The sequence below is a fragment of the Amia ocellicauda genome, chromosome 17, assembly GCF_036373705.1.
Source record: "Amia ocellicauda isolate fAmiCal2 chromosome 17, fAmiCal2.hap1, whole genome shotgun sequence".
NCBI lineage: Eukaryota > Metazoa > Chordata > Actinopteri > Amiiformes > Amiidae > Amia > Amia ocellicauda.
In genome coordinates, this window is record NC_089866.1 from 18851810 (window position 1) to 18916068 (window position 64259).

Below are 64259 nucleotides of genomic sequence, written 5' to 3' on the forward strand. Positions count from 1 at the left end.
CTATTCTTTTCAGATTAAATCATCATTAATTCACAGTTTTATGTTTAAGAAAGTCAGCAGTTTAAATTGAGCATTCATTAGCCTAACTGTCATACTATATTAAAAAGCCAAATTGAAAGACTTAACTGGAGACTTGACCTTAGCAGAAACAAATACCTAACCCAAATAGACGACTGTACACTAGGAAATGTAAGCCTATATAAAACCACAAGGCTGCCTTCAATTAATGCACAGAACATACACTCACCTAAAGGATTATTAGGAACACCTGTTCAATTTCTCATTAATGCAATTATCTAACCAACCAATCACATGGCAGTTGCTTCAATGCATTTAGGGGTGTGGTCCTGGTCAAGACAATCTCCTGAACTCCAAACTGAATGTCTGAATGGGAAAGAAAGGTGATTTAAGCAATTTTGAGCGTGGCATGGTTGTTGGTACCAGACAGGCCGGTCTGAGTATTCGACAATCTGCTCGGTTACTGGGATTTTCACGCACAACCATTTCTAGGGTTTACAAAGAATGGTGTGAAAAGGGAAAAACATCCAGTATGCGGCAGTCCTGTGGGCGAAAATGCCTTGTTGATGCTAGAGGTCAGAGGAGAATGGGCCGACTGATTCAAGCTGATAGAAGAGCAACTTTGACTGAAATAACCACTCGTTACAACCGAGGTATGCAGCAAAGCATTTGTGAAGCCACAACACGTACAACCTTGAGGCGGATGGGCTACAACAGCAGAAGACCCCACCGGGTACCACTCATCTCCACTACAAATAGGAAAAAGAGGCTACAATTTGCACAAGCTCACCAAAATTGGACAGTTGAAGACTGGAAAAATGTTGCCTGGTCTGATGAGTCTCGATTTCTGTTGAGACATTCAGATGGTAGAGTCAGAATTTGGCGTAAACAGAATGAGAACATGGATCCATCATGCCTTGTTACCACTGTGCAGGCTGGTGGTGGTGGTGTAATGGTGTGGGGGATGTTTTCTTGGCACACTGTAGGCCCCTTAGTGCCAATTGGGCATCGTTTAAATGCCATGGCCTACCTGAGCATTGTTTCTGACCATGTCCATCCCTTTATGACCACCATGTACCCATCCTCTGATGGCTACTTCCAGCAGGATAATGCACCATGTCACAAAGGTCGAATCATTTCAAATTGGTTTCTTGAACATGACAATCAGTTCACTGTACTAAACTGGCCCCCACAGTCACCAGATCTCAACCCAATAGAGCATCTTTGGGATGTGGTGGAACGGGAGCTTCGTGCCCTGGATGTGCATTCCACAAATCTCCAACAACTGCAAGATGCTATCCTATCAATATGGGCCAACATTTCTAAAGAATGCTTTCAGCACCTTGTTGAATCAATGCCACGTAGAATTAAGGCAGTTCTGAAGGCGAAAGGGGGTCAAACACAGTATTAGTATGGTGTTCCTAATAATCCTTTAGGTGAGTGTATATGCCCCACTGGTGCTGAAAGAAAACGGAAAAAGAAAAAAAGAAAGAAAAATCTGTCTTCATAGATGGATAGAAGACTGAACTTCTTGACACGACAACAAGAGACCCTTAGATCAGAAAGCAGACCCATCAGACTGTAAAGATCATCTCTGGAAATTGAGGAATATATCCAGTCTGCACATGAAAAGGGGGAAGGGATAACATTATATATAATAAAACAAGGCTATTGAAAGGGTTTATATTTCTGGGGGAGTTTAAAATTGCACTAGAACTCCTCTGAGATGCGGAAAGCTAATTCAGTTTGCAGGAGAACTAATGACTGCACTGCCAAAGTAATTCACCGCCACCCCCTCCCTCACGCACCCTGCTCAGAGCACAGGCAGACGCTGGTTTAGGACTGTCTGTCTAGATCGGGAGAGTGTTTTACTTATTCTTTCTTCCCTCTCTCAACTATGCATTACACAGTACAGACTTCAGGAATTTTAGGATTTTAATATGGTCCCTCCCTGCCCAGCCCCAAAAGCACAACACAAAACATGTATCTCTGCTGTTGGGGAAGGACTTGAATAGATGACAAAGTCTCTCTCCCTACAACCAACCAGAAGACTTTACAATCCAAAGCTGGAGACAAGATGGAAATTCAACCTTCTCACCAGCCAGGAAGTCAACCCAAGTTACTGCAAAAACTCCTTCTAAAACAGGATGCACAAACTTCACTGCAGTCCCCTCTCCCTTCCTATAGACCAACTGTCCTGCTCAGTGTCTGTAAGGTTGCCCTGAAAGACAATCAAATTTAGTATCCATTATGGAGTGCCCCTTTCCTCCTGCAGGCCCTTTGGTTTAACCAGCTGGCCACAACAGTGCTTCCCGACTGTGGATTTTCCGGTCACTGCGACTGTTTCTCTTTAATAATTTTTTTCTGGGTTTCGAATGAATAATTTACCTACACCAAGGCATTAAAAGGTGGACAAGAAATGCATGCCAGGAATTTATTTACATTGTTCACATATGTATCTTTAATTCCACATTATGTAGCCTATGTCATTTGTTTCTAATTGTATAGATTTTGTGGGTCCTTTAAGAAGCCATAAGGAAAGGTGTCTGCAAAGAAAATAAGCTAATTTAAAAATGATAGTGTTAGTCATTTAAGGGATGGCTATAAACTATAATAGTGCATTTATTAACTTGTGGGTTAATAAATATCCATTTTGCTTTTCAGTTGAATTCTTATCACTGTGCATTCATAAGCTCACAGTCTGGGAGTGTGTGTGAACGTTTAAAAAGGTGATCCGTGCCGAGCACCGGTCAGGCTGCAGCCTCGCAGTCCTACATTGTAGTCTGCCTGTAAATCCCAGCATAGCCTGACATTAAGTACACAGTCCTGAAATTAAATATTATACCAACAAAATTAATAGTTATCCTATTAAAACAATATTTTTTCCTAGGCTTAGATGTATTCCTTCCTCTCGGGGCCCTCGCCTCAACAATCTTATAAAAGTTAAAACTACACAACAGAAATTACCCGCTCACACTGCTTCTCCCATGTATAAGCTTGCAGTTGTAAACATCTGCTTGCTACCTAGCCAAGCAGCCTTAATAAATGACACCATAACTGACACACACATAGATGTACTCACCTTAAGACCAGACAACACTATTCCATCATTATGACCAAATTTAGCGATCTTCTATCTAACTTAGCCATACACCATGATAAACTCATTATTTTGGGGGACTTTAACATACATATTGACATTAAAGACGACCCCCTCACTGTTAGTTTCGTCTCCCTGTTGGAGTCTGTAGGCTTCACTCGGCAGGTGTCAGGACCCACACAATCACACACTAGATCTAGTTTATACCCGTGGGGTTCAGATTCACAACCTAATAATATCACCCCAAAACCAGACCATTTCTGACCACTGCCTTATTACATTTGAGCTGCCTGGAGTAGAATCAGACACACAGGAGAGGAGCATAGAATCTTGTTGCCTAAATCCTACTGCTATTAGTAAATGTATTACTCTGTTGCCTAATGATAGCTTTATCAAAACAGGATCTGTAGATGAATTATTAAATAATTTAAACAATACACTAAGCACAGCTTTAGATACAGTAGCTCAAGGACAAGACTAATTAAACCAACGAAACACTCACCATGGTTTAACGAGTCACTTGCTCACTGCCGTAGATATGAATGAAAATGGAGAGCATCAAAACCTTCCACATGGCATGGAGCGACAGTATAATAAGATACAAGCAGCCCTGTCCTCTGCTAGGTCTACTACTCTAATATAATAGAGACGCATAAGAATAACCTGCATTTAACACAATAGCGATACTTAATAATCAACAGGTAAAGCCTTCAGAGGTTAACCCCCCATATCACCTGCAATGACTTTATGGATCATTTCAATAGCAAAGTTTACGGCATTAGAAAACAGATAGAACTGGAAACACAAATACTATACCGATGCATGCAGTCCTCACAGCCCCTGCCTACCTTGGACTCATTTAACACAGTAAATCACCAGGAATTAGTCTCCTTAATTAATAAAATGAAAACAACAACCTGTGCACTAGACCCTATACCCACTAAACTACAAAAACAATCTCTGCCATTAACTATTCAAATATGACACAATATTATTAATGCCTCTTTATGCCTCTTGTAACCAATTGCAAGCTTTTTTAACTGATAATCATCTTTATGAAAAATTTCAATCAGGCTTCCGCTGCGGCCACAGTACAGAAATGGCCCTGTTAAGAGTATTGAATGACGTGTTTCAGTCTTCCGACTTAGGGTGTGACACTGTTATTATTTTACTAGACTTAAGTGCAGCTTTTGACACAATTGACTGCCAAATCTTGATACACCAGTTAGAAAACCCTGTTTGGGCCTGTCTCACAATCAAACAGACTCCAATATGTACAGATTAATGAAAAACACTCAAATGTAACTGAGGTTACGTTCGGAGTCCCACAGGCCTCTATCCTGGGACCTGTACTTTTTTCACTGTACATGCTCCCTTTAGGTGATATAATTCGACAACATAATATTAACTTTCACAGTTACTCAGACAACACACAATTATATCTGTCAGCAAATCCTAACAAAATACCATAGATGTAGAAACTCTAATCTGCTGTATCCGAGATTAAAACATGGATGACAAGTAATTTTCTTATGTTAATTCTGATAAAAAGGAAGTCCTAATTTTAGAGGACAAAAATCGAACTGTTCATCATACACTGACGAAACTGAGTAATGACAACTTTAATTTCTCCCCTAAGGATATGGCACCAAACCTGGGTGTCTTCTGTGATCTTAATCTATCCTTTGAATCACATATTCAGAATGTGTCGAGATCTTCCTTCCTCCAGCTTAGAAACATTGCTAGACTAAGACAATTCCTCTCATTACAGGACACTGAGAAATTGATACACGCATTTGTTACATCTAGATTGGATTACTGTAATGCCATTCTGTCAGGCAGCACAAACAGAGCTATTTCTGCACTTCAGTTAGTCCAAAATGCTGCTGCAAGAATTCTAACAAAAAAAAACATGAACACATCACTCCAGTATTGGCTTCTCTTCACTGGCTGCCCGTGCGCTACAGGATAGATTTCAAAGTTTTCTTACTAGCATTTAAAGCAGTAAAGGGACTGGCACCTCCCTACTTAAAAGATCTCCTTATCGAATACACTCCAGGTCACCCATTGAGATCCCAGGAAGCTGGTTAATTAGTGCTCGCTAAAATACACAAGAAAACCGCGGGTGGTTGAGCATTTAGTTATCAGGCCCCAAAACTGTGAAACGATCTTCCAGCCAATGTAAGAGATGCCCCCTCTGTCTTAGCCTTTAAATCATGGCTGAAGACTCATCTGTTTAGTCTCTGTTTTTCTAGCCCATAGTGCCGCCAGTGTGCCATGGACATGCAATGCACAACTGTTTTTGAAGATGTCCTGCATTGCATGACCAATATCTGAGCACAATTATCTTCCAGCAACAGTCCCCTCTGAGGGTCCAATGAGGCACCCCGTCCCCCACCGTGGAAGCCCGGCGAGGCACAACCCACCCCAGAGGCACCCCACTATGGAGGGCTAAAGAGGCACCCACACCCCAAGGTCTGACGAGCCATCGCCACGGAACCCGCTGTCCAGATGGTTGTCCATCCCCCCCACCCCTGAGGGCTGGCAAGAGGCCCTGACCAGAGGGAAGAGCACAGCCAGCAGCACCGATTAAGAACTTTCTGATCTCCTTGCTGCTGTAACAACTATACTGCCTGGATGGGAGGCAACCATTAGGCCTAGACCCTAATCCATGGACCCCAAGAGATTCATTTTCTCCTACATGCCATCCATAGGAGTTTTTTGTTTTTCTCTCCTCCGTGCCTAAATGGTTTATTTATTTAAATGTTCACTTTATTTTAGATCATGTAAACTGTTTACAGGTCTATATTTACTTATTTTACTTTATTGTATTTATGTATTTTGCTGTACTTTGTTGTATGTTTTCCAGTCTGTAAAACGCTCTGTAGCTACCTGCGAAGGGCACTATACAAATAAAAATTGATTGATTGATTGATTGATATATACAGGAGGCATTGGAACTGGGGATCATTCAGCCATCTTCGTCAACTGCCGCTGCCAGTTTCGTCTTTCCATTTTTGTTTTTCTCTCCTCTGTGCCAAATAGTTTATTTAAATTTTCATTTACATTATTTTAGATCACTTATACCAGTGGTTTTCAAACCGGTCCTGGAGTACCCCCTGCCCTGCTGTTTTTTGTTCCAATTAATTGTTTAATTGAATCCTTAATCTTTAATCAAGCAATATACAGTTAAATTAAGTAATTAAGACCTCAGTTGGAACAAAAACCAGCAGGGCAGGGGGTACACCAGGACCGGTTTAAAAATCACCGACTTAAACTGCTAATGGTCTATTTTTAATTTTACTTATTTGCTTAACTTATTCTATTATTTATGCATTTTACTTTGCTGTACGTTTGTTGTATGTTTACCAGTCTGTTAAGCGCTCTGTGGCGTTATACAAATAAAAATTGATTGATTGATTGATCCATTGGTTTAATCAAAGATACGATCAGGAGGGAAATCACAGAAATGTTTTAACTTCAAAGATATTGCATCCATGCCTTTACAGGGGGACACGCAAGATCAAAACACTCGCAGGAGAAGAAAGCTATGACTGAGTACTTTATTATTAATTCAACACAGTTAAAGAAATGTACAACTTATATACAGCGACATGTATTGAAACTTTAATACAGATCATTCATCTGATCCCCATCTCCAGCTATGCATTTACACTTTTGACAGAGCTTTGTGATTCTGTGCACCCAGAACCAATCAGATCATGTGGACAAAATATATAATCTAAGAAACTATTTTATTTCAAAAATGTCTTCAGTGTTCAGAGCACTGAAAGTTTGAACCAAAATGTCATACTTAATGAAGTACAATCTGTACTGCAAAATTGTATGAAGTTATTTTCATAAATATACAAGTAATAAGTTTCATAAGTATAGTATTCAAACATATTATAAACATGATTTTCTACTAGTGAAAACTCACATGCTAGGTTCAGAAACTATCATTTATATACATATAAAATATTTTTAGTACTAAGGTACTGATGAGAAATGTCCAGCTCTTTCATAAAAAGCTCAAGCAGGCAGTTTAAACATCAGAAAAAACACATTCTTTACATATATACGTAACATGTAAATATCAGAAACAGCTGAAAATGTGCTCCATGAAATTGTTTAAAATGTGAAAAAAATTAAATAAAGCAATTATTTTGGGCATTACAAAGCAAATGTACTCAGTCCTGAAACGGTGAGTTCTTGCTATACTGGAGCGGCCATTAGTTACTGAGACAGACGCACTGAAAGACAACAGGCAGTGCAGAGCCAGTGGGCATTTCTAAAGCAGTCGATGGACCATTACAGAGTTACAGCCTGATCACAACCTCCAGAGCTGAAAAATCCAGTTCCAGTTCCTACAGCAGCACGAGTCCATCTCCCCCAGCAGGCCGAGGGAGAGAGTGCAGGTTGACCTGGCTGCTTAAGCTGCTCTGCCCAGCTGGGGGCTCATGTGCAGCATCCAGTCAATCGTCTCCTGCAGGAAGGTCATGCCGTAGTGAGCGGCGATGTTCCGGAACACGCTGATCTGCTCTGAGAAACTCTGCGGAGAGACAAGAGGCAGCATCAACAACTGTACACTTACAGCCGGCGATGATCGTTCCTACTTATTTTATTTTATTCACCCAGATTTGCGATTGCCAATAGCCATCCAACTCAACTCACACACTAACACACCAGCAGAGGTTTCCCAGGGCTCCTCCACTCCCCATGCAAAGCCCCGCTAATTGTGCGTTGTCACAGGAGAGCCCAACCACAGGCAGGATGTGGCGCAGCCTGCAATCAGATTGGCTCTCCAGGACATTTCAGTCACTCCAGGAGGATTTTAAGCAGTTAGGAGCTCCTGGTTGTTCATTTTATAAATGCTGCTGCAGCCACAAACTGTGATTTAGCATTAAAAAAAATCCATAAATGAGTCTTTTTAAAGTTGCTGTGGATAAAAGCATTGGCCAGATGAATCAATAATAATGAAAGTCACAATAAGCTGATACTGAACATGACGTTGGAATTAATGGATAGTGAACTGCAGAGTAAATGACCACATGCCATTACAGGGGAAGCTTTTATTTGAAGTGTAATATGTAAGATGCTTTGGCCAGGGCACCGTTACAACCACCAGAGGCTGCCCTTGCTACCACTCACCTTAGTGGACAGGGTGAGGGTGAAGTCACCAGCACAGCTGCAGTAGATCGGCATATTGGCTTCCTTCACCCCTTTACACTTTGAACAGACCTAAAGGGAAAATTGTATATATTAGAACACTTCTCATACGGGACAGTTTTCTGACCTCATTAAAGACGGCCTCTTGTTTTGTTTTCTGTTTATATCTAACCACAACTTGTTTGATGATGAATCCATTGGGATTGAAGCCACCACAACCTCAGAATCGAAGGGCTAAAACTCTAATGAAGCCAAAATGGACTTATTACTTAAAGGCGGGACTGCCAAAAAGGTTAGAGGGAGGGAGGCTAGAAGTGTGGGCTGACCAGGTCCTGTAGGGTGTAGGTCATCAGCTTCTTCTGCAGGGCCTCCACCAGAGCCATCTCAATCCCCTCCATCTCGTACTGAGCCTGGCAGTTGGAGCAGAACCACTGAGGAAGCACGGCGCCGTCCTGGGGAGAGGCAACGTGAGGGTTCAGAACAGAGACCGCAACAGAGAGAGAGAGAGAGAGAGAGAGAGAGAGAGAGAGAAGGAAAAAAAAAGAGGGAAGTTGAAGGAGTGACAGTACATGTTCATATGTGCCAAAGAGTGAATGAGTGAGTGAGTGAACAAACACAGGATATTCGTGTGTGTCAACAAAAGCTCAACCCAGTGCCGGACCCTGGTCTTCCTGTATTGGTCACTTCAAGGTCTAACCTGTGCTACAGCAGGATCCTTGCAGAGGTCCAGGTCTCGGCAGAAGTTACAGTGTCGGCAGATGACTTCAGGCAGGATGTAAGACTGGCAGGGGTCCTTGAACTGGGACTCCGCTGAAAACTCTCCCACGTCCACCAGGCGCAGCAGGTCCCTCTTCAGCTTGTTCACTTGGTTGGTGATGTTGCTGTCCAGAGAGAGCACCTAGGAGAGAGAGGGCATCTGACTGAGAAATGCTAAGACTGTTGGCTTTATTTAGGCATTTAAGCACATTGACCCCGTTCCACAACATGCTATTACTATAAGAGAAGAGAAGAGAAAGTTACACAACAATATCGTTGATCTATGACACGCAACCACACTATGATAAGACTCAGAAACAATCGATTTGTTTCCACCTCCTGCCAGCTGTGCAGAGCAGGGCTGTTACCTGGCAGACATATTTGATGAACTCCAGCGCTGGGTTGTTGAGGGGCAGGTGGGAGCCGGGCAGTACGGGGAACATCTCGGAAGGCTGGGTGACGTTCCTGGTGCCCGTCACTTTCTTCTGGATCTTCTGCGTTATGGTGAAGAAGTTCTGTGTGAGCTCACTGGAGACATACTCCTGAGAGAAGGTGATCATTCCTGTCAGGGAGAGCGGGAGAGACATTCATTCAACTGCTCGATGGATGGCCTTCTGCCATTCCATCAGGTTGTGCCCCGGTAGAGAGGAGATGCTGACCGTGTCAAAGCTTATCAAGTGGACTTACCAGGCAAGGCGTTAGCATCTCCCGTGGCCTCCTGGGAAACCTGACTGCCACCCCGTCTTTTGATAGGCGTGGCCCCGGGGGCATTGCGACGAAGCTCTTCCCTCATGCTGTGGTAGACGGCTGCAATGTAGGCTGAGGGGCGGGAAAAACGGAAGTCAATTCAGGAATTCAGCTGTCAGTATCAAGACTATAATGAAGATATCTGAGCAGGCCTACCAGAGACAATCATCAAGAAATACTTCTGGCAGGAGGCCGTCTGTGGGAGGTACTGCATGATGTTCCAATTGCTCTCAATCAGCTCCTCCACCTCATCCGGGTCCCCGTCCTCATCCTGGTCTTCAGGAGGCACTGTCTCCTCTTCCTCCTCATCCTCACTGCCCCCCTCGGCTTCCCCTTCCTTGCGTGCCGAACTTGCAGCCCCCTCCTGGGAAACAGCAAAGATCTCACAGCTCAGCCTTGCAGTTAACAAAAGCAAATTGGATAAGCTTTTTGGACCATTGGGAGTTTGGTTTTCCCGTTTTAAGAAAGGGATGGAAAACCGATCAAGGGGTATGACACTGTGTCACTATTTTTTAGAGCTTCTTGACCTGTTCAGTTTAGTAACTGCCTTCTCACCTCGCCATAGAGAACACTGCTCGGTAGCTTTCCCTTCACACCCCCGTAGTTGGCCAAGTCCATCCATAGCAAGAACTCCCAGCAGCGAGAGAAGGACATGGACAAAGAGTGGAAAATCTCCCGGGAATGAATGCTGTGTGCCACCGAAAACAAGAAGGAACAAGCAGTTACTATTTGGGATTCCTTCTCTACTGCTCACTCTGCTCAACAAAGCTTTGGTACTACGAGGGTTTGGAAAGCACAGGTGTTTGCAGTACCTGTTGGTGATGTACTCCACATACGCAATGGCGTCGTCAATCCTGCGCTTCTTGGTGCACAAGATGATGCGGTTGAAGTTCCCGTAAACGACAGACGATCCTAAGCGCTTAAATTCAGCAACAAGCCTGAGAGGAAGAAGGAGAGAGAGGTTTGGTAACAGCCCATCATTAAATCAGGTGGGAAAGAGATCCTCTTTAGATCGGCTTTCACATATTGATAAGTTCCTTGGCAGTATCTCAACGAGGAAGAGAAACAGGCAGGCCACAGACAAACCTTTGATTCAATTACCCACCCAGCATCTTCTGTAACACTCTGGGGCACAACTTTAGGTGCAATCATTACTTATTGAGTTTGATCATCAACACACAGTGGGAAGATGGACCTCGCTTTTTGCATGCGTGTAAAAACTGAACCCAAGAGCCTCGAAGCTGGACTCACTGCAGGAAGACCTTCTTCATCATGTTGTGTAGGGTGCGGTGCAGCGCCGGGTCGTACAGCAGGGAGCTGGGGGAGCGCAGCCAGCGATAGAAGTGCATCACCTGGTTGTCAGCATACACGTTGTGGTACTGTGTGATCTCCTTCACCCAGCCCACCACCATGCTCTTCAGGATCCTGCCAACAACAGAAGAGTGCCCAGTCAGCTTAATTGATCTATAAGGAGCACCGCAGCTCTATAAACTTTAGGTGTGAATAAAACTATGCAAATTAGACTTTATTGGTCACCAACAATTGAGGTTTTTCTTCTCTACATCACTCTTTGCGGAACCGGATATGGGATTAAAACTTGTAAGCGTTTCAACTCTCTCTTAATGGACAGTGATGAATCCTTGCCACCTCTTGTGGTCTAGCTGTGTGTGAAAAAGAGAAGATTTGTTTCAATGATGAGTTACCTGAACGTGCTGGAGCAGAGGGCTGTCTCGTCATAGCTGGCGTGCGCGCTGGCACCCTGGTTCCCGGACATCATATCCTCCAGGGAGGCCTGCTGGATGACGTCGAAGCTGACCCCCAGGCTGGCGCCGCCCTCCATGTCGTTGACGTGCTGGGACTGCAGGATGGTGTTGACCGCTAGGCTCTGCAGGTCCAGCTCCACACACACTGGACACAAGACAGCAGGGTTACTACAGCCTCTCCTCACACACTATCCACAGGGCAGATATTTTGATAGAAGGACAGATTTCTTATCTCGGTCTCTCTCTGACCTGTCGAGTAGCAGCCTTGTGCATTTATCTCCACCGAGCTCCTCTCCTCGCTCTCCATCACCAGCCTGCTGTCATCCGCCTCCTTGCCCCCCAGGTCGGGCCGTGCGGTGGGGGACAGCCAAAGCAGGTGATTGTGGCGGCGGAGGTGTCTGGCCAGGAACAGGTCTGAGCCGAAAATGGACACGTCTTCCGGCAGGTTTCCCACAGGCAGGTTAAAATACCTGACAAAGAGATTAACGGACATACAGATTGGTGTCACTTCCACACAATCTAGCAAAAATCCTTGCAAAATAGTCTTCAAGCTACATATGTATTGTCCCTCTGCTTTACATCCCACAGAGGGTTCAAGACTAGCTCTAGCTCGGGTACCTGGCCATATCGAAGGCCTGGGAGAGGCAGCTGTCCAAGTTGAGGTAGTGCCGGATCATCCTGCGCGCCCCGTGACGCTGCCAGTCCAGCACATTGTAGCTGATGTCATCGACCACGTGGACGGGCACCACCGGGAACTCCTCTAGGACGGGCATCCCGGCCGCCAGCCGCCGCAGGTCCCAGTTAGACTGCACTGCAATCAGGGTGGGCCCCCGCCGCTCCTCCTGAACACAGAGGAAGAGACATCAGACAGGCACAGCGAAGAGGAGGGTCTTATACAGTGAGGGAAAAAAGTATTTGATCCCCTACTGATTTTGTACGTTTGCCCACTGACAAAGAAATGATCAGTCTATAATTTTAATGGTAGGTGTATTTTAACAGTGAGAGACAGAATAACAACAACAAAAATCCAGAAAAACACATTTCAAAAAAGTTATACATTGATTTGCATGTTAATGAGAGAAATAAGTATTTGATCCCCTATCAATCAGCAAGATTTCTGGCTCCCAGGTGTCTTTTATACAGGTAATGAGCTGAGATTCGGAGCACTCTCTTAAAGGGAGTGCTCCTAATCTCAGCTCGTTACCTGTATAAAAGACACCTGTCCACAGAAGCAATCAATCAGATTCCAAACTCTCCACCATGGCCAAGACCAAAGAGCTGTCCAAGGATGTCAGGGACAAGATTGTAGACCTACACAAAGCTGGAATGGGCTACAAGACCATCGCCAAGCAGCTTGGTGAGAAGGTGACAACAGTTGGTGCAATTATTCGCAAATGGAAGAAACACAAAATAACTGTCAGTCTCCCTCGGTCTGGGGCTCCATGCAAGATCTCACCTCATGGAGTTTCAATGATCATGAGAACGGTGAGGAATCAGCCCAGAACTACACGGGAGGATCTTGTTAATGATCTCAAGGCAGCTGGGACCATAGTCACCAAGAAAACAATTGGTAACACATTACGCCATGAAGGACTGAAATCCTGCAGCGCCCACAAGGCCCCCCTGCTCAAGAAAGCACATGTACAGGCCCGTCTGAAGTTTGCCAATGAACATCTGATGATTCAGAGGAGAACTGGGTGAAAGTGTTGTGGTCAGATGAGACCAAAATCGAGCTCTTTGGCATCAACTCAACTCGCCGTGTTTGGAGGAGGAGGAATGACCCCAAGAACACCATCCCCACCGTCAAACATGCAGGTGGAAACATTATGCTTTGGGGGTGTTTTTCTGCTAAGGGGACAGGACAACTGCACCGCATCAAAGGGACGATGGACGGGACCATGTACCGTCAAATCTTGGGTGAGAACCTCCATCCCTCAGCCAGGGCATTGAAAACGGGTCGTGGATGGGTATTCCAGCATGACAATGACCCAAAACACACAGCCAAGGCAACAAAGGAGTGGCTCAAGAAGAAGCACATTAAGGTCCTGGAGTGGCCTAGCCAGTCTCCAGACCTTAATCCCATAGAAAATCTGTGGAGGGAGCTGAAGGTTCGAGTTGCCAAACGTCAGCCTCGAAACCTTAATGACTTGGAGAGGATCTGCAAAGAGGAGTGGGACAAAATCCCTCCTGAGATGTGTGCAAACCTGGTGGCCAACTACAAGAAACAAGGGTTTTGCCACCAAGTACTAAGTCGAAGGGGTCAAATACTTATTTCCCTCATTAACATGCAAATCAATTTATAGCTTTTTTGAAATGCGTTTTTCTGGATTTTTTTGTTATTCTGTCTCTCACTGTTAAAATACACCTACCATTAAAATTATAGACTGATCATTTCTTTGTCAGTGGGCAAACGTACAAAATCAGCAGGGGATCAAATACTTTTTTCCCCTCACTGTAAATATGAAGGACTGACAGTTGTAAGACTGACCTTGTAATTTAGCAGAGCCCTCTGCAGGGCGCGGTGGATGGTCTTGGCGTCCTTCTCGGCTCGCACCTCAAAGGCGTGTTTCTCGGGCGGCAGGAGCTCCTCGCCCGTCTTTTCCAGCAGGGCCGTGCGCTCAGCAGTGTACAGGGCAGTGAGGGAGGGCATCTGGTTACTGCGCACCTGTAGGGTGGGATAGGAGCAGTAATTAAAGGGCATGCGTTTCTGAAAGGGACTCTCAAAAAATGCAAATATAAAAAAAGCAATGGGTGTGACACAGTGGATGTGAAATTAAAAGTGGAGTCCGTATGCAAAATGTAGGTAAAGCGCAATGTATTTGTACACTTCGAAATCTAGCCTTGACTGCTCAGCTGGCCGGTTGCCACACTCACCGTGTCCAGGATGAAGACACTGGCCTTGCGCTGAGAGGGGATGAACAGGCCGAACAGAGCCTTGTGGCCCTGGCTGTGATGGTACAGGTAGATGTGACGCACACTGCCTGAGAGAAATCAGGACCAATAACTTCAGTGTGACTCACAATCTAAGCTTCATGTAGTTTTATTTCACCTTACACTGGATTAAAAAAAAACTTAATAAATTAATAAATCTATATGCAAATACATTTAAAACGCGTGAATCTCCTCTTCATTAGGAAAGTGCCCTCTGAAGAATCCTGTCTGTGCAGACTTACCAGGTTCCAGGTAGCTGAACTGGGCCAGGGACCTCATCTCCAGGTGATCCAGCTCAAAACTGTCTGCCTCTCGGCCAGCTAGGTCTCGGGCCAGCTGCTTATTGACCATACACACACAGCCTATCTGGACCAAGGCCCGGAACAGCAAAGGAACCTGTGGTACAGCACACAATGAGCTCACACACCTCCAACCTACCTATATTACATATTACTGGGCTCTCTCTGCCTTCCCTGTTTGGGCCCGAGACACCCCCATCCCCACACCCCAGCCTCCAAAACATACCTGCCTTTTGCTGGAAGTCCCATTTGTATATCTTGACTTTTATGACCAGTTCATGCAAGCAAGCATCAACCAGCGTGCCATTATAACATTAAACCCATTGCTGTGGCACCATGGGCTCACCTGAGTCTCGTAGACGCCCTCGATGTCAGGGGCAGACAGGTCGGCGTTGATCTCGTTGATGTGCTCCTGGTACATGTCCTCAGGCACGGAGTACTGGTACAGATGGTAGACGATGTTGGAGCGCGGCAGCATGCGGTTCACCTGCAGGAGAACAGGCAAGGGTGGCTGAAACTTGTACATATTTCATCAATCCCTCTCTCTCAGCTCCGCCACCACCTGCTTAGCCAGCATGAGCCCATTTGCCCAACCCAGAGGTTGGGTGGACATAAATGAAGACTGAAGGATAGAGCTCACCTTCTTGCACAGGGTCCCCTCATCTGTCTTGGGCACTCTCTGATTGACGTAAAAGACTCGAGGGATGCTGAGCTTCATGCAGTGCAGGTCGCTGCCGATCACTGCCCACAGTTTAAACAGCCCAGGGTGACTGGTCTCTGCAATCTGAAGAAAGCGAACCAATCAATGTAATGAGATGTTGGGAAGTAAGTAAGGCACAGCAGCCTTCTTCAAGATCCTACGGTGTGCCCCACGAGGTTACGTGGTGGCACGTGTCCAGGCTTGCCCACCTGCACAATCTGCCAGGGCATGTCCAGGATGCTGCGCGCCGTCCTACGGAGGAAGCTGCCCAGGCCGGTGGTGGGACCACCCCGGATCACTCCACCCCCCGCCGGCTGCGCCTCCCCGTCCCCCAGCCGCCGCTTCTTGCTGCGCTCCTTTCTCTGGCGCGCCTGCAGCTCCCACTTCTTCTTGTGATAGCGCAGCCAGAACAGCCTCTCCTCCTGCACACGCAGAGACACAACCACACTGTCAGCATACACACTGCCCTGATCCTAGACCCCACCGCACAGCCCACCTTCATGATCGCTAGGAGAAGTACCCGTGTGTTTCCCATGGGAGGCGGCGGCCCCAGAATCTCCCTCCAGGACTGTGTGAGCTCCAGCTCCTGAGACTCAGCCTGGCTGTCCTCCCCCAGAGACACCCGCTTGCGCTTGGTGCTGATGGGGATGGCGGGCTGCAGGGGCCTGGGATTCATCCCGAAATCCTCCAGATCCGCCACCTGCCCACCCTCCGAGAATTGGCTACTTCCAGCTGCCGGCTGGTGTGATGCCACCTGAGATGAACAAGAACAGTGATGAGATCAAATACGGATAACATAAGACAGCTGCTCCGTTATAAGACTTGGCATTCGTAGACAAAGGCATTTTAACCGAGGTGTACCTGTCTCTTGCCCTCGCTGGTGAAGAGCTCACTAATTTTCTTCTGTTTAAAGATGTCGTTCTTCTCCAGCAGCTTCTTGTGCAGCCAGTCGGGGTGCCGCACCCTGGGGACAGGGTTCTTCACCTGGGGTTCAACAGCGAGAGGTCATGGTCTCAAACACGAAGTAAGCATTACAGATGTGACCACCAAAACATTAGGAGGGAGACAGAGCATCAAGTAAAAGCATTGCTCAAGTTCAACCAGGGGAAAACAAAATATAGATCCACTCTGCTGGCTGGTACCTGCTGAAGGGCCGCTGGGATGGTGATGATTTTCTGGATGGCGCTGCCGAGTCTCTCAATGTAATAGTTCCAGTCAAGGATCTGAAAGGAAGCCCCAGAGTTAACTCTTTGTGTACCAGTCACTGAAATAGGGAGGATAAGAGCATTCAATTAACATCAACAGGGAAGCCAAGGCAGTGGAAATATGTGGGAGTGCCCGATTATTTGTAAATATAACCTTTGCTTGACTGCAGATTCTATTCCAAATGAACCATCTACTCCACTCACTACACGGATGTCCAGGTCCTGCAGTGCTGGGGTCTTCAGCCACTTGCGCAGGAAGTGCTTCTTCACACTCGACTCGGCTTGGAAAATGGCCAAGGGGATAGCCCTGTCAGAGAGACAAACACGGCCTCATTACCAGAGTGCCACGGAGTTCAGTCGCTGCAGGAGACCCTAGCCACAATCCTGCATCATGCCAGGGAGGCTACCAAGGTCACACGGAGGCGAGGTCAGATTGCGCCGTACCTCTCTGTGACGGGGGAGCCCTCGGGTTTGCGCGAGATGACGTATCGGCAGCTCAGCCCGGCGTCCTTCACCATCTGGTCTCCCAGGAACTCGGCCAGGCGCTTGGCTGTGCTGATGGAGGTGGACTTCTGCTCGCCATAGTCCTCCAGCTTGCGGGACATGGAGCGATTCTCTGAGATCAGCTCGAACAGCTCAGCGTCCGGCATGTTGGCTGCCTGCGCACGGAAAACACGTGTGCACTGTGAGCACCCACACATCCCAGAAGAGCTCTCTGACTGAGCCAATGGTTAAAATACACAGCCTTTGTTATATTACCTTGCTGTAGAGCACGTCCAGCCAGTAGTCAGCCACCTTGGCCACCGAGGCGTAGACCTCTTCCAGCGTGGTGCCCTTGAGGAAGGCCTCGAACACAGAGGACTGGAAGATCTTGATGAGCTGCAGCTCCCCTCGGCGTTTCACCTCAAAGCCCTTCAGCTCCGCCAGGGAACCGTCCTCATTGAACACGGCGTACCTGGAGGAGAAACACACACCGAAAATATTATTGGGAAATGTTTTTGTGTCGCACAGAAATCGCCATGCTTCCTGTCCAACCCCTACCCTCTCTCCAGAGCCCTCCATGTCTCCCTACCTCTTCTTCAGTTTCTTGCCTTCCTCTTTGGAGGCGGGCAGGATCATGGCCAGGTAAGGCCCATCCACCTCAAAGAAGATGCTGTTCTCAGCTCGGGTCTCATAGGTCAGGGTGGCCGGATCCACCAGCTCTTGGTACTGGTGGTTGGTGAAGCCCTCCTGAGGGCCAAACAGACAGAGTTGAGTGAGAAATCTAACACTGTGGGAAACTAAATGACCCCATGCCATGTGGCTATTCTTCAGTGTGAGAAAGTAAAGACATTTTTAAACGCAATCTCAACATGCGTTTGTTGAATTCCCTCCATAGCAGAACTGGCTCACCTTCACCATGATGTTGAGCATGGCTCCAGGGTAAGAGATGGTCACCTTGGGCTTCTTCTCATTGGTGGATTTGAGGACAAAATTCTCTGGGAAGGTGTTGGGGAGGACACACCAGATCCCGTCTGTGTCCAGCTCCAGAGGCCTCCTATCTCACAGACACACAAGGCAGTTAAAGGGACAGACAGCCACACCAAAAGAAATAATATAAATAACACTCAAAAGGACTCATCTTGCTTGCCTTTCAGTAAAGTCTGTATATAGTCAGGGCACATCTTGTAATTTTCACCCTCTATTCTGTCTAACCTGTTACACTATCACACTGGTTTAATTCCTGTAGGCCTGTAGTTTGTTTTTCTGCTTCCCTAATTCCCATTTAAGCCACTTGAACAGACTCTACTAAGACATTCGTTTCGCCCCTGGCTCTCACAGTGAGAGCCCCACCCCCGCAACTCACCCAATCTGCTCGATCAGCTCCCGGGCCTGTGTGATGATATTGGCCCCCGTGTAGCACACAATCCCAGCCATCTCCATGGAGTACCAGCGCGCCCTAGAGGTCAAACACAGCAGCAGCACAATTTTAACAGAGTTGACAGTGTGGTCTCTCTTCGCGAACACAAGGCACACAGTTAAACTCGCCATACCCTTTGCGCATGACGTAACCGTAGAAGGAGTTGAGGATGCACTTGTGCGCCAGCTGCAGCGACTCATACAGGATCTCCATGTTCTTGCAGCGCTTCACCTCAGGGGCGTCACCGCTGTCCTGTGCCGCCGACAGCTTCTTCTTCCACACCTAAGACAGGCAGACACACACGTAATATAAATTGAGAAATTAACATCATATTTATAGTACATAACAGATTCATCCTCAGAGCGAAGGCCAGGAAACAGTGTTAGAGATAGATTGGATTTCTTTACCTTGTGCAGACCTTTGAACTCGTAGCGTCGGTCTCGGAAGGCACGCACCGTGTCCACATAGAAGGAGTTCTCCCGCTGGCAGATCGTGGTGACCCGCTCCTCCAATCTCGTCAGGTGGACCTTCTTGTAGGCCTTGCGGCAATAATCTAGAGACGGGATGAAGTTTAAGGTTCAGCATGAGACAGAAATAGGCTTCTTGCTGGGACAAAGAACCAGAAAACACGGTTAAGAAACCAGAATTCTGGTTCTCTGGGGCGACGTGTCTCACCAGCCAGGCGCTTCTTCTCGTGGCGCGCCTGCTCCTCACGGTTCAGCTCATGGAAGGCCTGCGGACGTCCGTTGGGGAAGACCGGGGGGAACTTCTCCGACTCGAGCTGCTGTTGAATGCGGTGGAACTCGCTGCGACTGGCCGGCACTATAAACACAGGAGCCCAACATGGTCAAACATCTCATGGAGCAAAAGCAGGTGGATGTTTTAAAGTCCACACATTAGGGCTAAAGATGACAGAGACGGACAGACTCACTGATCTCCCCTCTCCACTGCCAGGCCATCTTCCTCTGACAGTTGGCTCCTGGTTTGTTGAAGTCGCAGGCAGCACAGGTGGCCTCGTCGACCATGGCAGAGGGCTAGGAAAACACAGCACAGGGTTACAAAAACAGCCTGTGCCAAATATCCTCTATTCTCATGAAGAGTGACAGATCAGTCTAAAGTAAATATGTTGGACTTGAATAAAAATGCCTTTCAATTACAGCCTTTTCAATGTCAACTCGTGAGAGAAGAGGAATTTTATTTTTAGGTTTTTACGTTTATAGTCTGGATTTGATATCCAAAGTAAATTAATAGATCTGCACATTGATACCCCTATGGGTTCCCCTTAGCGTTGCTTACCTGTAGCCGGTTCGTGAGGATGATGTTGGGGTACATGGCTCCAACATCCAGATGGTAAATGAGAGGGCATTCAATCCGATTGGGCACCTCCTTCAAAGAGATCAGCTTCTTTTTGATCTCCTCACACACCTGAAACAGAGGGCATTGCATCCTGTCTTTAGCAACACCTCAGACTGCACCACACATTTCATTTATTGACACTGGTGAAAATACTCTACACACCCAATGGGACTGAGGTTGCTGGGCACCGATTGGGCAGTGTGATACAACAGGGAAGAATCTGACAGCCAAAGCCTGACAATCTGAATACATATATTTTGAAGACATCCGAGGAAAGGACATCACACAAGGAATGGCATTCACGTTCGAGCCCAGTGTGGGCTGTTTCCGAAGCGTACAGGGATCTGGGGGTACAGAGGGCAACACTGACCTCGTTGAAGTTGAGGACCTGCTCCATGGGAATGTTCTCCTCCTCCACGATGGCGTGCCGCAGTGTGCGCTCCACCCGCTGCAGCAGGAAGTCAAAGGCCGCCGGGTTCTGAAGAAACAAACAGCTGAACAGTGCTCCAATATACACACTCGGACATGCGGGTAGTCTGCGCGTTGCAAAATACAATCAAGCCACATGATTTCATGGTGAAAGCGTACCATTTTGAAGCGGCAGGGGATGTCACTGCGGAACACCCCCGACTCCAGGGCCTCCACGTGACCCCCCACATAGGTCTCGGAGTCCAACACGTGGCCGTCGTCCGTCAACTTGTTGAAGATCTGCTCCTGCTTGTTGGGGAAGACGATGTTGGCGTGGAAAGCCTGCACCATCAGCAGCGCTTCGCACAGAGTGCCGGAGCCCTTCCGCAGCACCTGACACAGACCAGGGGAAACCACAATTCAGTACCACAGGACTAGAAAGTCTTATAAAATTGGAAATTAAGCAAGAGGAATAAATGACAAACAACAGATGGCGGGACATACCTCGTCTGGCTCCATGGGAATGATGGTGCACAGTGCGAAGATGAAGGGGTGGACATACTTCATGTAGAGGTAGTAGGTGGCAACAGCGTCCGACACAGAGTAGGTGGCCAGTGTCTGGGGGCGGTGGAGAAGGAATAGGGGTGGTTAATGCCACACCGGCAACATTTGACCACAAGCTTATGAGCGGATCAGTACTCCAAACTTACTCCAAAACAAAGTGCAAAACCTGTCTATTGACAATTCTGCATTGCTGAAGAAGACCAGAGGGACACCGTTAAATGGTGAACACCCTACCTGCGGCTCCTCGGTGGCCATGCGGCACATCTCCTCGGGGTCCAGCTCCACGGGGTCGTAGCTCAGCTTGGCCTTGGCTGCGGCCTTCAGGTTGTGGCTCCCCACAGGCAGGTAACTGTCGCGCTTCACCCACCTGAGAGACAGCACCAGGGGCAGGGGGTTTTACAGGGTTAGGAACAGTCAGGTCAGTTTAAAGCATTATATCATAAGCCTTCTTTTCCCATGTGTGTGAAACACTCTACCTGCCACTTATCTCTGTTTTACTTTATACATTACTTGCCAAAATGAAAAAGGGCCACCCAGTTTACACTTCTACATTGATTTCTGCTGTTCCTACTTTCCTTAAAGCAATGGTTGCAATTTCTCACTAGCACAGCACCTACCTGAGGCAGTCCATGTGGATGGCCTGGCTGGCCTTGTACTCTCCCTGGCTGTCCTTCTGAAAGCCGATCTCCCGGTACATGTTTAACCCATGCTGGGCAGCCCGAGTCTCCACAAAGGGCCTGGGAGGAGGGTGGAGAGAGGTATTGATAGGGAAAGACAGAAAACAAGTCAGGGGGACATTCCAGGACCACACAGTTTAAAGCCATCAATTCCCAGGATTCCCAGCACAAACTGACCAGTCAAAGAAGTCTCCATTGTAGGTGACGAAGATGTTGGGTTTGGTTTCGTGGACGTGCTCAAACCATCTCTGGATCAAACCAGCCTGAAATACGAAGAGCACAGAACAAAATAATATATTGACTCCTGAACCACCTTTGAATTCCATCTAGCCGTGTCTCACAGCTCAAGGCTCTTCCCCTCACCTCATCAGGTTCGTTAAACACAGTAAAGGGCCCTTCATACTCCGGCTTAGGGGTGAACTCAAAGTCTTCGATATCCTCCGAGACAATCTCCCTATTGGTGATCAGGAAGCCCTGCCACACAAACGAGGCAACATGTCAATCACACAGCACTTGAGTAGGATGGGTTGGGTTTTATGGAAACATTGTTAAGATAAGATGCAACCTAGGGGGGAAGGACCTCAAATATACCTGTCCATCAATCATGTAAGAGATCATCATGATCTGGTCACTCTCAGCATCTGGGAATTTCAGTGGCAGCTTGGTGGTCTCAATGTCAAAAGCCAGGACCACCGGATCCTGCAAAGGGGGACAATACAGCCACCAGCAGTAGGTTAGTATATTAGTCATGCCCTGAAGCTTTCAGAGATGAATAAAAAAAATACAAAAATTAATTATTTACAAAATTCTCAACCAGGAAAATATAAACCAGCCTGTGTTGATTCCCTCTCCACTCACCGGCCGCTCAACCAGGTCATCTCTGCGTGCGATTTCAGGAGGGTAGGCACTGCCACGGTAACGCACATTGTACCAGTGAGCCTGGCGTAAACACAAACAAACACACAAATATTACGTTTATCAATCTTTAGTCTTGAAAAGGTATAGACTTACGCATCTTTGGAGAGAGGTGCTTACCACATGAATCTTGAGGTCAATGGACAGACGGACATGGTAGGGCACATCATACTCCCGCATGTCCACAATATTGTCCAGCTGGTCTGTGATCTTCTTAGAAGTGCCATCGTCGTCTGGTGCCACCACACTGCCCCCTGCCAGAGCACTGAAACACACGACACAGGGAACCAGCTGAGTAACGCTGACTGGCCACAAAACACGACTGGAGAACAAGAGTTTTCGGTCGACCATTATACATCATATTAATCTGCATTTGAACTCTACAGTCATGTTAGTTTTGCACGGCCTGATGGCAGTACCTGGACAGCATGGCGGTGTAGGCGTCATTGGACTTCTCGCGCTCCCGATTTTTACGCACAGCAGGCGAGATCTCACGTTTCACTTTGATGAGGTCATCAACAGTGTTGAAAGAGAGCTTGATGTAGTTCCTCTTCAGACCCACAAGATGATTGCGCTGTGGGACAGAGGAACACATCAAACAAAGACTACTAACCTGCATTCACAGCCCTGAGTTAGACCTCAAGAAAACAACAGCAGTTAGCAGACTGATTCTACTACACCCACCATAGAGCTCTGGAAACTGGAATACAAACAGTTCAAATAAAAATGAATTCATTCAAACTTGGGAGGCTTTAATAATCTCCTGAAATGTAATCACTTCTTAAAAAGGCAAACCCTTTTCTTCACCAATATTTAGCTTATTAAAAAGTTAGATTAAAATACTGTATATAAATTAAGCTTTAAGAAATTTTGCACCAACATGTGTATATATTTGTAGTTTTAAAGTCGTATGGAATGTATTAATGACAGCGGCCTCTCACCAGATCCAAGTCCTCTTTGGGGACAATCTCCAGCTTAGCAATCTTCCCCTGGAACTTCTTGGATAGGAAGGAGATCACCTCTCTCTCACAGTTCTGCTCCAGCAGACAGACAGAGAAAACAAACCGTCATGCCCACTTAAAGGGCACCTATAGCAGTATGAACTACAATTATAGCATTGTTCATAACCTGGAGCATGTTTCTGGAATTTAATTTAAATTGATACTGGAAATAATTTTCCAAAGCTGACCGCCTATGTTGACCACATCTTTGTACTTCAGAGCCATGACAACATCTCAGCTAGCAGGAACAGGAAGTGACCACCAGAATGAAAGAACAGCTCAGACATACACTCACCCTTTTAGTCGCTATGTAGAAATAGGGTTTAAATGGGAGCGCCACCTGGAATGAAGCATACTTGTTATACACAATTCCCAAAACAGTAAAGTAAAACAAATAAACATTCATTTCTCTCTCCTCCATGCCAAATGGTTTGTGTGTTATTGTACTTATTTGTCTATTTGTTTATTTCTAATCTGTTAAGCGTTCTGAGGCTACGTGGTAAAGGGCACTATACTAAATAATAACTGATTGATTGATTGAATGCCCCACACTCTACACACACAGACTGCAATCACCTTGAACCTGCTGCCATCTTCCTGGATGAAGTAGTAGTCCACAGCACTGATCATCCGCTTGTCATCATCCAGGATCTCGGTCTGAAAAGACAAACACTGTCCTCACTCCTGAAAGCACAGATAGTCAAAAGTCCTCACCTGACTGTCAGTACAGATCAAATTAAAATTACTTCCTGTCAGGTGAACACTCCTCTCCTGGACCAACGTAAGAGTATGGAGAAAAGCATCTAAGAGTCTCACTTGGCTTTCTCTCTCAGTGCCTCAATGGGGAGAGAATTATCATTTAACTTCTACATGTCAGACTTCTGGAAGCCTCACAGTAGACAAGAAAATAAAAAGCCACAGTGCTGTACCGGGTGCATGTTGATGAGCCAGCCTGTCTTCTCGCCGGGGTCCTTCATCCTCTCGAAGCCGAAGCGGGCGTCCATCTCGTCGGTGAACTGGCTCCGCTCCAGCCGCTTGAGAGCCGACAAAGAGGAGGCATCGTCCCTGAAAAGCGTCCAAATATGACATTACAGCGCCGCTAGACCCCAGCTGATCGGGAGACAACGGACACGGATATTAAAGACTGTATAGCTGGAAAACGACAGGACAAGCATGCACATCTTGTAATCTGTAAGATTTGTTTTAGATAACACCTTGATGTGCACCAATGTCAAACTGATTAAATACAGAACACATCATTAGAATACATACATATACATAAATACATACAATTAGAAGGTCTTGATGCTGACAATGCACCATAGAGAGAATGGTGTAAACAAACTCTAGGTAGACTGGCTCCTAAAATGAATAGCTATGAACAACATACGCTGCTTTTATTAAGCAGCTTTCAATTAAAATAAAGGGTTTAAAATTCACTTACTGTTGATTTTCCTGGTCTGTTGACTTTCCTGGCTGCCATCGAGAAGACTTGAACCTCCCGCTGTTTTGCAAAACCATCTCTGAAGCTCAGGCAGCCGCGCCGGTGAAGTACGGAGCTCCGCTGGGAAGGACCGCTCGCAGGCGTGCGCTGCCGTTATTAAAGTGACCGTTTATTCTGCCTGTGCTGCTTTAATTTAATTCAGCTGTTTTCCGACATGAAAGCATGGCCAGCTTCTTCCAAAACAGAACTTGGCGCGCTGGCTGACACGTCTCGCGAGAACTGAGGGGTAGCTGAACGCGGGAGTTTACTAGAAGCCCCGCCCATGCACACGACAGACCACACCCTGTGTATGGGCGGGGCTATAGTATCAGCCTATAGGCGCCTGGCAGACCGTTCCCTCCCTCGCGTCATGCCACATATGACACGCCTCCATTGCGTGCCCATTTTAAAGGGAAACCATCTATCGTTGGCCAGTGAAAGGTGGATAGTTGCTCATTCACAGTGCAGTGCAGTACTCGGGTACTGTAACATGTATTAATCCTTGCTTTGATTAGTACACTAATACTGTGCTGGCAAGGGATTGAGCTCTGATCACGCGTGGTCCGGCTCCTCCAGTGAATACGGCAGCGGGGGCGTGCTCTGCAGCGCTAGGCTCTGCTGTGTGGGTCGCACTTATTGTGTGTGTTGTGTCCTGAGGTGCCCAGGGTAGACGATGCCTGTGCAGTCTGTACCCATCCGGGACCTGGCCTTTTACCAGCGATGGCTGCAACAGTACTTGTATTTATTAAAACACTACCCGATTCTCACCAAATCCGTGACGAGGTGAGTGGGCATGGAGTCATCCAGTCGGAGGGGATATGTTTTATATTTGATTTATTGGCATCACGATTGTAAAGACTGTACAGTACGTTACCATGCGATGTTTTTGAATGCATTTGCATCGCGAGAAGGCCGTTATTGTGATGTAATTTGATGCCAACTGCACGTTTAGTGTGGTGGGCCATTCAGCAGGGTGCATGCACTGCCCACACCACCACCTCATTGTGAACCTGCCCAAATGAATCAGGTATTTAGGACTGGCACAGTCCCATCATAATATACTAATACCGTGCGGATACAATCCTGTGATTTAAATGTTCCTTTAGACTTTTTTGTTTGTTTGTTGTTGTAGCTTCATATTGTCTATGTATGTGTGTTTTGATTCCTGCTGATCATTCCGGGGGGCATTTAAAAGCACCCTCAAGTACCAAAGTACGAAAATGCAGCAGGCAAAACACTGGGAGATAAATCATTAAATAAAACCGCACTGCTCACTCTCCGAAAGTGACTTTTGGACACTGAGTTACATAGTGGCTCTGCTTTTTTGCCAATCAGGTACTCCAGTGAGATCCTCCCCCCTGCTGAAGGTGACTGTACATACAATTACTGATGCATACTTCTCCTAACCTCAATTATACTATTACTACTTATATTACACACTATCACATTAACCTGGATGCTAGCATAGAAATAATACACATCCAGTAATGTATCATGCAAAAAGTGTCTTTACATACTTTAAATTCTAGTTACTGTTTGTTCTGTCTGTAGTGGAATCCTATCAGCGCTTGGAAACCTGCTGTCCCAGTGGCTGGACAGGAGGCGAAAGGGGAAAGGTGGCAGTCCAGGGAAGGACCTCGATTTCCTAGGACCCGCTAGGTTTGCAATTTATGGGTAGGTAGGTCAACTGGTTGTAAAAACTAGTTTCCCATTTTGACTAATGAAAGAAATGCCCAATTATATCAGAATGTAAAGAGTCTAACATTTAAAAGTAAAATATTGTCATTTTAGGCTTAATTAATCTCTTTATTCCAGACTGTGCGTCACAGGACCTTTGAGTCACTATTTCTACCACTTTCTGGAAGTTCTCGTCCCTTCTTCCGTGCCTTACTGCATGGTGAAGAGACTGCTGCTGGATCGCTTAATCTTCGCTCCCGCCTTCCTACTACTCTTCTTCGTCATCATGAACGTTTTAGAGGTAAACCCGTGGCAGTCTCTTTGCTTTAGGGCTCTGATAGAACTGAAAACATTGTACCACTCAGACAGACTACACTGATGAAGTTAACACAGCTGAATCAGAACCAGCAGTAAAATCAACTGTGGGTCAGTGTGGGGAGGTTTAATCTGCACTTACTACACATTTCTTTACCTTTTGCTTTTTGATGCTTAGAATGTGGCTCAACAGTGTGTATGATCTAACGCTGGTCTTTATGATGGCTTTTCAGGGTAAGAACTGGTCAGCATTGCAGGGCAAAGTGAGATCAGGGTACTGGACAGCCCTGAAAATGAACTGGAAAGTGTGGACCCCCTTCCAGTTTATCAACATCAACTATGTACCCGTGCAGGTAGGCTCTCAGATTACATGTGTCCCCAGAGTTGGGAAGCAGAATGTGTACAGATAGCTGCTCTTAACCAAACCCAGATATTATTATGAATAATTCCATGTTTAGCTCCACACCCTCCCGTGTCATTATCACGAGACAAATGCATAAAGCTGTGAATGCCGACACACTGATAGCTCGTCTGTCTTTTCAGTTTCGGGTGCTGTTTGCCAACCTCGTGGCCTTGTTTTGGTACGCCTACCTGGCTTCAGTGAGGAAGTGACGCCACCAATACCAGTTGCCAATCGGACGCATGAGGTGGACAGTGGATGTACAGTCTTTGTACTAAGGGTGTCCTTAACATCAAGCCTTTTAGGGCTGAGCAAAACTAATATGAAGACTGCGCCACAACCCGGGTAGTGGCACACTCTGCTCCAACTAACAACAGTGGTGGAGGGAATTGAACTCTTCTGATTAAAATGGACAGAAAATGGTCTGTCGTTCATACAACAAAGAGCAGGATATAATCTGTTACTGTTGCAAACTACGGTTAGTCTATAAATGCAAGGTTTGTGCCATACTCAGTGAATGTTTTTTCTTTCTTTTTCTGTCTGACAAAGACCTGCTTCTAATGTCTACAGGGTTAACTACATTTTTGGTCCAATATCGAAGAATATGTTTTTAATAATGTGAATGATGTTTGTTTTATCAATGAATCATTCAGGGATAATGATTAGGGTTTTATTTGACCATTTGCATTATTTGGACAGATACTATTAATGACACTTTTTTTCTTTGCTAATAGGTGTGTAATGTTGTGGATTAAAGTTTGTTACACTCTGAGCCTCAACAACCTTTTTAACACAGATGACAAAAGTATTTAAAGAAAGTAAAAACAACCCATAGCTGTTTATATCACACTTTCCTATAATTAATCTCAAGATCAAGAAAGGTTCTGCCTTTTTTTTTCAAACTTGACTAATAAAATATAGTTCTTCTACCCTGAATGGTGCGTTTTCCTTGACCCCTGAGACTTGATTCATAAAGGTATAAGTATATTTTGATGATCATTTTGGCTGTTTATGATTATGAAATGTATTATATTCTGGAGTTTAGAATAAAGATTAGAACATACTGGTCTTTAGAATAATGAGCTGTTCTCATTACACAGCATTAGAACCCAACGTACCAAGTTGCTTTTAAGTGTTAGTTATCAATACTTTGGTTTATTTTAACAAAAGACACTTGAGTGAATTCTTATAGGAAAAAGATAAGAAAAGCCGGCAGGTGCTGTGTGTAGTTTGACTATTTTTTTGTGAGTGATCACAGAAACACCTGGGTCACATCCACTTTTGAGAATAAAGGCACTGACATTGCTTGGGTTTTTGTTTCATTTTTATTTTATGAATTAAGTTAACAATTTGAAAAAAGACATACATTTCCCATACAGCATGGGGAAAAACAAGAGGGTCTGTGCCCAGTCTGTGACAGATTGTGGAAGCATCTAGTCGTGGATTGTAAAAAGTGTGCAATGCAGGCAAGGGAGCTACTCAACAGCAAGTTATGAGTAAAAGTGCAGGCAGGATTGGTCCACATTTGGGCAACATGATCTTGCGCCACATAGTATATTGTATCTGTCTCTGTTAAACGTTTATTTAGGATGACAATGCCTAAGTGCTTACTAAACCAAATGGTTTTAAGAAGGAAGAGAGAAATACAAAAATAAAACTACTAATATGATTTAAAGCATGTCCAAAAGGGGAGAATGTCATTGGTCCAGTGCCATCAGCCCCCTCTCAGACGCAGCAGAAGGAAGATAGTGGATGCGGCTCTGATGTTGTAATCCGCCAGTTTCCTCCCATCCTCCAGCTGTTTGCCCTCAAAGACCAGCCTCTGTTGACTCACGGGGACCCCCTCCTGCCTGGCGACTTTCTCCTTGAACTGCGTCACTGTCTCATTGGGAGAGATATCGTAGGTGTGCATCTGGTTCTTTTCGTTTTTCAGGAAAATCTGGATGGTTGTGGGTTGAGGCGGCTGCTGGATCAGAACCGCCACGACATCCCCGTCCTTCAACCCGTACATGTGCAGTTTCTTGGAGTCGTCGCTGAGGTCGATCCGCTGGCCATTCTGCACATACAGGCGCTGAGAGCTGGGCTCCACATGCTTCTTCTCCTTGATTTTCTGTTTCAGCAGCCAGACTGTGATGTCTGGGGATACCCTCAGGGGGAAAGTGTCCCCGTTTAGGAATTTGATTGTGACTTCCATCAGGGTCCACAAGTGATGCCTATGGGATCTGTGAACAAACGGTGATGGGGAGAGTCATCAGCAACAGGTTGAAGTGCTGCAAGTAGCCTGAATAAAAGCACAGCTCAACTGCAGGCTTTTATTAACATGTGTAAACTTGTTTTGTTTAAGTGTCAGTTACATTATAATAAAATAACACTGAAGTGCTGTGCACCTACATGCAAGGGTAAACTAAAACAGCAAGTCAAATGAAATGCATTAGGCATCCAGACTAAACGATGCAAATCAACTAACTGGAGAGTGCAGAATGACTTAGGTATAGCTCTGAGCATCAGTTCCGATCATTTCCACGGGTACAAAATGTTCAATTAACTAGGATATCTTTAACAACTAGGAAGTAGGGTATGCTGCATTTCTGCATCAACCCCATCATTGTAAAGTTGTGCACATTTTAAACTAACAGCAGCACGACTACTGACAATAGGCTGCATACCTATCTTCTAAACAAGGAAACATACACAAGTAAAGCTTACCGTGCTGTGAGGCTGTGCGTCAGTCCGGTACAGAGCCGTGTCTTCTGGCGCATCTCTGTCGGAGCCGCTCTTATACTCCGCCAGAGTCGCACGTCACACTCACAGGCTCTGCCTTCGCTTTCCGAGCTCACACGCTTTCAGTTTCCATTTCCCGGGGCTCTCAGCAGCGCAGCGACCGGGTGCAAAGAGCAGCTTTTGAAGGTAAGGCTTGCCTTTGGTTTGGTTTTGCAGGTTGACTTGTTTCCTGACACATAAGCAATAACGGCTGCACAAAACAACAAAAAAACTAGTGCATGTTGACCACGTTTGACATCGACAACGATCGGGAATTATGTTTTAGGAAAAATGTCCAATATGCAATTTGCAGTATGTGATCTCCAATTTACTTGTACTAAAACAAGACTTACTGACAAGGCTAGGGCCTTCTAAGCAGAGGGATCGTTATTATATAATACAGAATAATAGACTATTTGTATGCACTGTGCATTTTTATGTATCCATTATTAATGTTTGATTATTGATTGATTTACTATAGAGGGGTGTCCACTAGCTGAAAAGGGCCAACATTGAGACACCTCAGTACAGTTGGACCCTTAGCTGGTGGAGCCGTTGAGAAGGTAAATGTCTAAGTAATGAAGGTATTATTGTGATATAATGAATTCATTTACAGGATGCATCTCACATGATGAACTCGTATCCCTGACAGGATGATTCTAGAAAAAGCATGTGTAACATTCCCGAAGCCACCCCATATCTCTTCATGTTAATGTCACATGGCTTTGAAAGATTCAATGAAAGTATGATGCAACAGAAAGGGAAAAGGAAAGTCCAGGATCAACCCAAGAACAGGGGAATTCCAGACTGCAGGACGTCAGATCTAGTGTTGTGCATCATGTTGACAAACGATGTAAGATGCTGTATCATAAAATGGTCATGAGGCAACACCCTGCAAATCACTGACAGTTCTTCAGTCCATATGGCAGAAAGGAAACTGAAAGTATTATGACTGTGTGTTGTACGTGTAAATAAACAATACAACTTCTGTTGGAGGCACCAATACAGTCCACCTGTGCCTTAATGATTAAGTGTATAAAGAATGCTTTCATGTTTTATTAGTTTATTTTCCAAATGGTCAATCTGGTCTCAGCCCCGCGGATTGTATTCAGTAGATATAGTACTAAATTTAACAAAACACATTTTCAGAATAATTGTGTCATTATCTTTTTAAATGTGACACTTACAGCGGTGATCAGAAATGATATGTATGCCTTTGTCTGAACTGAATTCTTGCACTTTGTATTGCGTTTATATTTTGTAAGTCGCCCTGGAAGGGTGTCTGCCAAGAAATAAACAAAATAAAGAACTGTCCCTCCTTGTCATCGATTTCCCCTGGTGCTGAGGTTATTTTGGGACTCCCCTGGTTAACCTTCCACAACCCGACCATTTCCTAGACTGAAGGTGATATCCTCACTTGGGGCTCACAATGCTTTTCCCAGTGCCTGTTGCTGCCTTGTAGAGCCACCCACATCGAAAGCCCTCTTGTGTCCACGCCTCCCACCTTTCCATCCGACTACCACGACCTGGCAGCGGTGTTCACTAAACCTGGAGACTGTGTGTTGGGGTAAAATTGCCCCTGATATATTGTAGCGAGCCGAAACTATCCATAACATGTTTTTCTCAGCACAGTGTGTACTGCGTCCTTGTTATCAATGCCTCCCTTTCTGGACTAATTACAAAGAATACCTTATTAAATATTGTTTCCTGTGTCTCAGAACTGCCCCGGGACATATGCCAAGAAAATATCATCCAGGTTCGGGACTGCCCCTTTGAAATACCGCTTGTAAATGTATAAAAGGCTGTGTGAAACTTTCAATAAACTGAAGATAAATGAACAGACTTCGGTGTCTGTGACTATTGTCTGTGAGCGCTCGTCTCCTCCTGAAGCTGGAAGCGCTCACTGGGGTGCCTGATTCACTGGGGAACCCGAAGGGTTGCTTCAACTGAAGCGTTGTACCTTAACACTGTGCTATTAAGCCATTAACTAGAACGGCTCCTCCCAGAGGATGCATCTACCACCTCTCTGTCCCCGAGTCCCAGGCAATGGACAGCTATATACAGGAGGCATTGGAACTGGGGATCATTCGGCCATCTTCAACACCTGCTGCTGCCAGTTTCTTCTTTCCATAAAAAAAAAGATGGAGGATTGTGTCCATGCATTGACTATCAAAGTCTGAATGAGATCCCTACCAAATACAGATATCCCCTTCCTCTGGTGCCGGCTGCTCTGGAACAGGTCCGTGGAGCTCGCTTCTTTACGAAGTTGGACCTGCGCAGTGCTTACAACTTGATCAGAGTACGGAAGGGGGATGAGTGGAAGATTGCTTTCCTGACCAGCAGTGGACATTACAAATATCTTGTCATGCCTTTCGGTTTGGCCAATGGCCCGTCAGTTTTACAGGCATTTGTCAATGACGTCCTGCGAAAGTACCTGAACCTCTTTGTGATTGTGTACATCCATGATATTATCTTCTCCCCTACCTTGTCCTCTCATGTTCGCCAGGTTCTGAGCAGCCTTCTTGAAAACGGACTGTACTTTACGTGAAGGCTGAAAAATACGAGTTCCACTGTGAGTGTGTTGGCTTCTTGGGATATGTCATCAACGCTGAGGGAGTTCATATGGATCACAACAAGGTGAAAGCGGTTACGGACTGGCCTCAGTCCCGAACTGTTAAAGAGCTGCACGTCTCTCACATCAGACCTATGTCCCTGCCTCGGTACGGTCTTCACTGATGCACTGGCTCCATTCTTATCCCGTGCCTGGACATCCTGGGGTTCATCGGACCATCTCCTTGATCCAGAGGATGTTCTGGTGGCCAGCGCTGTCACAGGAGGTGGCTCAGTTCGTGGCGGCATGTCAGACATGTGCACAATCGAAAACACCCCGGCAACTACCAGCAGGTTTGCTGGAGCCTTTTCCAACACCACAGCGACCCCGATCCCATATTGCCATTGACTTCATCACCGATCTTCCCAAGTCCCAGGGTTACACCACCATCCCTTGTGGCTGTGGATCGATTTTCTAAAGCATGCCGACTCATTCCATTGACGGGAATTCCTACTGCCCTGGAGACTGCAGAGTCCCTCTTTAACCAGGAATACTGGAGGATATCGTCTCGGATCGGGGTCCACAGTTTACCTCACGGGTCTGGTCTGCATTCAAATTAACGTCAGTCTCACGTCAGGATATCATCCACAATCCAACGGACAGACGGAGAGACTGAATCAGGAGATCACTGAATCAGGCACGTTCCTTCGGTCCTACTGCAGTGCCTCTCAACCGGACTGGAGTCGATTCTTGCCGTGAGCCGAATATGCACAAAACTCCCTCACCAGCTCCTCCACCGGCCTCACCAGTGTGTCCTGGAATATCAACCTCCACTCTTTCCAGGTTCGGGGGAGACACACTGAAAAACCCAGTCTGGATGCATAGATGATACATTTATTTATTTATCATGCCAGGCCTGGAAGGGGCCCGACATGGAAGCACTCTACCTCAGCAGAGACTTATTGAACAGCAGAATTGGACAGCCTTTTATACATTGCAGGGCATGTGGGTCTGTGGCCAGGGTCTGTCACTGGGGGTTTGCCAGAGTGTTTATCTTGAGGTCAGATTTCTGACACTTTTAATGTTCATGGTAGTCTTCCTCGGAAGAGGTGTGGGATCCAAAGAACAGATGTCTTCCTTTGATATACCAGGAAAGGTCCGACCCCACGGATCTTATTTTAACAACTGTCAATTGCTCATTAACAAAAACAGTTCCTGCCTATCTGGAGAAAAGATTAAGTCCACTAACAAACTTTTAACAAACAGCTGTGGGCCCTCTCTCTCTCTGCTGTTTGATCTTTCTATTATTGACAGGAATGTCTAGAGGGTATAACCTGAACAACTTGCAATGTGGTTGTTGCTACCATAATACATTTACTTTGCTTGGTCTGCATATTATTATTAATATAAAACATAATACAGTTTATATAAAACATGAATAACGTCTCTTCACACACCAAGTTCCTGCAGTTGATGACTGGTTTCACTGCAGTGTTGAGTTTGGCAGGCTGCACACACCAGTCTCCAACACGCTGTTCGCCGTCCGAAGGTCCAAGCCTATCACCGGCGTCGGCCTGCTCCCCCATATCTTCCTGGACAGGAGGCGTGGCTCTCCATCAGGGACATCTGTCTCCGTCTCCCCTGTAGGAAACTCAGTCCTCGTTTCATTGGGCCCTTCAAAATCCATTGCCAGGTCAACCCGGTTGCCTACCGCTTACTGCTGCCTCCCACCTATCGCATCTCGCCGACGTTCCACGTCTCCCGGCTTAAGCCTGTGGTGCCCAGTCCTAATCCGGATTCTCGTCCTGCGGCTGTTCCTTCAGCCCCATCTGCGGTGCCTCCCCCACTTCCATTGCGGCTGGACGAAAGTGCCATCTACACCATCCAGACTCTACTTTGTTCCCGTCGTCATCGGACCGGTCTCCAGTATCTCGCGGACTGAGAGGGGTACGGTCCTGAGGAGCGGTCTTGGGTTCGTGCCTCGGATATCCTGGATCCCTCCCTACTCACTGACTTCCACTGCAATCATCCCAGGCTCCTGCTCCCCGACCCTGGGGTCGCCCTCGCCGCCGAGCCCCGGGTGCATCAGCGTGAGGAGGGGGGGTTCTGTCACTGTTGTATCCCAACATACACAAGACTTCTGGATTTCCCCGGACATTACATTTTGCCGGCATTAACCCCAGCCTGTTCCTGCCCACCTCTCACTCCGCACCTGGGTTCCCCGCCACGGCAGTCCTTCATTACATATATAGTGTTTCAATATGTAACAGTATTTTTCCATGTTTCTCCCAAATAAGTAATTCTAAGGCTAGGGCCAATTGTTTAGCTCCACACCCTCCCGTGTCAATATCACGACAAACATTCAAAAACCTGTGAATGCCGACACACTGATAGCTCGTCTGTCTTTTCAGTTTCGGGTGCTGTTTGTTAACCTCGTGGCCTTGTTTTGGTACGCCTACCTGGCTTCAGTGAGGAAGTGACGCCACCAATACCAGTTGCCAATCGGACGCATGAGGTGGACAGTGGATGTACAGTCTTTGTACTAAGGGTGTCCTTAACATCAAGCCTTTTAGGGCTGAGCAAAACTAATATGAAGACTGCGCCACAACCCGGGTAGTGGCACACTCTGCTCCAACTAACAACAGTGGTGGAGGGAATTGAACTCTTCTGATTAAAATGGACAGAAAATCTGTTACTGTTGCAAACTACGGTTAGTCTATAAATGCAAGGTTTGTGCCATACTCAGTGAATATTTTTTCTTTCTTTTTCTGTCTGACAAAGACCTGCTTCTAATGTCTACAGGGTTAACTACATTTTTGGTCCAATATCGAAGAATATGTTTTTAATAATGTGAATGATGTTTGTTTTATCAATGAATCATTCAGGGATAATGTTTAGGGTTGTATTTGACCATTTGCATTATTTGGACAGATACTATTCATGGCACTTTTTTTCTTTGCTAATAGGTTTGTAATGTTGTGAGTTAAAGTTTGTTACACTCTGAGCCTCAACAACCTTTTTAACACAGATGACAAAAGTATTTAAAGAAAGTAAAAACAACCCATAGCTGTTTATATCACACTTTCCTATAATTAATCTCAAGATCAAGAAAGGTTCTGCCTTTTTTTTCAAACTTGACTAATAAAATATAGTTCTTCTACCCTGAATGGTGCGTTTTCCTTGACCCCTGAGACTTGATTCATAAAGGTATAAGTATATTTTGATGATCATTTTGGCTGTTTAAGATTATGAAATGTATTATATTCTGGAGTTTAGAATAAAGATTAGAACATACTGGTCTTTAGAATAATGAGCTGTTCTCATTACACAGCATTAGAACCCAACGTACCAAGTTGCTTTTAAGTGTTAGTTATCAATACTTTGGTTTATTTTAACAAAAGACACTTGAGTGAATTCTTATAGGAAAAAGATAAGAAAAGCCGGCAGGTGCTGTGTGTAGTTTGACTATTTTTTTGTGAGTGATCACAGAAACACCTGGGTCACATCCACTTTTGAGAATAAAGGCACTGACATTGCTTGGGTTTTTGTTTCATTTTTATTTTATGAATTAAGTTAACAATTTGAAAAAAGACATACATTTCCCATACAGCATGGGGAAAAACAAGAGGGTCTGTGCCCAGTCTGTGACAGATTGTGGAAGCATCTAGTCGTGGATTGTAAAAAGTGTGCAATGCAGGCAAGGGAGCTACTCAACAGCAAGTTATGAGTAAAAGTGCAGGCAGGATTGGTCCACATTTGGGCAACATGATCTTGCGCCACATAGTATATTGTATCTGTCTCTGTTAAACGTTTATTTAGGATGACAATGCCTAAGTGCTTACTAAACCAAATGATTTTAAGAAGGAAGAGAGAAATACAAAAATAAAACTACTAATATGATTTAAAGCATGTCCAAAAGGGGAGAATGTCATTGGTCCAGTGCCATCAGCCCCCTCTCAGACGCAGCAGAAGGAAGATAGTGGATGCGGCTCTGATGTTGTAATCCGCCAGTTTCCTCCCATCCTCCAGCTGTTTGCCCTCAAAGACCAGCCTCTGTTGACTCACGGGGACCCCCTCCTGCCTGGCGACTTTCTCCTTGAACTGCGTCACTGTCTCATTGGGAGAGATATCGTAGGTGTGCATCTGGTTCTTTTCGTTTTTCAGGAAAATCTGGATGGTTGTGGGTTGAGGCGGCTGCTGGATCAGAACCGCCACGACATCCCCGTCCTTCAACCCGTACATGTGCAGTTTCTTGGAGTCGTCGCTGAGGTCGATCCGCTGGCCATTCTGCACATACAGGCGCTGAGAGCTGGGCTCCACATGCTTCTTCTCCTTGATTTTCTGTTTCAGCAGCCAGACTGTGATGTCTGGGGATACCCTCAGGGGGAAAGTGTCCCCGTTTAGGAATTTGATTGTGACTTCCATCAGGGTCCACAAGTGATGCCTATGGGATCTGTGAACAAACGGTGATGGGGAGAGTCATCAGCAACAGGTTGAAGTGCTGCAAGTAGCCTGAATAAAAGCACAGCTCAACTGCAGGCTTTTATTAACATGTGTAAACTTGTTTTGTTTAAGTGTCAGTTACATTATAATAAAATAACACTGAAGTGCTGTGCACCTACATGCAAGGGTAAACTAAAACAGCAAGTCAAATGAAATGCATTAGGCATCCAGACTAAACGATGCAAATCAACTAACTGGAGAGTGCAGAATGACTTAGGTATAGCTCTGAGCATCAGTTCCGATCATTTCCACGGGTACAAAATGTTCAATTAACTAGGATATCTTTAACAACTAGGAAGTAGGGTATGCTGCATTTCTGCATCAACCCCATCATTGTAAAGTTGTGCACATTTTAAACTAACAGCAGCACGACTACTGACAATAGGCTGCATACCTATCTTCTAAACAAGGAAACATACACAAGTAAAGCTTACCGTGCTGTGAGGCTGTGCGTCAGTCCGGTACAGAGCCGTGTCTTCTGGCGCATCTCTGTCGGAGCCGCTCTTATACTCCGCCAGAGTCGCACGTCACACTCACAGGCTCTGCCTTCGCTTTCCGAGCTCACACGCTTTCAGTTTCCATTTCCCGGGGCTCTCAGCAGCGCAGCGACCGGGTGCAAAGAGCAGCTTTTGAAGGTAAGGCTTGCCTTTGGTTTGGTTTTGCAGGTTGACTTGTTTCCTGACACATAAGCAATAACGGCTGCACAAAACAACAAAAAAACTAGTGCATGTTGACCACGTTTGACATCGACAACGATCGGGAATTATGTTTTAGGAAAAATGTCCAATATGCAATTTGCAGTATGTGATCTCCAATTTACTTGTACTAAAACAAGACTTACTGACAAGGCTAGGGCCTTCTAAGCAGAGGGATCGTTATTATATAATACAGAATAATAGACTATTTGTATGCACTGTGCATTTGTATGTATCCATTATTAATGTTTGATTATTGATTGATTTACTATAGAGGGGTGTCCACTAGCTGAAAAGGGCCAACATTGAGACACCTCAGTACAGTTGGACCCTTAGCTGGTGGAGCCGTTGAGAAGGTAAATGTCTAAGTAATGAAGGTATTATTGTGATATAATGAATTCATTTACAGGATGCATCTCACATGATGAACTCGTATCCCTGACAGGATGATTCTAGAAAAAGCATGTGTAACATTCCCGAAGCCACCCCATATCTCTTCATGTTAATGTCACATGGCTTTGAAAGATTCAATGAAAGTATGATGCAACAGAAAGGGAAAAGGAAAGTCCAGGATCAACCCAAGAACAGGGGAATTCCAGACTGCAGGACGTCAGATCTAGTGTTGTGCATCATGTTGACAAACGATGTAAGATGCTGTATCATAAAATGGTCATGAGGCAACACCCTGCAAATCACTGACAGTTCTTCAGTCCATATGGCAGAAAGGAAACTGAAAGTATTATGACTGTGTGTTGTACGTGTAAATAAACAATACAACTTCTGTTGGAGGCACCAATACAGTCCACCTGTGCCTTAATGATTAAGTGTATAAAGAATGCTTTCATGTTTTATTAGTTTATTTTCCAAATGGTCAATCTGGTCTCAGCCCCGCGGATTGTATTCAGTAGATATAGTACTAAATTTAACAAAACACATTTTCAGAATAATTGTGTCATTATCTTTTTAAATGTGACACTTACAGCGGTGATCAGAAATGATATGTATGCCTTTGTCTGAACTGAATTCTTGCACTTTGTATTGCGTTTATATTTTGTAAGTCGCCCTGGAAGGGTGTCTGCCAAGAAATAAACAAAATAAAGAACTGTCCCTCCTTGTCATCGATTTCCCCTGGTGCTGAGGTTATTTTGGGACTCCCCTGGTTAACCTTCCACAACCCGACCATTTCCTAGACTGAAGGTGATATCCTCACTTGGGGCTCACAATGCTTTTCCCAGTGCCTGTTGCTGCCTTGTAGAGCCACCCACATCGAAAGCCCTCTTGTGTCCACGCCTCCCACCTTTCCATCCGACTACCACGACCTGGCAGCGGTGTTCACTAAACCTGGAGACTGTGTGTTGGGGTAAAATTGCCCCTGATATATTGTAGCGAGCCGAAACTATCCATAACATGTTTTTCTCAGCACAGTGTGTACTGCGTCCTTGTTATCAATGCCTCCCTTTCTGGACTAATTACAAAGAATACCTTATTAAATATTGTTTCCTGTGTCTCAGAACTGCCCCGGGACATATGCCAAGAAAATATCATCCAGGTTCGGGACTGCCCCTTTGAAATACCGCTTGTAAATGTATAAAAGGCTGTGTGAAACTTTCAATAAACTGAAGATAAATGAACAGACTTCGGTGTCTGTGACTATTGTCTGTGAGCGCTCGTCTCCTCCTGAAGCTGGAAGCGCTCACTGGGGTGCCTGATTCACTGGGGAACCCGAAGGGTTGCTTCAACTGAAGCGTTGTACCTTAACACTGTGCTATTAAGCCATTAACTAGAACGGCTCCTCCCAGAGGATGCATCTACCACCTCTCTGTCCCCGAGTCCCAGGCAATGGACAGCTATATACAGGAGGCATTGGAACTGGGGATCATTCGGCCATCTTCAACACCTGCTGCTGCCAGTTTCTTCTTTCCATAAAAAAAAAGATGGAGGATTGTGTCCATGCATTGACTATCAAAGTCTGAATGAGATCCCTACCAAATACAGATATCCCCTTCCTCTGGTGCCGGCTGCTCTGGAACAGGTCCGTGGAGCTCGCTTCTTTACGAAGTTGGACCTGCGCAGTGCTTACAACTTGATCAGAGTACGGAAGGGGGATGAGTGGAAGATTGCTTTCCTGACCAGCAGTGGACATTACAAATATCTTGTCATGCCTTTCGGTTTGGCCAATGGCCCGTCAGTTTTACAGGCATTTGTCAATGACGTCCTGCGAAAGTACCTGAACCTCTTTGTGATTGTGTACATCCATGATATTATCTTCTCCCCTACCTTGTCCTCTCATGTTCGCCAGGTTCTGAGCAGCCTTCTTGAAAACGGACTGTACTTTACGTGAAGGCTGAAAAATACGAGTTCCACTGTGAGTGTGTTGGCTTCTTGGGATATGTCATCAACGCTGAGGGAGTTCATATGGATCACAACAAGGTGAAAGCGGTTACGGACTGGCCTCAGTCCCGAACTGTTAAAGAGCTGCACGTCTCTCACATCAGACCTATGTCCCTGCCTCGGTACGGTCTTCACTGATGCACTGGCTCCATTCTTATCCCGTGCCTGGACATCCTGGGGTTCATCGGACCATCTCCTTGATCCAGAGGATGTTCTGGTGGCCAGCGCTGTCACAGGAGGTGGCTCAGTTCGTGGCGGCATGTCAGACATGTGCACAATCGAAAACACCCCGGCAACTACCAGCAGGTTTGCTGGAGCCTTTTCCAACACCACAGCGACCCCGATCCCATATTGCCATTGACTTCATCACCGATCTTCCCAAGTCCCAGGGTTACACCACCATCCCTTGTGGCTGTGGATCGATTTTCTAAAGCATGCCGACTCATTCCATTGACGGGAATTCCTACTGCCCTGGAGACTGCAGAGTCCCTCTTTAACCAGGAATACTGGAGGATATCGTCTCGGATCGGGGTCCACAGTTTACCTCACGGGTCTGGTCTGCATTCAAATTAACGTCAGTCTCACGTCAGGATATCATCCACAATCCAACGGACAGACGGAGAGACTGAATCAGGAGATCACTGAATCAGGCACGTTCCTTCGGTCCTACTGCAGTGCCTCTCAACCGGACTGGAGTCGATTCTTGCCGTGAGCCGAATATGCACAAAACTCCCTCACCAGCTCCTCCACCGGCCTCACCAGTGTGTCCTGGAATATCAACCTCCACTCTTTCCAGGTTCGGGGGAGACACACTGAAAAACCCAGTCTGGATGCATAGATGATACATTTATTTATTTATCATGCCAGGCCTGGAAGGGGCCCGACATGGAAGCACTCTACCTCAGCAGAGACTTATTGAACAGCAGAATTGGACAGCCTTTTATACATTGCAGGGCATGTGGGTCTGTGGCCAGGGTCTGTCACTGGGGGTTTGCCAGAGTGTTTATCTTGAGGTCAGATTTCTGACACTTTTAATGTTCATGGTAGTCTTCCTCGGAAGAGGTGTGGGATCCAAAGAACAGATGTCTTCCTTTGATATACCAGGAAAGGTCCGACCCCACGGATCTTATTTTAACAACTGTCAATTGCTCATTAACAAAAACAGTTCCTGCCTATCTGGAGAAAAGATTAAGTCCACTAACAAACTTTTAACAAACAGCTGTGGGCCCTCTCTCTCTCTGCTGTTTGATCTTTCTATTATTGACAGGAATGTCTAGAGGGTATAACCTGAACAACTTGCAATGTGGTTGTTGCTACCATAATACATTTACTTTGCTTGGTCTGCATATTATTATTAATATAAAACATAATACAGTTTATATAAAACATGAATAACGTCTCTTCACACACCAAGTTCCTGCAGTTGATGACTGGTTTCACTGCAGTGTTGAGTTTGGCAGGCTGCACACACCAGTCTCCAACACGCTGTTCGCCGTCCGAAGGTCCAAGCCTATCACCGGCGTCGGCCTGCTCCCCCATATCTTCCTGGACAGGAGGCGTGGCTCTCCATCAGGGACATCTGTCTCCGTCTCCCCTGTAGGAAACTCAGTCCTCGTTTCATTGGGCCCTTCAAAATCCATTGCCAGGTCAACCCGGTTGCCTACCGCTTACTGCTGCCTCCCACCTATCGCATCTCGCCGACGTTCCACGTCTCCCGGCTTAAGCCTGTGGTGCCCAGTCCTAATCCGGATTCTCGTCCTGCGGCTGTTCCTTCAGCCCCATCTGCGGTGCCTCCCCCACTTCCATTGCGGCTGGACGAAAGTGCCATCTACACCATCCAGACTCTACTTTGTTCCCGTCGTCATCGGACCGGTCTCCAGTATCTCGCGGACTGAGAGGGGTACGGTCCTGAGGAGCGGTCTTGGGTTCGTGCCTCGGATATCCTGGATCCCTCCCTACTCACTGACTTCCACTGCAATCATCCCAGGCTCCTGCTCCCCGACCCTGGGGTCGCCCTCGCCGCCGAGCCCCGGGTGCATCAGCGTGAGGAGGGGGGGTTCTGTCACTGTTGTATCCCAACATACACAAGACTTCTGGATTTCCCCGGACATTACATTTTGCCGGCATTAACCCCAGCCTGTTCCTGCCCACCTCTCACTCCGCACCTGGGTTCCCCGCCACGGCAGTCCTTCATTACATATATAGTGTTTCAATATGTAACAGTATTTTTCCATGTTTCTCCCAAATAAGTAATTCTAAGGCTAGGGCCAATTGTTTAGCTCCACACCCTCCCGTGTCAATATCACGACAAACATTCAAAAACCTGTGAATGCCGACACACTGATAGCTCGTCTGTCTTTTCAGTTTCGGGTGCTGTTTGTTAACCTCGTGGCCTTGTTTTGGTACGCCTACCTGGCTTCAGTGAGGAAGTGACGCCACCAATACCAGTTGCCAATCGGACGCATGAGGTGGACAGTGGATGTACAGTCTTTGTACTAAGGGTGTCCTTAACATCAAGCCTTTTAGGGCTGAGCAAAACTAATATGAAGACTGCGCCACAACCCGGGTAGTGGCACACTCTGCTCCAACTAACAACAGTGGTGGAGGGAATTGAACTCTTCTGATTAAAATGGACAGAAAATCTGTTACTGTTGCAAACTACGGTTAGTCTATAAATGCAAGGTTTGTGCCATACTCAGTGAATATTTTTTCTTTCTTTTTCTGTCTGACAAAGACCTGCTTCTAATGTCTACAGGGTTAACTACATTTTTGGTCCAATATCGAAGAATATGTTTTTAATAATGTGAATGATGTTTGTTTTATCAATGAATCATTCAGGGATAATGTTTAGGGTTGTATTTGACCATTTGCATTATTTGGACAGATACTATTCATGGCACTTTTTTTCTTTGCTAATAGGTTTGTAATGTTGTGAGTTAAAGTTTGTTACACTCTGAGCCTCAACAACCTTTTTAACACAGATGACAAAAGTATTTAAAGAAAGTAAAAACAACCCATAGCTGTTTATATCACACTTTCCTATAATTAATCTCAAGATCAAGAAAGGTTCTGCCTTTTTTTTCAAACTTGACTAATAAAATATAGTTCTTCTACCCTGAATGGTGCGTTTTCCTTGACCCCTGAGACTTGATTCATAAAGGTATAAGTATATTTTGATGATCATTTTGGCTGTTTAAGATTATGAAATGTATTATATTCTGGAGTTTAGAATAAAGATTAGAACATACTGGTCTTTAGAATAATGAGCTGTTCTCATTACACAGCATTAGAACCCAACGTACCAAGTTGCTTTTAAGTGTTAGTTATCAATACTTTGGTTTATTTTAACAAAAGACACTTGAGTGAATTCTTATAGGAAAAAGATAAGAAAAGCCGGCAGGTGCTGTGTGTAGTTTGACTATTTTTTTGTGAGTGATCACAGAAACACCTGGGTCACATCCACTTTTGAGAATAAAGGCACTGACATTGCTTGGGTTTTTGTTTCATTTTTATTTTATGAATTAAGTTAACAATTTGAAAAAAGACATACATTTCCCATACAGCATGGGGAAAAACAAGAGGGTCTGTGCCCAGTCTGTGACAGATTGTGGAAGCATCTAGTCGTGGATTGTAAAAAGTGTGCAATGCAGGCAAGGGAGCTACTCAACAGCAAGTTATGAGTAAAAGTGCAGGCAGGATTGGTCCACATTTGGGCAACATGATCTTGCGCCACATAGTATATTGTATCTGTCTCTGTTAAACGTTTATTTAGGATGACAATGCCTAAGTGCTTACTAAACCAAATGATTTTAAGAAGGAAGAGAGAAATACAAAAATAAAACTACTAATATGATTTAAAGCATGTCCAAAAGGGGAGAATGTCATTGGTCCAGTGCCATCAGCCCCCTCTCAGACGCAGCAGAAGGAAGATAGTGGATGCGGCTCTGATGTTGTAATCCGCCAGTTTCCTCCCATCCTCCAGCTGTTTGCCCTCAAAGACCAGCCTCTGTTGACTCACGGGGACCCCCTCCTGCCTGGCGACTTTCTCCTTGAACTGCGTCACTGTCTCATTGGGAGAGATATCGTAGGTGTGCATCTGGTTCTTTTCGTTTTTCAGGAAAATCTGGATGGTTGTGGGTTGAGGCGGCTGCTGGATCAGAACCGCCACGACATCCCCGTCCTTCAACCCGTACATGTGCAGTTTCTTGGAGTCGTCGCTGAGGTCGATCCGCTGGCCATTCTGCACATACAGGCGCTGAGAGCTGGGCTCCACATGCTTCTTCTCCTTGATTTTCTGTTTCAGCAGCCAGACTGTGATGTCTGGGGATACCCTCAGGGGGAAAGTGTCCCCGTTTAGGAATTTGATTGTGACTTCCATCAGGGTCCACAAGTGATGCCTATGGGATCTGTGAACAAACGGTGATGGGGAGAGTCATCAGCAACAGGTTGAAGTGCTGCAAGTAGCCTGAATAAAAGCACAGCTCAACTGCAGGCTTTTATTAACATGTGTAAACTTGTTTTGTTTAAGTGTCAGTTACATTATAATAAAATAACACTGAAGTGCTGTGCACCTACATGCAAGGGTAAACTAAAACAGCAAGTCAAATGAAATGCATTAGGCATCCAGACTAAACGATGCAAATCAACTAACTGGAGAGTGCAGAATGACTTAGGTATAGCTCTGAGCATCAGTTCCGATCATTTCCATGGGTACAAAATGTTCAATTAACTAGGATATCTTTAACAACTAGGAAGTAGGGTATGCTGCATTTCTGCATCAACCCCATCATTGTAAAGTTGTGCACATTTTAAACTAACAGCAGCACGACTACTGACAATAGGCTGCATACCTATCTTCTAAACAAGGAAACATACACAAGTAAAGCTTACCGTGCTGTGAGGCTGTGCGTCAGTCCGGTACAGAGCCGTGTCTTCTGGCGCATCTCTGTCGGAGCCGCTCTTATACTCCGCCAGAGTCGCACGTCACACTCACAGGCTCTGCCTTCGCTTTCCGAGCTCACACGCTTTCAGTTTCCATTTCCCGGGGCTCTCAGCAGCGCAGCGACCGGGTGCAAAGAGCAGCTTTTGAAGGTAAGGCTTGCCTTTGGTTTGGTTTTGCAGGTTGACTTGTTTCCTGACACATAAGCAATAACGGCTGCACAAAACAACAAAAAAACTAGTGCATGTTGACCACGTTTGACATCGACAACGATCGGGAATTATGTTTTAGGAAAAATGTCCAATATGCAATTTGCAGTATGTGATCTCCAATTTACTTGTACTAAAACAAGACTTACTGACAAGGCTAGGGCCTTCTAAGCAGAGGGATCGTTATTATATAATACAGAATAATAGACTATTTGTATGCACTGTGCATTTGTATGTATCCATTATTAATGTTTGATTATTGATTGATTTACTATAGAGGGGTGTCCACTAGCTGAAAAGGGCCAACATTCAGACACCTCAGTACAGTTGGACCCTTAGCTGGTGGAGCCGTTGAGAAGGTAAATGTCTAAGTAATGAAGGTATTATTGTGATATAATGAATTCATTTACAGGATGCATCTCACATGATGAACTCGTATCCCTGACAGGATGATTCTAGAAAAAGCATGTGTAACATTCCCGAAGCCACCCCATATCTCTTCATGTTAATGTCACATGGCTTTGAAAGATTCAATGAAAGTATGATGCAACAGAAAGGGAAAAGGAAAGTCCAGGATCAACCCAAGAACAGGGGAATTCCAGACTGCAGGACGTCAGATCTAGTGTTGTGCATCATGTTGACAAACGATGTAAGATGCTGTATCATAAAATGGTCATGAGGCAACACCCTGCAAATCACTGACAGTTCTTCAGTCCATATGGCAGAAAGGAAACTGAAAGTATTATGACTGTGTGTTGTACGTGTAAATAAACAATACAACTTCTGTTGGAGGCACCAATACAGTCCACCTGTGCCTTAATGATTAAGTGTATAAAGAATGCTTTCATGTTTTATTAGTTTATTTTCCAAATGGTCAATCTGGTCTCAGCCCCGCGGATTGTATTCAGTAGATATAGTACTAAATTTAACAAAACACATTTTCAGAATAATTGTGTCATTATCTTGAAACGTGAAATGTGATCAGAAATGATATGTATCCTTATTTAAGCATGTCATTGTAATCTAACATTGATAAGTAGATTAAAAAAACGTTTTTCAATGTAGGCCTCTTCACTAATTTTTGGATGTGCTTGACTTCATTCTTTAGTGTTTGATTTGTTCAGTATTGTTATTATTATTATTATTATTATTATTTATTTATTTATTTATTTATTTTTTTATTTTTATTTATTTTTTATTTCTTGGCAGACGCCCTTATCCAGGGCGACTTATAGCATAAGTGTAAAACAAAGTGCAAAAATACAGTTAAGTAAAAGACATCAATCATTACAAATTCAATTTAACTAAAACATAGCAATTCAAAATAATACATGTTACAAATTCCAATTTACAATTTACACAAGTACAGTAAGTAAGTAGTAAGTTAAACACCTGCATACTTCCCTGGTCACACTTTTATGAATGCAATAAATAACTTATTGAGTCCCTGATCAAGGGTATATATATATATATATATATATATATATATATATATATATATATATATATATATATATATAGTTCAATATAGTTTACTAATGATATGATAATCACACTATGAAAACTAGACCAGCTGATTTGGAAATCCCCTGCTTTGAGACCTGCAGGGGGCAGTATGGTTGTTGCTTGTTTGTGAAGTTATTTAGCGTGTCATGTCACTGGGCATGTAGGTTTCGTTTTTTAAGTGACACACCTGTAAAGTATTCTGTTGTTCAGTATTAATACGTTTCCATTTCTCGGACAGGGAAGCAATTATATCTGGAATTTTAGTAAGCCAACATAAAAGCACCTGACTGCAGGTATATAGCGCCTAAGATACATCTTACAAGATACTGCTGTCTGTCACCAATTACAGGTTTGAAGCTTATACAGTAATTATTTTATTAGCATATTTGATGTTGCATAAATAGATAATGTATTTTATTGTATTATTATTAGTTTATAATAGGCTAATGCAATACTTATAGTAATAATAATCAACATCCTGTATTTAAAACTGTAAATGTAGTCTAGGTTTCTTGATTGTATCCACAGTGTTATTAACATACATCATTTCAGATTTGACTCCTGACAGTTTTTAGGTCTTTTGTTCACAAAACATATGGAAGTGTCATTTCATATAAAATTGAATTCAGACACTGAGTAGTTGTATTAAATATGCTGTTTACACAGAATATCAATCCCCTGCTATTTCTCCTCTCAGAAAACTTGTTACGACTGCTTGAAGACAAATGCAGCTCAAAGTGAAGCTACTGGGGGGTGCTGAGCATGGCGTAGATGTGGAGCCCAGCGCCACGGTCACCCAGCTGAAGCAGAAAGTGCAACGGCTGTCTGGGGTACCTGAAGGTGCCCAGAATCTGGCAGTGATGAAAGATGGAGAAAAGGCTAAGCTGGAGAATGGCAAGAGGCTGTGCGACTATGGTCTGTCTGACGGTGCCACCGTTGTGATGTTCATTGCCGAATCTAAACCCACTGAGATCTTTCTGAAGAATCACAAGGGGCAGTTAAAGCCGTACTGCTTCAGCCCAGAAGAAACGGTGGCAGAGTTCCTTGGCAAGGTGTCCCGAGGGGAGGCCGTTGCTGCGGACCAGCAGTATCTCACCTACCAAAGCATCGCTCTTGACACAAACAGGAAAATGGGAGACTACGACATCGGGCATCACAGCACTGTGTACCAGAACCTGCGACTCCGGGGAGGTTGAATACCACTGACACTACATCCGACACGTACTTTCTTTTTAATATGCTTAGCCTGCGAACATTGTTTTTCGGGGACTCACAACGAATTATAATAGAATGATTAATATTGTAGTCAGCCTTTCTTAATTTATTTTTGTTTGATGTATTATTTGTTTATATATATATATATATATATATATATATATATATACACTCACCTAAAGGATTATTAGGAACACCATACTAATACTGTGTTTGACCCCCTTTCGCCTTCAGAACTGCCTTAATTCTACGTGGCATTGATTCAACAAGGTGCTGAAAGCATTCTTTAGAAATGTTGGCCCATATTGATAGGATAGCATCTAGCAGTTGATGGAGATTTGTGGGATGCACATCCAGGGCACGAAGCTCCCGTTCCACCACATCCCAAAGATGCTCTATTGGGTTGAGATCTGGTGACTGTGGGGCCAGTTTAGTACAGTGAACTCATTGTCATGTTCAAGAAACCAATTTGAAATGATGTGACCTTTGTGACATGGTGCATTATCCTGCTGGAAGTAGCCATCAGAGGATGGGTACATGGTGGTCATAAAGGGATGGACATGGTCAGAAACAATGCTCAGGTAGGCCGTGGCATTTAAACGATGCCCAATTGGCACTAAGGGGCCTAAAGTGTGCCAAGAAAACATCCCCCACACCATTACACCACCACCACCAGCCTGCACAGTGGTAACAAGGCATGATGGATCCATGTTCTCATTCTGTTTACGCCAAATTCGGACTCTACCATCTGAATGTCTCAACAGAAATCGAGACTCATCAGACCAGGCAGCATTTTTCCAGTCTTCAACTGTCCAATTTTGGTGAGCTTGTGCAAATTGTAGCCTCTTTTTCCTATTTGTAGTGGAGATGAGTGGTACCCGGTGGGGTCTTCTGCTGTTGTAGCCCATCCGCCTCAAGGTTGTACGTGTTGTGGCTTCACAAATGCTTTGCTGCATACCTCGGTTGTAACGAGTGGTTATTTCAGTCAAAGTTGCTCTTCTATCAGCTTGAATCAGTCGGCCCATTCTCCTCTGGCCTCTAGCATCAACAAGGCATTTTCGCCCACAGGACTGCCGCATACTGGATGTTTTTCCCTTTTCACACCATTCTTTGTAAACCCTAGAAATGGTTGTGCGTGAAAATCCCAGTAACTGAGCAGATTGTGAAATACTCAGACCGGCCCGTCTGGCACCAACAACCATGCCACGCTCAAAATTGCTTAAATCACCTTTCTTTCCCATTCAGACATTCAGTTTGGAGTTCAGGAGATTGTCTTGACCAGGACCACACCCCTAAAGGCATTGAAGCAACTGCCATGTGATTGGTTGGTTAGATAATTGCATTAATGAGAAATTGAACAGGTGTTCCTAATAATCCTTTGGGTGAGTGTATATATATATATATATATAACGAGAAATAGATTTGGACAACTCAATATCGCCATCTACCTACTATATTTATTATGTGCTACATGTTTTACTACACTATTTGACTGGGAAAAAAGCTTTCCTCCTACTCTATAATAAAATAATTTAAACTAGCCTGTGTTTGTATTCATGAAAACATGCACAACAGAAGACCTGGATTCATGCAGCAAACATAAAAGATCAAACCTGATGGGGCATTGAGTCTCCACAGTACGAGAAATCAACAGTAATGTATTTGGGATGAGTAGTTGGTTATGTATCATTTGTAAAAGAAAAAGTATGTATGTCGTGTTGAAAATAATTTGTAGTGCCTTGTTCTATCACATATTTGCGACAGACTAAAGTCTTAAACAGCGTAGTGGGCTTAAATAAATAAGATTACAGGTTCAACTGCAAATATCTGGATATACGCAGTTCACGATTTTCTATTGAAATTCCGTTTGCACTTCCATGGTCTATAAGTCAATACTCAAATGATCTAACACAAATTGTGTATTATTACAAACAACTTTTTTCTAAGACGAATAAAAAGTTAAAATGCAAGTCGGTTATATATATATATATATATATATATATATATATATATACCACATTTGTGAAAACATTTGAGTAGGCTATTGAGCATCTATACATCATATGGGTTCACAGACACTTCGCTGTCCTATTATTTAGTTAAGAAACCCACTTCCATTCTTCCAGTTTCCCCCCAATTACAAAACAGAGACACACCGGACGATTTGTGCAACTTTGTGCACAGACTCGCAGTAACTCTTTTAATCCCGTTATATGTATACTACCTAATACATACACAAATCACACACTTGCATGGGTAACACGGTGCCAGAAAAAATGAAACATTGTGTCTTCCATGTATGAACGCATCGGAACACGAATGTATGACGAGAAGAAAACCGGTCGCGCTGTTGTAGCGTCGATTTCCCCAGATCTGCGCAGATCTGCACAATCCCACACACCCCATTGGTGCAGCCGCGCAGACGAGCGGAAATGTGCGCTGCGGAACGGGGCGGTGCTCGGCTGCAGCGGCGACGGAGGCGGCCGCGTTGCGTCGCTTTATGACCCGTGTGGAGGCGGGCTTGTGAAGCGAAGAAAGCGGCCAGACTTGTACTTCCTGCTCCGGGGGGAAGCGAGAGAGGCAACCTAAGACGGGCTTCAAAGATATACACAACACTGATACAGGTACGTGGTCAGATTTAATCGATAGTATTTATTAAAACCATTTGATTACAAAATCCTACAGAAAAACAAAGCAATCGGGTGTCGAGCGCAAGGTTTCGTCCAAGGAATCGGTGACAGAAAGGCAGTGTAAATCTCAACAAAGGGATTTAGCTGTAGCCACCGATATGGTACGAAAGGAGGCAGGCGGAGATTAAAAACGGGAAAAATAAGCTATTTTGGTTGTGCGCATCCGAAATGTTGACGATTAGAAATGTGCAGAAATGAGCGGCGGGTGAGAGAGCGGCCTGAGCATGCGACCCGCCGCGGGGCTCTCGAACAACAGCCCCGGAACTGAGCGGCGCACAGGCGGCGCGGCGGAGGCCGAGGCTGAGGCTGCCGGGCTCGCACAAAACCCGACGGGGTTTCTGAAACCACCTCTGTTTTGAATGTGTGGTTTGGGTTATTTAACGCATTTTTAGGTTTCCTTCATATATATCCTTAAAAAAGATCTACCCTTATATAAACGGACGATTTTCAGGTTTGCAATGCCTGCCATAGGGGGGTTGCTTATAATAACATCATAACAAGGTTGGTTGAGGAAAGGCGGGTTTGCGGGGGAAGGTATAGTTGATTGAAGTCCTTAATATTGTGCAGTAGCTTTTTCTGTTGTAATTATTTATGTCTTGGTGGCTTACTATGCGTCATTAATTTTAAGTAGAAAAAACTATTGGCTTCAACTTTATACTGTGTGAAGTGCTGTACAAATACAGTGATCCCCTCCTCTGTCGTGTACTTCCGTAAAGTGTTACACTAAGTTATGTTTAAACATAAATGCAAATCAAACTTCACTACTTTAAAATGCGATGGATTTCCATTTTCTCCTCTGCATGTGCACACGATTGCATGCTGGGAAATGTAACAATCGAGTCGTTCATTGAAAGCCTGTTGCACCTGATTGACCTTTGCACATCCCATTCATTTGATTCGCCGTTAGCCGTGGCATCTTGACTCCAACCCAAACTGAAAACGTGTAATTTTGATCAGGGCAAGTTTGTATTGAATGTGCCTTTATGCAGTCTATTTAGATGCTCTCACACAGGTATACAATACAGGGACACTGCATTGTGATTTATTCTGTGCGGTGCCACAGTTAGGGGTTCAAGGCTCCCTCTCTCTCGGTGTGTGTCAGGGCCGGTCCCAGCTGAGTCATGGCGGATGGGAGGATCTATGTGGGGAACCTTCCAACGGATGTGCAGGAACGAGACATTGAGGATCTCTTCTTCAAATATGGCAAGATACGAGATATTGAGCTGAAGAACAACAGGGGCACCATCCCCTTCGCCTTCGTCCGTTTTGAAGACCCACGGTAAGTGCTGTCACGTCTGGGGATAGGGGTTCGCCAATGATTCTCACAACAGAAGTGACCCTAATTTGTATCGCTTATTGTGTCTAACTTTCTAAACCAGCTTCAGGCATTTTCAGACTTCCTTTACAGTGCTGTTGACATTTCAATTATTTTCTTAGAAAGTACTTCATAGCATAATGTTCATAATTGGAGAGATTACCATAAACAAAACAGTGATCAAACACTCTACTTTGTATGGAATTAGTCATCTAATACACTAATTTAAAGGTGTAAAATTGTAGCTTGAAATCTGACAGGTTTTGTGAGGTCCAGCTTTGGGGAGAACCCTCTATTACTGTATTCTTAAGGAGGGGCGCAGTGTTGATGACCCATTTGTCGTCTAGGGATGCGGAGGATGCTGTCTACGGGCGGAATGGCTATGGCTTTGGAGACTGCAAGCTGCGTGTTGAGTACCCACGCTCCTCCTCCTCCAAATTTAGTGGCCCCATGGGAGGTGGGCCCCGGGGGAGGTTTGGGCCACCTACTCGGAGATCAGAGTTCAGAGTCATCGTGACTGGTAGGTGATGGTGCCAAGTGATCTAAAAAAAAATCCATCTTTAATTTAAATGTGTAAAATAGTTTGTTTTGGTGTGTGTTGCTTTCATGTTAACGCTAGCTTTGTAGTATCTCTTTTGGTTGCTGTATTTGGTGGAGGGATGCACACTACACTTTAGTGAAAGCCTTGTTTCTCTTCTAGGGCTGCCACCCACAGGTAGCTGGCAGGACCTGAAGGATCACATGCGGGAGGCTGGGGACGTGTGTTTTGCGGATGTGCAGCGGGATGGGGAGGGTGTGGTGGAGTTCCTGCGGAGAGAGGATATGGAATATGCCCTGCGCCGACTGGACCGGACCGAGTTCCGATCACACCAGGTAACCGACCACCAGCTGGGTTCAGATCCATGCGTCTGCCTTAACGTATATTCTTGGACTACTTCTGGTTTTGTCGAACATCCACCAAATTGAAATGTGGGGGGGGAAATGTATAAAATACCACTGGAAAATAGTTTTGTTCTTGCTGTAATTAACCCAATTGCCTCCGTGATCTTCCCGCAGGGTGAGACGGCGTACATCCGAGTCCATGAAGAGCGGGGTTCGAGCTGGGGGCGCTCGCGGTCTCGCTCCCGGTCCCGGGGGAGGTACTCCCCATATCAAAGCCGGGGCTCCCCGCCCCCGCGGTACCAGTCACCCCCACCACGCCGACACTCATTGTCACGCCATAGCCCACCCCCCCGGCGTATCCCTGCACAGCACCACAGCCCCCCACCCCGCCACTACCGGTAAACACGGGGCAGAAGGGGGCTGTGGCTGGAGGTTGCTTTTTTGTGTGCGTTTTATTTTGTTCATTTTAATTTTATTTTGTTTTTTTAATTTTATTTTTTTTGTCAGTAATTTACATTCCACTATCAGGACTGTCCCTAAAGGCCTTGAGCTTTCTACAGAATTTTTTTGAGGTTAGGAATAAGCTCCACTTTCCACCGTTTTATTCTGAGCGAGGGATCTATGTTGGGGAAGTGTGGCCTGTGTGTGTGTATACATGTAAGTTAGTGTGAGAGTTTGTAAGATGGAGGGCCTGGAATAGGTTGACATTAGTCCAGCTTTGTGAAGGCAGTATTAATCAGTTAAGATGAGTCTCTCTTTGGACCCTACTACCCTTAACATGAGTACCAGCAGTTTGGGAGGTTTGTTCCCCGACTGCCGAGATGTCTTGAAACTGTGAATGTCTGTATCAAAGTCCTTTCTGGACAGTCCTGCCTTTTGGATGTCAGCTTTTAGGCTTCTGTCTTTAGACAATGAAGTTTTATTTTATTTCCCCCTTTTGTTTTAAAAAAATAATAAAATACAAATAAAAAAGCCAAACATTTTTAACTAGTTTATTTCCACTCCAAATGTATTTTTGTGCTTACCATAATCTAAATGGCTGTGTATAAAAGCAGGTTTTTGATCTTTTTTTCCAATTAAAAATTGAAATATTCAATTGTTTTCATAACCTTGATGTTCAGAACATGGAAAAAAACTTTTAAAAATGTGTGTAAAAAAAGTTATGTAAGGAATCCTTGACTTTTCTTTATATTACCAACTGAATTGTACTCGGCAAAGAGATTCACACAAAAAGTACCTTATTCACTGTCTCAATGTATAATGTACTGAACTGACGTAATAGTTGCTCACTTTCATTTGCAGTCCAGTTTTCATAAATTGAAAATTTTGATACAGAACAGGATCTAGTTGACTGGATTATTTGTTTTTCCTCTAACATTTATTTCTTAATGCTGCAATTGATCTCTGAACTATACAGGACCACAACAAAAATTCAGTTTCAGGTTTAGTATACATATGCACTTTGGAAAACTATTATAAATATAAGGACATGCACATGTTTGCTGCAACTGTGATTTCTATAGGAGTTTGAAATACTTATGTATGAAGTTTCCAAAGGTCATTTAACCTTCTGTTCCCATTTGAAGTATATGCTGCTTTGGCCAGTGTGGCTTATTTACCCCCCAATCTCTCAATTCTGAAATGCTGTTGAAGTTCAGAAGTTAAAGAATTGATTTATTGTTAAACTATTACAACAAGCTGGCAGATTTTATTTACTGTGTTCCAAAAACCAAACAAATGTAAGTAGAAAGGTAATAAAGGAAGGCATTTGTTTACATTAATTTATAAACAGAGGTGTGACTTTGTAAACATGGGCCTGAAGTCCTGTCTACTAGACTGGTTATCAAAGTGGTCAGATAACTTTGAGGCAACATTTGGAACCTTACATAGACTTCCATTTCCATGGATAACGAGTAGACCGGAGATCAGCATTCTTCAATTGATTTTGGAAACAAATTTTGTGGTTGTAGTCCTATTGAAAGTACTGAAAAATCTTAATGTGTTTCTTACAGAGCCTTAGGATTTGATTAGGTCACCACTAAATCTTTTCAAGGTTTATTTTTACTTCATCACAGTTTTATATATATATACACACCCAAGTCCTAACCATGATGGCTAAAAATTACTTCAGCAAAAATTGTAATATCAGGTTACCCTCCACATACTGAAATCTTGCCTTGAAGTGCTTACATGATACACCTGTCCTATCCAAGAATAAACCTCTAGTCAGGTTGTCGTCCAGTGGTGCCCGGTCCAAACTCGGAGTTCTTCAGCAGACTTGCTCTCTCCTCCCTCTGTGGCAAAGGGATGTTCCCTGGGGGGGAGAGAGAGAGGTGGACAAGTAATGCAGGGGGCCCCATCGATAGTACCAAAGAGCTACAGGTACTTGTTTTCAGTTTATCGGAGTTCCCAGTTACTTAACTGAACAAAGCATACAAGCTAGTTTTGTCACCAAACACCCCGATAAATTCTGAGGGACAAGGATCTCCAGGGCTATAGTTGTAAATAATATAAACTACACAGATTTTAATGATTATAAGGATAGGATCACGTGTTCAATAATTCTCTTGGTGCTGCAGCAACTAAAATTGCAATTAAAATCTGTAGCAACCTGTGAGGAATCATTTTCATCACATCCTCTCACCTGGTGGAGCTACGAAGTACTCCTCCACAGTGTTCCTGGAGATGCTGAGCAGCTGCTCCGCACAGCCCCCCTCGGACACGCTGTCCTCTCGCAAAATCAGTTGTCTGCAGGACACAAGTGAGGTTTGGGTTACAATTGGTACAACACGTTTTCTGGAATTATTTATGCAAAAACTATTTTGACGTAGAAGAAAAACAAACGGTTGAACTGTTTTAAAAGAAACCATATTCACATCCAAATGGTGCTCTGTATTGCATGAGGATACTCTACATGTTTGCAGTGTTTGGTCTTCCATGTTCACTATTTCTGATTATCGTTTCCACATTTATACATTTTGTATATTCTAAAAACTCAGTACCTCACCTGTCCTCAAGTACTGAATCCATGGGCTCCACTCCCTCCGTGTCAACGATGTGGAGCTGATCGGCAAATTCGATGGCTTTTTCAAGACAGGCCAAGCCCTCTTGGTTGCGGAAGTCCACCAGGGCCAAGCGCTCCAGCTTGTCCACTAGGTCAAGGGGAACACGTGTGCGCTGTGGAGAAGAGACCACCAATTAAAGGGCTCATTTAAACCCATCATTACAATATTAAATATCTTTGCTTGTCAGAATCCCCAAGTGAGTGAATAGGATTTAATCAATTACAAAAAATGTGAGAATCTGGGTGGCATTTCCTGAGACTTTTCCTCGGATTGACAGGACTGGAAGTGTCACAGAACGGGTGTTGTGGCCCCCATTACCTTATTACTCTTGTTATCAATATGACCTATAAATCATAATTTTAAGGTCTTCTAGAATTGATGGGTAAAATGATTTATAATCAAGGTGGCATTGCTACTACTAATGAACATTACGGTACGGTTCAGCTTTGGTTGGGGTGGAAAAAAAAAAGCCAGATAGCACCGTGGCCCTCCAGAAATGGAGTCTGAGACCCCTGACTTCAACTCTGCAGATCGCTGTCTAAGTAAGGGGTGTCACACTCATCTTTTGGCTCTGCTTTCACCAGCACATAATTCGCAGAGTTAGATTGTTAGGAGGTTTGTAATGATGGGTTATTTGTAAAGAATCTCTTACCCCTTGCCCAAACAATATGTGGATACCCATAAAGAAAACCCTGTTTAAAAATACTGCATGTCAGGAATGCAGCACTACTCTCCCTGCAGTTGTATTATTTATTATTCTTATTAAAAGTAGAATACCCTCATCTGTATAAATTATATCTACTCCACAATGTGTCGTTTCCGGTCATAAAACATAATTACTATGTAGTCATTCATCTAAGAAATACATCTATTGCAGTGAGAAAAGACTGAAGCCACACTGAGGAGAATGGTTACCGCAGGAAGCTGTTTTTCTCCAACTGGTTCCCATGTCGGGGCCTGCGGGACCTGAAAGCGAACAGCGTTTAAAAAATATATCAAAACATTATTATGAATTTATTTGCAGATGCCTTTATCCAGGGCGACTTGCAAAACATGATAGCAAAAATACAGTGCAGTTCAATGCATAATGCAATTTACAAATTCTAATTTACACACGTGTGTAAAAAATATACAGTAAACAAACAAGTCATAAATCCTAGATAGTAAATGCTAGTAAGTGCGGGCATTATTAAGAGTGAATGGATAGTGGAGATCAAAATAAACAATACGAGTACTGGTACAAAGCATGCATGTCAAAACGTTACGTTGAATTACACGCATTCAGTTCAACGTCAATACAAGAAAAGGAAAAAATATTTTATTCTTGCATGTACATATTATAACTTACAATACAAATATTTCATATATAGGCTATATTAACTAAGAACTTCGCTCATATCAGTTGTCTACTGTGGATATGAACATGCCACTAATGATTGGAGCCCTGCAGGACACAACTGCACATTTTGATTAATAAATACATAAACATGAAAAAATAACACTAAATGAGCTGTTGGATGCGGTACACAGTACACGTTTTTATGAGTTTAGACCTTACCTTTGATTTGGAAACATCTTCCAGTTCTTTATATCGAGCATCAGTCCGATGTATCCCACGGCGACTATATTGATTTTGTACCGCTTCAAACACACGTAATCCGGCAGAAGCAACAAATCCACACCGTGGATATACAGGCCTCAAATACAAAGGCGAATTTCGACTAATACGCAGCAGTGTTCTGGATGTAGAAGATACCATCTTTACCGAGGAAACCTTATTAATTCCACTATAAATCTAATTGTACACTGATGTACACTTTAACATTGACTTAATTGCATCACACGGATCCCATAAGGACGCTGCGCCCTGCGAGGACACCGGCGCTGGCAACAAGCGAGCCCTTAAGCGAGCGACGTCTACAAGGAAATAAAGCACATATTTCTGGGATGAATAACTTAACATCCCGTTATCATTTATGTATTTTAAAATAGCTTGATGTGTTACTAAGCTGTTGTTCAAGCTTTTATACTTTAATAACGAATTATAATCACTCCGACTTTGAAATTAAGAAAATCGACCTTAATTTGAAATGAAAGTGACCTAATTCAGTGCCTTTTGTGTGTGTGTGTAAAAATATATCTTTATAAATAATATAGATTAAAAAGTAATAAATATGACTTGTGTCTTTATAAAAAACCTGTCCTATAACTCCTTTAAGAGCCCGGATAGCTCAGTCGGTAGAGCATCAGACTTTTAATCTGAGGGTCCAGGGTTCAAGTCCCTGTTCGGGCGGTTCAACTTTTTTTTTATTTTTGGGGGGTGGTTTAATTATCAAAATGTATTTAAGCATATTTAGAAAGTGTATACATAACTAAATACTGCATTTTAAAACATAATTCTGCTATTGAAGTGGTGGGCTGCTCGCACTTAACGACAGGCAGGATTGTACAGTAGTGTATAGTTTTTGGACTGTATATACCAGCGCTTCCCAAACCGGTCCCGGGGGACCCCCTACCCTGCTGGTTTTTGTTCCAACCGAGCTCTCAATTACTTAATTGAACCCTTAATTGAAAGAACAATCTGGTTAGATTTTACTTTTTAAATTGTGTAAGAAAATAGTTGTTTCTTCAATACGTTTTTTTAATATAATTCTATAATTAAACTTAAAACCCCTACTGTTTAAAATAGTTAAATGTCTCTGATTTAGGAAATTATTAGTTCAATTAAGGGTTCAATTACGTAATTGAGAGCTCGGTTGGAACAAAAACCAGCAGGGTAGCAGGGACTCCAGGACCGGTTTGGGAAGCGCTGGTATACACTCACCTAAAGGATTATTAGGAACACCATACTAATACTGTGTTTGACCCCCTTTCGCCTTCAGAACTGCCTTAATTCTACGTGGCATTGATTCAACAAGGTGCTGAAAGCATTCTTTAGAAATGTTGGCCCATATTGATAGGATAACATCTTGCAGTTGATGGAGATTTGTGGGATGCACATCCAGGGCACGAAGCTCCCGTTCCACCACATCCCAAAGATGCTCTATTGGGTTGAGATCTGGTGAGTGTGGGGGCCAGTTTAGTACAGTGAACTCATTGTCATGTTCAAGAAACCAATTTGAAATGATTCCACCTTTGTGACATGGTGCATTATCCTGCTGGAAGTAGCCATCAGAGGATGGGTACATGGTGGTCATAAAAGGATGGACATGGTCAGAAACAATGCTCAGGTAGGCCGTGGCATTTAAACGATGCCCAATTGGCACTAAGGGGCCTAAAGTGTGCCAAGAAAACATCCCCCACACCATTACACCACCACCACCAGCCTGCACAGTGGTAACAAGGCATGATGGATCCATGTTCTCATTCTGTTTACGCCAAATTCTGACTCTACCATCTGAATGTCTCAACAGAAATCGAGACTCATCAGACCAGGCAACATTTTTCCAGTCTTCAACTGTCCAATTTAGGTGAGCTTGTGCAAATTGTAGCCTCTTTTTCCTATTTGTAGTGGAGATGAGTGGTACCCGGTGGGGTCTTCTGCTGTTGTAGCCCATCCGCCTCAAGGTTGTACGTGTTGTGGCTTCACAAATGCTTTGCTGCATACCTCGGTTGTAACGAGTGGTTATTTCAGTCAAAGTTGCTCTTCTATCAGCTTGAATCAGTCGGCCCATTCTCCTCTGACCTCTAGCATCAACAAGGCATTTTCGCCCACAGGACTGCCGCATACTGGATGTTTTTCCCTTTTCACACCATTCTTTGTAAACCCTAGAAATGGTTGTGCGTGAAAATCCCAGTAACTGAGCAGATTGTGAAATACTCAGACCGGCCCGTCTGGCACCAACAACCATGCCACGCTCAAAATTGCTAATAATCCTTTAGGTGAGTGTATATACTCTTCCGCAGGGGCGTTTCTGACCAATCTGGCACCCTAGGCGAGATCTCTAAAAACCGATTTGAGTCCGATTTGACCCTCACGACAGATCGGCCCTGATCGTCAGACAGGCCGCTGGTCGCGCAGTGAGAGCCGGGCTGACGCGTCGCTCCTCCGGTCTGATCGTAAGAGTCGGAGCCGCTGAGTTTATTAAACCGGTTTCATATTTACGACTCGATCGGCGCCGACCGTGGAGAGTGACGTCATCCGCAGCCAATGAGAGCCGAGCCGACTGAAGAAGAGAAAAGAAACCAGAATAAACATGACAGGAGAATAAGATTTTCATACGTATTTATTAAAATAATTAAATAGCAATGGTTGTTTCGGCGCAGGTTATTTAAAATGCGTTTGTCCGCACAGACGAACACGAACAGCAGCAGCGCTTGTGGTCGCTCTTTCCGCAGTTCTGCGCCACAGTGTCCCGCACATGTCCGTCCGTGTGCGTCTCTTCTCTGTGCGGATCTGCGTGTTTGTGGGGGTGAGGCTGTGACGCAGATCAGTCCGTCTGCGCGGCTTCACCACGCAAAACCCGTCAATCCGGGGCAACACAGTGCTGTGAGCTGCGCACGGCGCACAACATCGGACGGACTGTAGACATCGTGTAGTGGGACTCTAGCGGCTACATTTCAAACGGCTAAAACCAGAGACCGATGTTTTAAAAAATGTCCATAAAAAAACAGCACTGTGTGTCTTTTTTCTTGCTCCTCTCTCCTCTTCTTCCCATATTGCGCCCGACGGCTGCGGTCCGGACGAGCTCACTGACCACTGCGACTCGCCCGTCCGCACCGGCCCGGCATTGACTATTTCACTTGATTGTATTAAAATACTTCAAATAACAATAATAATCCTGTCTGTTGTTAAGTGCGAGCACCGCACCATTTTAAATATCGGTAGGGATTTAAAAAATCATGTTAGCGTGAGTCTAGCTTTTAATCACGACACTTGTCAAGTTAGGTTAATTACGGCCATTAGGTTAATATAATTAAGAAATGGAACGTATTACCTGTCGCAGTAAAACATAATTCTTTCGCTGGAGTGACGTGCAGTTGTCTTGGTAACCTGAAGATGGCGGTGTTGCGAGACAGGCCCCCGGCGCATATCGAGCTTGTGATTGGTTCTGTCCACCTTTGCAAAAGGGATCGCGGCTACGTTATTGGCTGTAGAAAGATGGAATGGCGGGTACGGATTGGCCGAGAATTTGCCAGTCGAAGGTGTCGCAGGTAAGATGATTATGAAGATGATGAGGTGCGTTGGATCAGCCAATAGGCGCACTGGCTACCGCCCACTAGCTCTGACTGACAGAGTTCAATGTTTTATTTCTCTGTGTATTTATCTAAAATTTCAGTTTGGATAGTCCTCCATACTGTGAAACCGTGTAACTCCATGAAATTAAATATATTTGTAAATATATATATATATATATATATATATATATATATATATATATATATATATATATATATATAAAAACATCATCCATACATCATAATTCGCTGCACTGTGTAGTGGTTAAGGCTGTGAGCCTGGTATTTTGTGGGTCTGAATTATGATGTATGGATGATGTTTTTTTTTAGGTATATATATATATATATATATATATATATATATATATACACTCACCTAAAGGACTATTAGGAACACCTGTTCAATTTCTCATTAATGCAATTATCTAACCAACCAATCACATGGCAGTTGCTTCAATGCATTTAGGGGTGTGGTCCTGGTCAAGAAAATCTCCTGAACTCCAAACTGAATGTCTGAATGGGAAAGAAAGGTGATTTAAGCAATTTTGAGCGTGGCATGGTTGTTGGTGCCAGACGGGCCGGTCTGAGTATTTCACAATCTGCTCAGTTACTGGGATTTTCACGCACAACCATTTCTAGGGTTTACAAAGAATGGTGTGAAAAGGGAAAAACATCCAGTATGCGGCAGTCCTGTGGGCGAAAATGCCTTGTTGATGCTAGAGATCAGAGGAGAATGGGCCGACTGATTCAAGCTGATAGAAGAGCAACTTTGACTGAAATAACCACTCGTTACAACCGAGGTATGCAGCAAAGCATTTGTGAAGCCACAACACGTACAACCTTGAGGCGGATGGGCTACAACAGCAGAAGACCCCACCGGGTACCACTCATCTCCACTACAAATAGGAAAAAGAGGCTACAATTTGCACAAGCTCACCTAAATTGGACAGTTGAAGACTGGAAAAATGTTGCCTGGTCTGATGAGTCTCGATTTCTGTTGAGACATTCAGATGGTAGAGTCAGAATTTTGCGTAAACAGAATGAGAACATGGATCCATCATGCCTTGTTACCACTGTGCAGGCTGGTGGTGGTGGTGTAATGGTGTGGGGGATGTTTTCTTGGCACACTTTAGGCCCCTTAGTGCCAATTGGGCATCGTTTAAATGCCACGGCCTACCTGAGCATTGTTTCTGACCATGTCCATCCCTTTATGACCACCATGTACCCATCCTCTGATGGCTACTTCCAGCAGAATAATGCACCATGTCACAAAGGTCGAATCATTTCAAATTGGTTTCTTGGTACTAAACTGGCCCCCACAGTCACCAGATCTCAACCCAATAGAGCATCTTTGGGATGTGGTGGAACGGGAGCTTCGTGCCCTGGATGTGCATCCCACAAATCTCCATCAACTGCAAGATGCTATCCTATCAATATGGGCCAACATTTCTAAAGAATGCTTTCAGCACCTTGTTGCATCAATGCCACGTAGAATTAAGGCGAAAGGGGGTCAAACACAGTATTAGTATGGTGTTCCTAATAATCCTTTAGGTGAGTGTATATATATATATATATATATACATATTTTACAAATATATTTAATTTCATGGAGTTACACGGTTTCACAGTATGGAGGACTATCCAACCTGAAATTTAAAATAAATACACAGAGAAAATAAATACATGATTAAACAAATACATGGACATTTAGGCCTATCTTTATTTATTCATCTATGTATTTGTTTGTGTATTTCAACATTTATTTATTCATTCATTAGTTTCAACATGTATATATTTATTCCCTGTTTGTCTCTTTGCTATTCACATTTCTCTGTGCGCTTCTACATTTCGTAGCATCTCTTGTATTTCTTTTTCTTTTTCAATGTGACAAAACATTGAACTCTGTCAATCAGAGCCAGTGGGTGGTAGCCAGTGTGCTTATTGTCCTGTCCAGTGCTCATAATCCTCTTCATAATCATCTTCATTATCATGTTCATAATCACGTTTATCTTACTTTTGGCAATGATTACCCTCCATACTCTCAGACCCCCACATGCATGTCATCCTGCATGTCATGCATGTCATCCAGCACGCACACACACACACCTCACTCCCCTTCTTGGCTTCCATGGCAAGCCCCAAGGGAACAACACCTGTTGTCATTCTCACGAACAAGCGCAACATTGTTTGATATATAATATAATTATTATATTATTATAATATTATTAATATATAGAACTGTTCTTGCAGCTCTGGTATATAAAGCTTTTTTGAGGCCTTGCTCACATTTCATTCTGTGGCAGCACAATGAGCAGACGATATACTGTATGTGAGGCTCTTGATCACATCTTTGATCATGACACTGGTGAGGAGGAGAGAGGCCAGGACACTGACAGTGAAGAGGCATTTAGAGGAGGAAGTGTCAGAAGTTGAAGACAACACAGAATATGATCCAGACCAAGAGACAACAGATGTGGACCAATGCAGTGATGAGGAAGAGGGCCCTGCTGAGGCTATTGTTACATTCCGGTCAAAGAATGGGAATTTGTCCGGGTCTTCATCCCCATCTGAGAGGAGAGGTCGGCTGTCGGCTGAAAATGTTATCAGGATGACCCCAGGACCAACGAGATACGCCATATCCCGGGTTGATGACATAAAATCCTGCTTCCAACTGTTTCTGACAGAGTCAATCAAAACTATAGTGACAAACATGACCATATGTGGGTCTCTTGATTTTGTCTGGTGTGCACAGATTCAGAAACGAATCTACCACCAGTTTATGGGATGCAGAGTCTGGTCGGGCAATTTTTATTGTTAGTAATACTGTTTTTGTTACTGTTGATCTTTAATGTGTTCAGACATTAATTTTGTAATATGGTAAAGTTTTCATGTGTAGTTTTGGGCCTGTGTCCTTTCTTTACTAATAGAATCATACCGGTCAGCTTTGACCAGGAACACAACAGATGTTATTTTGTG

At 44.4% G+C, this 64259-nt stretch overlaps 8 protein-coding genes, 2 long non-coding RNA genes and 1 other non-coding gene across 13 annotated transcripts; 6 read left to right on the forward strand and 5 right to left on the reverse strand.

The window, feature by feature from the left end:
* Window positions 1-6667: 6667 nt before the first annotated feature.
* Window positions 6668-25220, reverse strand: pole (polymerase (DNA directed), epsilon). The gene is made up of 49 exons (XM_066689319.1): window positions 24954-25220; window positions 24439-24574; window positions 24086-24166; window positions 23805-23849; window positions 23450-23542; window positions 22928-23082; window positions 22629-22773; window positions 22452-22532; window positions 22185-22292; window positions 21957-22067; window positions 21771-21856; window positions 21534-21653; window positions 21151-21283; window positions 20857-20970; window positions 20533-20745; window positions 20315-20422; window positions 19885-20013; window positions 19520-19622; window positions 19264-19410; window positions 18996-19141; window positions 18722-18870; window positions 18535-18627; window positions 18081-18225; window positions 17761-17918; window positions 17448-17643; window positions 17133-17347; window positions 16893-16995; window positions 16626-16706; window positions 16345-16467; window positions 16004-16237; window positions 15693-15905; window positions 15424-15567; window positions 15130-15270; window positions 14727-14880; window positions 14428-14534; window positions 14042-14218; window positions 12172-12395; window positions 11803-12023; window positions 11494-11698; window positions 11042-11215; window positions 10603-10728; window positions 10346-10478; window positions 9947-10154; window positions 9731-9862; window positions 9412-9605; window positions 8985-9185; window positions 8614-8739; window positions 8270-8359; window positions 6668-7670 (listed from the first exon to the last, which is right to left on the reverse strand). The coding sequence occupies exons 1-49, from the start codon at window positions 25028-25030 to the stop codon at window positions 7551-7553; spliced, it is 6918 nt and encodes a 2305-aa protein (XP_066545416.1). The 5' UTR covers window positions 25031-25220; the 3' UTR covers window positions 6668-7550.
* Window positions 25221-25385: 165 nt separating this feature from the next.
* pxmp2 (peroxisomal membrane protein 2) lies at window positions 25386-28320 on the forward strand. Its single transcript, XM_066690299.1, has 5 exons — window positions 25386-25775; window positions 26544-26666; window positions 26808-26970; window positions 27218-27337; window positions 27528-28320. The coding sequence occupies exons 1-5, from the start codon at window positions 25666-25668 to the stop codon at window positions 27594-27596; spliced, it is 585 nt and encodes a 194-aa protein (XP_066546396.1). The 5' UTR covers window positions 25386-25665; the 3' UTR covers window positions 27597-28320.
* Window positions 28321-28690: 370 nt separating this feature from the next.
* On the reverse strand, window positions 28691-30191 carry LOC136713239 (polyubiquitin). Its single transcript, XM_066690300.1, has 2 exons — window positions 30091-30191; window positions 28691-29606 (listed from the first exon to the last, which is right to left on the reverse strand). The coding sequence occupies exons 1-2, from the start codon at window positions 30141-30143 to the stop codon at window positions 29099-29101; spliced, it is 561 nt and encodes a 186-aa protein (XP_066546397.1). The 5' UTR covers window positions 30144-30191; the 3' UTR covers window positions 28691-29098.
* A 10-nt stretch (window positions 30192-30201) lies between these two features.
* On the forward strand, window positions 30202-31473 carry LOC136713245 (uncharacterized). Its single transcript, XR_010804922.1, has 2 exons — window positions 30202-30291; window positions 30761-31473. It is a non-coding gene; the product is annotated as an uncharacterized LOC136713245 (long non-coding RNA).
* Window positions 31474-36232: 4759 nt separating this feature from the next.
* On the reverse strand, window positions 36233-37734 carry LOC136713240 (polyubiquitin-like). The gene is made up of 2 exons (XM_066690301.1): window positions 37633-37734; window positions 36233-37148 (listed from the first exon to the last, which is right to left on the reverse strand). The coding sequence occupies exons 1-2, from the start codon at window positions 37683-37685 to the stop codon at window positions 36641-36643; spliced, it is 561 nt and encodes a 186-aa protein (XP_066546398.1). The 5' UTR covers window positions 37686-37734; the 3' UTR covers window positions 36233-36640.
* A 9-nt stretch (window positions 37735-37743) lies between these two features.
* Window positions 37744-39015, forward strand: LOC136713243 (uncharacterized). Its single transcript, XR_010804921.1, has 2 exons — window positions 37744-37833; window positions 38303-39015. It is a non-coding gene; the product is annotated as an uncharacterized LOC136713243 (long non-coding RNA).
* A 4759-nt stretch (window positions 39016-43774) lies between these two features.
* LOC136713241 (polyubiquitin-like) lies at window positions 43775-45276 on the reverse strand. Its single transcript, XM_066690302.1, has 2 exons — window positions 45175-45276; window positions 43775-44690 (listed from the first exon to the last, which is right to left on the reverse strand). The coding sequence occupies exons 1-2, from the start codon at window positions 45225-45227 to the stop codon at window positions 44183-44185; spliced, it is 561 nt and encodes a 186-aa protein (XP_066546399.1). The 5' UTR covers window positions 45228-45276; the 3' UTR covers window positions 43775-44182.
* Window positions 45277-45285: 9 nt separating this feature from the next.
* Window positions 45286-48297, forward strand: LOC136713242 (ubiquitin-like protein ISG15). Of its 3 annotated transcripts, XM_066690303.1 has the most exons (4): window positions 45319-45375; window positions 45710-45791; window positions 47177-47287; window positions 47636-48297. In XM_066690303.1, the coding sequence occupies exon 4, from the start codon at window positions 47664-47666 to the stop codon at window positions 48132-48134; it is 471 nt and encodes a 156-aa protein (XP_066546400.1). In that variant the 5' UTR covers window positions 45319-45375; window positions 45710-45791; window positions 47177-47287; window positions 47636-47663; the 3' UTR covers window positions 48135-48297. The 3 variants fall into 3 exon arrangements, 2 of the variants coding, with proteins under 2 accessions (XP_066546400.1, XP_066546401.1); XR_010804920.1 differs by lacking the exons at window positions 45710-45791; window positions 47177-47287; window positions 47636-48297 and adding an exon at window positions 45845-46492 and having other exon boundaries at window positions 45286-45375; XM_066690304.1 differs by lacking the exons at window positions 45319-45375; window positions 45710-45791 and having other exon boundaries at window positions 46989-47287.
* A 2369-nt stretch (window positions 48298-50666) lies between these two features.
* Window positions 50667-54377, forward strand: srsf9 (serine and arginine rich splicing factor 9). The gene is made up of 5 exons (XM_066688957.1): window positions 50667-50777; window positions 51946-52122; window positions 52506-52678; window positions 52859-53031; window positions 53215-54377. Exons 2-5 carry the CDS (start codon window positions 51965-51967, stop codon window positions 53440-53442), a joined length of 732 nt encoding a protein of 243 aa, XP_066545054.1. The 5' UTR covers window positions 50667-50777; window positions 51946-51964; the 3' UTR covers window positions 53443-54377.
* Window positions 54378-54687: 310 nt separating this feature from the next.
* gatc (glutamyl-tRNA amidotransferase subunit C) lies at window positions 54688-58049 on the reverse strand. The gene is made up of 5 exons (XM_066688958.1): window positions 57664-58049; window positions 57021-57071; window positions 56048-56217; window positions 55685-55788; window positions 54688-55354 (listed from the first exon to the last, which is right to left on the reverse strand). Exons 1-5 carry the CDS (start codon window positions 57862-57864, stop codon window positions 55263-55265), a joined length of 618 nt encoding a protein of 205 aa, XP_066545055.1. The 5' UTR covers window positions 57865-58049; the 3' UTR covers window positions 54688-55262.
* Window positions 58050-58325: 276 nt separating this feature from the next.
* trnak-uuu (transfer RNA lysine (anticodon UUU)) lies at window positions 58326-58398 on the forward strand. Its single transcript has one exon. It is a non-coding gene; the product is annotated as a tRNA-Lys (tRNA).
* The last annotated feature ends 5861 nt before the right edge of the window (window positions 58399-64259 follow it).

Excerpts from the sequence above, each read along its gene's own strand:
- srsf9 (XM_066688957.1), top strand. The coding sequence starts at position 51,965 with ATGGCGGATGGGAGGATCTATGTGGGGAACCTTCCAACGGATGTGCAG. Across the intron at positions 52,123-52,505 it reads GTCCGTTTTGAAGACCCACG|GGATGCGGAGGATGCTGTCT; the intron begins GTAAGTGCTGTC and ends TTTGTCGTCTAG. Across the intron at positions 52,679-52,858 it reads GTTCAGAGTCATCGTGACTG|GGCTGCCACCCACAGGTAGC; the intron begins GTAGGTGATGGT and ends TTTCTCTTCTAG.
- LOC136713242 (XM_066690303.1), top strand. The coding sequence starts at position 47,664 with ATGCAGCTCAAAGTGAAGCTACTGGGGGGTGCTGAGCATGGCGTAGAT.
- LOC136713241 (XM_066690302.1), bottom strand. The coding sequence starts at position 45,227 with ATGCGCCAGAAGACACGGCTCTGTACCGGACTGACGCACAGCCTCACA. Across the intron at positions 44,691-45,174 it reads ACGCACAGCCTCACAGCACG|ATCCCATAGGCATCACTTGT; the intron begins GTAAGCTTTACT and ends GTTTGTTCACAG.
- pxmp2 (XM_066690299.1), top strand. The coding sequence starts at position 25,666 with ATGCCTGTGCAGTCTGTACCCATCCGGGACCTGGCCTTTTACCAGCGA. Across the intron at positions 25,776-26,543 it reads CTCACCAAATCCGTGACGAG|TGGAATCCTATCAGCGCTTG; the intron begins GTGAGTGGGCAT and ends TTCTGTCTGTAG. Across the intron at positions 26,971-27,217 it reads TCATCATGAACGTTTTAGAG|GGTAAGAACTGGTCAGCATT; the intron begins GTAAACCCGTGG and ends ATGGCTTTTCAG.
- LOC136713239 (XM_066690300.1), bottom strand. The coding sequence starts at position 30,143 with ATGCGCCAGAAGACACGGCTCTGTACCGGACTGACGCACAGCCTCACA. Across the intron at positions 29,607-30,090 it reads ACGCACAGCCTCACAGCACG|ATCCCATAGGCATCACTTGT; the intron begins GTAAGCTTTACT and ends GTTTGTTCACAG.
- pole (XM_066689319.1), bottom strand. The coding sequence starts at position 25,030 with ATGGTTTTGCAAAACAGCGGGAGGTTCAAGTCTTCTCGATGGCAGCCA. Across the intron at positions 11,699-11,802 it reads ACAAGGCTGCTACTCGACAG|TGTGTGTGGAGCTGGACCTG; the intron begins GTCAGAGAGAGA and ends TCTTGTGTCCAG. Across the intron at positions 8,360-8,613 it reads CCTACACCCTACAGGACCTG|GTCTGTTCAAAGTGTAAAGG; the intron begins GTCAGCCCACAC and ends TTTTCCCTTTAG.
- gatc (XM_066688958.1), bottom strand. The coding sequence starts at position 57,864 with ATGGTATCTTCTACATCCAGAACACTGCTGCGTATTAGTCGAAATTCG. Across the intron at positions 56,218-57,020 it reads GAGAAAAACAGCTTCCTGCG|CGCACACGTGTTCCCCTTGA; the intron begins GTAACCATTCTC and ends TCTTCTCCACAG. Across the intron at positions 55,789-56,047 it reads GATTCAGTACTTGAGGACAG|ACAACTGATTTTGCGAGAGG; the intron begins GTGAGGTACTGA and ends TGTGTCCTGCAG.
- LOC136713240 (XM_066690301.1), bottom strand. The coding sequence starts at position 37,685 with ATGCGCCAGAAGACACGGCTCTGTACCGGACTGACGCACAGCCTCACA. Across the intron at positions 37,149-37,632 it reads ACGCACAGCCTCACAGCACG|ATCCCATAGGCATCACTTGT; the intron begins GTAAGCTTTACT and ends GTTTGTTCACAG.